The sequence below is a fragment of the Eulemur rufifrons genome, chromosome 8 (assembly GCF_041146395.1).
Source record: "Eulemur rufifrons isolate Redbay chromosome 8, OSU_ERuf_1, whole genome shotgun sequence".
Classification (NCBI taxonomy): domain Eukaryota; kingdom Metazoa; phylum Chordata; class Mammalia; order Primates; family Lemuridae; genus Eulemur; species Eulemur rufifrons.
Window position 1 is genome coordinate 102758323 of NC_090990.1, and position 72089 is coordinate 102830411.

The 72089-nt window shown below is 40.4% G+C and overlaps 1 protein-coding gene across 1 annotated transcript; it reads left to right on the forward strand.

Annotated features, from left to right (window-relative positions):
* Positions 1-31642: 31642 nt before the first annotated feature.
* Positions 31643-44074, forward strand: FLG (filaggrin). The gene is made up of 11 exons (XM_069479234.1): positions 31643-31780; positions 32330-33216; positions 33283-34254; positions 34321-35292; positions 35359-36357; positions 36415-37368; positions 37435-38406; positions 38473-40482; positions 40549-41520; positions 41587-42558; positions 42625-44074. The coding sequence occupies exons 1-11, from the start codon at positions 31643-31645 to the stop codon at positions 44072-44074; spliced, it is 11298 nt and encodes a 3765-aa protein (XP_069335335.1).
* The last annotated feature ends 28015 nt before the right edge of the window (positions 44075-72089 follow it).

The window sequence follows — 72089 nt, forward strand, 5'->3', positions numbered from 1 at the left end:
CACTGGGTGCCGGTCAGGTGGGAGAGGGGTGGTGGAGGTGGGTAGAGTTACAACTTATGGATGTGGAGTGCACTGTATGGTGGCAGAGCATGCTTGTAACCCTGGCTTGGGGGAGGCAAAGGCATTATATGTAACTAAAATGTTTGTACCCTCATAATATTCTGAAATTAAAAAAAAAAAAACTCCTAACAAAGTAAAAATTATATCCACCAAAAATGGTTAGAGGAGGGGAATATAAGCCTACTGATCTCTTCATTTTTCACAGTAGGGAGTCAATGAACATTGCCTAAAATTGAAATATCTACATTTTAAAAACTCATTTATTATAATGCTCTTTCTCTGATTCTTTGGGAATATTATAGACATTATGAGTATAGCAAATAAACTTATCTTTATTTTCATTTAGACTCTTTCATATCAAGTTAAATATGAATAAAACTTAGGATACTATTTAAGATTATTAAATTTTCATTTAAAATTGCATAAATGGTATGGTTCCATTGTGTTAAATGTATTCCACTATGTTAAATGAATCCATCTAACTCTCCACCTAGCTATACACATATAAAGAAGTCTGGAATAGTGTTTTTTTCCTTTTTTTTCTTTTTTCTTTTTCTTTCTTTCTTTTTCTTTTCTTTTTTTTTTTTTTTTTGAAGCAGAGTCTCACTCTTTTGTCCTGGCTAAAGTGCCATGGTGTCAGCCTAGCTCTCAGCAACCTCAAACTCCTGGGCTCAAGCAATCCTTCTGCTTCAGCCTCCCGAGTAGCTGGGACTACACGCATGCGCCACCATGCCCGGCTAATTTTTTCTATATATTTTTAGTTGTCCAGATAATTTCTTTCTATTTTTTAGTAGAGATGGGGTCTCGCTCTTGCTCAGGCTGGTCTCGAACTCCTGACCTCGAGCAATCCTCCCGCCTCAGCCTCCCAGAGTGCTAGGATTACAGGCATGAGCCACCACACCCAACCTGGAATAGTGTTTTCTAAAATTTAATGATTATTTCTATATGGTGGAATTGGTGGTGATTTGTTGCTGTCTCCTTTTATAATTATCTGTACTGCTCAAATATTTTATAACTAAGTATATATTCTTTTAAATTAAAAAGTCATTAAAAATATAAAACAACTCATATGTTTACACTCACACAAAGAATAAATAGGAAGACTTCGGAGCAGAAGAACATGATCTAGATGGACAAAGAAACAGAACAACTCTTGTTTCAGGACCTAGAAAAGCAAGGTCACTCAGGCGAAAAAAGAGAAGTCAGATTAAGAAGAATGTGGAGTCAAGCTCATACAACAGAGAGAGACTTAAGTCAAGGACAGGTTATATTGCCGGAAGGAGGCAAAGTGCTAATATAATCAGAGAATATAGGAAAAGAAGCTCTAACTTGGATAAAAACCCCAAAATGGACCTATTTTTTATGGCAGGTCTCCAAGTTTCAGTCCACATTTCTAGCTTATAGGGTCAGTTTTCTACTATGGATTTGGCTTTTGTCAGCCTTCTAGTTGGAGATTATGATTGCAAGAAAATCCATTTCACTTACTGAAAAAAAAATTAAAAGTTCTTTATAGAAACAAGCAACTGAGCATGATTACTATGTTCAGGATGAAAGTGAACCATAGCTTCCTCCATATTTTTTATCCATGTAATGAACAATTATTTCCACAGGGAGGTGATTCTCGGACTTTTGTATCTCAAGTCCCCTGTTTGCTCTTAAAAATTACTGAGAACCCCAGAGAGCTTTTGTTTATATGGATTATATCTATCAGTATTTTTCATATTAGAAATTAAACTGAGAAGTTAAAAAATTATTCATTTAAGAGTAATAACTATTGCATATTAGCATAGCACATTTTATCAAAAATAACTATTTCTTTAAAACAAAAAAATTAACGAGAAGAGTGGTATTGTTTTACATTTTTGCAAAACTCATTAATGCCTAGCTTAATAGAAGACAACTGGATTCTGGTAACTACTTCTGCATTCAATCTGTTGTGATATCACACATGTGGAAAACCCTATCATATATTTGCAAGAGAATGAGAATGAAAAAGGCAAATAACATCTTAAAATTACAACGAAAGTAGTTTTGACTTCACATGTACCCCAAGATCACATTTTGAGAAACGCATCCATGGAAAATATTAGTAAGCACTTTAAAAAGTGCAACTCTGCTCTTTGCTTTTAGGTCTTTAATAAGCTCTCTAGACCTTGGAGCCTCTAGGTGAGAAAAAAAGAAGAAATGTGAAGAGCATGAGGCTAAATTTGGGGAAAAACTAACATTGATTGAATGCCTATCATTTTTCAGGTTCTGGACAAAGCAACACTCTTCATTTCATTGAGTTTCAGTTGATTTTCTCAGAATTGAATTTAAAGAGATTTTTCAGCCCTAATCATTAAATATTTCAAAGTTGATCACAGTTCTCCAAGGAACTAAAAAACCATAGGCCTAGCTCACCTGCTTAGGGATTCAAAGTTGCTGTTTTAACACCAATAAATTCCATTTTAGCTCTTTTTCAAAAAAATTATCTCTTGTTTGTTAACTATGTGCCACATAGTGGTAAAGGGCTTTACATGGATTATTGCATTTAATAATCATATTAACTTTGGGAATTAGTCATATATTTTATAGTTGATGAAACTTGTCAATTGTTTTTGTTTTTGTGTTTGTTTTAGGAGTTTGATAAGTGGAAAGAGAAAAAGAAAGGACAGGACAAAAGGAGTTTTAAGGATTACTTCTAACATGATTTCACAGCTGACGAGATCACTGATGATCATGTAGGTTAATGGTTCTTCACCTTTTATTTTTGTTTTCTTGTTCCAGAACCATTTGAGCATCTCTCTCCCAAATGCCATCCCCCTCAAAAAACCAACCAAACAAACAAAAAACCACAGAGACTTGACTACAAACAAATTCTTTCCTATAATTTCAGGGACTTCACAGACCCTTTAAAGTCCACTAGTAGATATTGCCAGATTAGGAACACCATGATAATCCTGCTATATTTCATTTGAAGGAAGTGAATCACAATCTCACACAAGCAGTAAGTGTTCTGATTAAGATCTGTTTAATCAGAACAAAGCTGCATACCATATCCCAGCCCAGTGCTTTTCCTACCATCTCATGTTGCCTTTTGGAAATAGAGCCAAAGGAAAATAGATTAGTATAGGTGTAGCTGAGGTTAAAGGAAAACTCAGTATAAGAGGCCATCTTTTTACATAGTATCACTTTTTTCTTATTTTTTATTATAGAGATGTTATATAAACATGCAAGCCTGCTAGTAATATAATCCAGTATGCTACTGTAAATAAATAAAATTCATATCAAAATTATCTTCACCTCTATTAATCATATACATAAAAATTATTATACACATCATTATTAGTTCACATCACGCTTTCTTTCAACAAAAACATACTACAAAGTCATAAAAAGCACTTTAAAATTAATTTTAATTATGATATGATACAGAAATACATTCTGGCTTTTTTTTTTTTTTTTTTTTTGAGGCAGGGTCTTGCTCTTTTGTCTGAGCTAGAGTGCAGTGGCATGATCATAGCTTGTTGCAGCCTCAAACTTCTGGGTTCAAGAAATCCTCCTGCCTCAGCCTCCCAAGTACCTCAGACTACAGGCACACACCACCATGCCCAGTTAATTATTTTAAAGACGAGATCTGGCTATGTTGTTCAGGTTGGTGTCGAACTCCTGGCCTCCAGCAATACTCCTGCCTTGGCCTCCTAAAGTGCGAGGATTATAGACTCGAGCCACCATTCCTGGCTTCTCCCTTCTAAAAATGAAGAATATTTATAGATAAAGCTACACCCTCTTCTAACCTTCATCCCAAATCCAATCCTTTCCTTCCCAGGCCCAGAGATAATCACGGAGATGTTGAGCTTGATTCTTTCCAGACACCTTAAAGATATTTTTATAGACATATACAGGTACACAGAGAAAGTGTGCATTTTTATGTAAAAGATGCCATGCTATATTTATTGTTCTGCATTATACATTTTTCACTGAATAATGTTTGGAGATAATGACTTGTATAAGTCTAATTCATTATTTTTAATTGCTACATAGAATTCTATGATATAGATATACCAAATTGTATTTAGCAATTCATCTGTTGGTGGGCATTTAAGTTGTTTTCAGTTTTTTCAGTGTTATGAACAATGCTGCAAGAAATATCTTGCCCTTGTCTCCTTGTTCACACATGTTAAGTGTTTCTGGAGGGTGAATACCTAGAAATGAAATCATTGGAACATAGGGTGTGTACAATTTTAACTTTAATAGATATTGCCAAATTGTCCTCTAAAGTAACTGTATCAATTTACATTTCCATCAGAGGTATATAAAAATTCCCTTTTCCCAACATTGGGCCAAAATCATATCAATTTTAGAAGTTTTGCTAATTTCATGCATAAATAATAGTATTTATCATTGCAATTTGGATTTTCCCGTACACCAGCAAGTTTTAGTGTCTTTTCTTAATTTTGTTGTCCTGTTGGGTTTTCTATGAAATTCTTATCTTTACTCCTTTTACTATTTGGTTATCTTATCTAGGTTAGCTCCTTATGTAGTTTGAATACTGATCCTTTGCTTGTTACATGTATTGCTAATATTTTCTTCTAAATCACTAAGTGGAAGCCACTTTTAAAAGTGCCTTTTGTCAACAGAAATTTAAAATTTTTATGTAATTAAGTATATCTACCTTTTTCTTCATGAATTCAGCTTTTTAGGACATAGTCAAGAAAGTTTATTCTGTTGGAAAAAAAACATATCTTTCATTCTCCTATATATTCTTCAAAAATAATTTAAGAGTTTGTTTTGTTTTGTCTGGGTTTTGGTTTAGGTTTAGATCTTTTATCCATCTGAAATTTATTTTTTGTGTGAGGAATAATCTGATTTTCTATGGAGGCATCTATTTGCTTTTAATGTAATGATAGAAAATTGTCTTTATTATAGAATGACTTTCATGCCATTTTGAATAAATGAACTTTCCTCCTCTATCTGAAATGCTACTTCTGTCATATTCCAAAGTCCCATGTATAGACTGGTCTGTTTCTGGCTTTCTTCTCTAGTCCATTGTTTATTTGCCTTTCCACACCATGTTTATAAGTGAAGCTTTATAAGCGTTATAAGTGTCCAGATTACTGGAGGCCAATTTGTTTTCTATTTGAAAGATATATTGCCTTTTCTTCATATTTATGCTTTCATGTGAATTACAGAATCATTTTATTAGATTCTATGGAAAATCTTTTAAGGATTTTTAAAGGAATTGCATTAAATTATTGGATTAATTCAGAGACAACTGGCTGTTTTTTATATTATATTTCATTCCAAAGAATGCATGTACATCTTCTAGACATGAGTATAATAATGATCCAATAGTAGAGTTACAGTGTACACATATTTGCATAGTTCTTTCAAAAATTATAACTCAAAAATCAATAAGTTTCGAAAACACAAGGGACATATATGGTGGGAAAATTCAGCCCATTAAGATTAAGAAAGATTTATCAGTTCCGTGAGTACATATGAACTCATGTTTAATGCCCCAGACAAGAAGATTACTACATATATGACACTGTTTATCTTTTAGAGTGCTTTATCAACTTTATCTAATTAATAAGCATAGACAAATCCTGCTGTGTCCTTCAAGGCTCTCAATGGCACTTCTATGATTTGGAGCCTGATTAAATACAAAATGTATTTGTTTCTCCTCCGTAAGAATTTTTCAGGCCAGGCACATGGCTCATGCCTATAATCCTAGCACTTCGAGAGGCCACGGTGGGAGGATTGCTTGAGGCCAAGAGTTCAAGACCAGCCTTGGCGACATAGCAAGCCCTCATCTCCACAAAAAATAGAAAAATCAGCCAGATGTGGTGGTGCATGCCTGCAGTCCCAGCTACTCAGAAGGCTGAGGCAGAAGGATCAATTGAGCCCAGGAGTTTGAGGTTGCAGTGAGCTATGATGATGCTACTGCACTCTAGCCTGGGCAACAGAGTGAGACCCTGCCTTAGAAAAAAAAATTTTTTTTCAGTAATTATTTAAAAGTTAAAAAGTATACAATTTTAAGGAACATATCATCTGAACAATTTTAATTCTTCTGTGTTTCAGATTTGTTTCCTGAGACTACCCAGACTGCTGTTCCTCTCCCTAAATTTCACAACTAACTTCTTTTACCTTAACAATTGGTAGTCTAATATTCTTTTTTTTAATTTCAAAATATTAAGGGGGTACAAATGTTTTAGGTTACATGGATCACTTGTGTAATGCTTGAGTCCTGGCTATAGGTGCACCGATAACCCAAAAAGGGGTTCATACTTCCCATTAAGTAAGTTTTTTCCCCTCCCCTTCTCCCCCATCCCCCATGGATGATTTCCACTGAATTTTACTTCCCTCTGTGCACATGTGAGCTCATAGGTTAGTTTAATATTCTTATTTGACTTATGTAAAAGGATAGATATAGAAGTTATAGCTCACACACAGATCTTAATTTACAGTAAATAAAAAATGTAACTAGATTTCTTTTGAATTTTAGTTCAAAAATATTCAATGGATATTATACCTCTCAATTAATGGTCTGGCCCAAATATTAAATAAATAACATTCCTGAGAGGGAAAAAAACCCACTTATTTTTATTCTTTTTTTTTCTTTTTCTTCTTTCTTTCTTCTATTTTTTTATTTTTGTAGAATCTACTCATGTTTCCCTATACTTCCTTGTTTGTCTTTATTATTTTTTAAATTTATTTTTAATTAACAAATAATAATTGTATGTATTTATGGGATACAATGTGATGGTTTGATCTATGTATACATTTTGGAAGGATTCAATCAAACTAATTAACTTATTTTTTGTGTAGTGAGAATGTTAAAATATATTCTTTTAGAAATTTTAAAATATACAATACATTAATATCAACTATGGTCACCATGCAGTGCAATAGATCACTAAAACTTATTCCTCCTGTCTAACTGAAACTTTGTATCTCTTGATCAATGTCATCCCTTCCCCCAGCCCTCCCAGTATCCCAGCCAGCTCTTAGCCTCTGGTAACCACCTTTCTACCCTCTGTTTCTATGAGATCTACTTTTTTAGTTTCCATTTATTGGTGAAATCATACAGTATTTATCTTTCTGTGCCTGGCTTATTTCACTTACCAAAATGTCTTCCAGTTCCATCCATGTTGTCACAAATGACAGAATTGCCTTCTTTTTAAAGACTGTACAGAGTATGTATACCACATTTTCTTTATCCATTTATGAACACTTAGGTTTTTTCCATATCTTGACTATTGTGAATAATGCTGAAATGAATATGAGAGTGTAGATATTTATTTCTTTAACATATTGATTTTTTTTTTTTTTTTTGAGACAGATTCTCACTCTGTTGCCCAGGCCAGAGTGCCGTGGCATCAGCCTAGCTCACAGCAACCTCAAACTCCTGGGCTCAAGTGATCCTCCTGCCTCAGCCTCCTGAGTAGCTGGGACTACAGGCATGTGCCACCATGCCCGGCTAATTTTTTCTGTATATTTTTATTTGTCCAGCTAATTTATTTTTATTTTTTTAGTAGAGACAGGGTCTCGCTCTTGCTCAGGCTGCTCTTGAACTCCTGAGCTCAAACGATCCACTCGCCTCGGCCTCCCAGAGGGCTAGGATTACAGGCGTGAACCACCGCGCCCGGCCCAACATACTGATTTTAATTCCTTTGAATATATACCCGGAAGTGAGATTGCTGGATCGTATGATAATTCTAGTTTTAGTTTTTTGAAAACCTCCTTACTATTTTCTGGATTGGCTGTGCTAATTTACATTCCCACCAACACAGCTGGCCATCTTAACATGTTATATTTCTCAATTTATTCAAATTGTCTTTTATGTCCTTCTGTAAGTTTTCTTTCCCCATAAAGATATTTCACTTTTTCATTTGGTCTATTTGGAGACACATTATATTTGTACTGTTAATGTAAGTGGAATTTTTCTATTATATTTTTTAATTGATTTCTATTATATAGAAGCTATGAATTTGTTTATGCTGACTGTGTATTTGTCTCTCGCTGCATTATTTTCTTCAAATGTGTATCAATTAATTTTCTTGGGTTCATTTTGTCTGAAACTGAAAAGCGAATTATCTTTTTGTTCAACATTTATAACTCATTTCTTAATTTTTATTATGGCTAGATATACACAATATAACATTTACCATTTCAATCATTTTTAGATGTGCCATTCAGTGGAATTAGTACACACATTGTTGTGTTACAATCGCCATCATCTATCTCTAGTACTTTTACATATTCCCAAACTAAAACTCTGTACCTATTCAACAATAATTCTCCATTATTGCCATCCCCTAGAGGCCATCATTCTATTTTCTGTCTCTATGAATTATATGAGACATCTCAAGTGCCTCATATAATTGCAGTCATACAATATTTGTCCTTTTATGTCTGGCTTATTTCACATAGCATAATGTCTTCAAGATTCATCCATGCTGTAGTGTTTATTAAAATATCATTCCTTTTTAAGACTAAATAATAGTCCCTTGTAGATATATATGACAATTTGTTTATCCATTAACAAAATGGACATTTGGGTTATTTCCACCTTTTGGCTATTGTCAATAATACAAATATCTGTCCAAGTTCCTGCTTTCAATTATTTTGGATATCTATCCAGAAGCAGAATTGCTATCTCATTTCTTAATAGTTAGGACTATGCAAATATTAGCAGTTATAGCTGGCATCCTTGTCTTATGTTTGACTTAAATGGCATAGTTCTAATGTATTATAATGTTTGCTACAGGTTTCTGTTAGATAATCAATATCAGATTAAGGAAGTTTCCTTATACTCCTACTTTGCTAAGAACTTTTATTATGAATGAGTTTTGAATTTTCTCAAATGCCTTTTTTAATCTACTGAGATGATTATAGGGATTGCTTTTTTCTATTTATTTTATGAATTATATTGATAGATTTTCAAAAGTTGAACTGATCTTGCAGTCTTATGATAAACTTTACTTGGGAAATACATTTGGTTGGCAAACTCATAGAATTGATATGCTAATATTTTATAAGGATATTTGCACCTCTGTGTTCATAAGTGAAATTAACCTATAGTTTTATTTTCCTGGGCTTTCATTGTCTAATTTTCATATCAAGGTTACGATAACCTGATAAAGTTTGTTGGGAAATTTTCATTCCTTTCTGTGCACTATAATAGCTCATACAACATGTGGATTTCTTGAAGGTTTGGCAGATCAAGCTCATAAAACTTGTGGGTGTCCTGACTTTGGAGAGTTTGAAATAGTTTTTCATGGTTGAAATAGAAAAAATAAGAAATAGATTCCTTGCTAGTTTATATCTTAGAAAATTATCCATTTTATGTTATTTTCAACTTTATTGGTATTTAGTTGTTTATAGCATTCTATTTTTATTTATTTTTCCAGTTTTTTGAGGTGTAATTGACAATAATTGTCTATTTTTTTTTTTCATTTTTTTTCTGGAAGAGATGCAGCTACCTTTAGAATTTTATATACATATATATGTGTGTGTGTATATATATATATATATATAATTTGGTGGGTTTTTTTTTTTGTTTGTTTTTTTTTTTTTTTGAAACAAGGCCTTGCTCTGTTGCCTGGGCTAGAGTGCAATGTTGTCATCATAGCTTACTGCAACCTCAAACTCCTGGGCTCCACCAATTCTCCTGCCTCAGCCTCCTAAGTAGCAGGAACTACAGGCACCTGCCACCATGCCTGGTTAATTTTTCTATTTTTTGTACAGACAGGCTCTCACTATGTTGCCCAGGTTGGTCTCGAACTGGCCTCAAACAATCCTGTTGCCTCAACCTCTCAAAGTGCTAGAATTACAGGTGTGAGCCTCCGTGCTGGGCCTTATGCTATTTTTAAATCGTTATTTTACCTGTAGTTATTTTTTTTTTACTGCCTCTTAATTTATTTGTTTTTCTCTTTATTTATGTTACTATTCTTTTAAAGGACTGCTCATGGTTTTGTGGAAGAAATATAATTTTTCTCCATCAATTTCTGCATCTATATTATTTTCCTCATTGTACTACCTTTGGGTCCGTTTTGCCATTCTTTTTCTACTTGGAGGCTTAGTTTATATTTTTACATTTTTCTTTATAACTAATGAATGTATTTAATGCTATAAATTTTTCTATGAGTGCTTTTTCTGTATCTCATGTATTTTAAATATACTACATTCGTTGACATTCTATACCATATATTTTGTAATCTCCATTTTTATTTCCCCTGTGTCTCATCAATCACCTAAACGTGTTTTTTATGTGTGTAATTTTAACATTTTTAGATATGTGGATTATTTAGGTTTTATTTTGTTTTGTCTGTCTTTATTATTGATTTTCATTTTTTGTAATTAGTTTCTGAGGTATATTTGACATCCAGTTTTTGCATTTTATTGACACTTTCTTTGTAACCTAGTATATGGTCAATTTTTATTAGTCTTGCCTGTGCTATTGAAAAGAATGTGTATTCTCTGTTGAAAGCAGAATTTGATGTATCTCTATTAATTTATAAGTGCTTATTAACTGTATTATTCAAGTCTTCTATACTTTTTTCACTTGATGATTTTGACTTCTAACTAAAGTGTGAAAGTCACTCATGATAACTATAGATTTGTCCATTTTTTCTTTTATTTCTATTAGTTATTGATTTATATACTTCAAAAAGAAGTATTAGGTGCTAGGTGTTCTTCACAGATAGTTCTCTGTGAATTCTTCCTTTTACCAATATGTTACGCTTTTAATTACCAATAATGTGTCACCTTTAATTCTATTTTCTCTGATATTAATTGTATTAGTGTTTTCCTGTCATATCTTTTCCATCCCTCTGTTTTCATCCATTCCTTGCAGTTTTGTTTTAGGTATATCTCCAATAAACAATATATAGCTGAATATGGGTTTTTTATTTATTTATTCAATCTGAGTTTACATCTGTTAGTAGAAAAGGTTGGTCATTCATTTAAAAAAAACTTAAAAAAAATCTATAGCAAAGGCAAAGTATAAAATAGGATGTCACAAATAAGCCTTAATATTAACATAATTTCAAAAATGTAAATGGACTAAACTAATCAATGAAAAGACAAAGACTTTCAGATTTGGTAATAACCACAACAAAAATTATTCAACACATTGTCTACAAAAGGCATGCTTAAGACAAAAAGGCACAGAATGGCTGAAAATAAAACAAAAAATAAATAAATCAGTCTAATATGAATCAAAGTAAAGTTGGAGTAGAGCTCTTAATATCTGAAAAAAATATCTGGGACAATATTGTGTGAAACAAAGTGGATGTAACCATCATAAGTATAGGTATACCTAATGATTCAGGTTCAAAATATATCTGACAACTAACAGAACTACAGGGAGCAACATATTAATCAATCAGCATGCTCTTAAGATTTCAACACACCCTCTCAGAAACTGATTTCTCAAGCAGGCAAAAAGTAAGCAGAGATATTATTAATACACACCTGAAAAACAGAATATCAAGCTCAAGCTTTTACAAACTTACAGAACTCCTTATCCATCAAATTGAGAAAATGCATCGCTCTAGAATATGTATGCAGACAAAAAATAGACAGTTCAGGCCATGAAGGAATAAATTGTGGAAGATCAGCATCATATATCCCATATAATCTCTGATCATAATGCAGTAAATAATAACAAATGAATAGCTAGAAAACAAACTCATATTTTAAAACCAAATAGTCTTTGGGTTAAACAGAAATAATGATGAGAATTGAGAAACATTTAGAATTAAGTTAAAATGAAAATTTTAGGGAGAGGGATCAAATAGTTCTTAGAGAGAAATTTATGGCATTAAATATATTTCTCAGGAAACAAAAGGGATAAAAACAAACATGCTAAACATTCAAATGAAGGCCTGGGAAAAGAGCAAGAAAGAACAAAAGAATAAATACAAGGTTAGAAATCAATGAAATAAAGAACAAAAATAATGAAGATTAATAAAAACAAAAGCTATTTCTTTGAAATGATTAATAAGATGGAGATACCTGTCAAGACTAATCCAAAAATAAAAAAGATGAGATACAAATATATCAAATACATAACAAGAAAGGACACATGACCACCAAACATAAGCTAACATATTTAAAAACTTAGATTAAAGGGATACAGTCCCAGAAAAAAATAATAAATTGCCAAAATTGGTGCAAGAAGAGGTAGACAAATTCAACAGGCCCTTAAGTACTGAAAAAATTTAAATGATATTCAAAGACCTTCTCCCACCTTGGGAAAAAAAATAACATTCAGATCACTAGGGAGTTCTACCAGACTTTTCAGGAATAGTTTTTATGTTATAGAATTTCTTCCAGAAAAGTGCAAGAATATAGCTACCCAATTAATTTTAATAAATAGTATAATCTTGATTCCAAAATAACATAATATGGGCAATACAATATAATAAAATAATAGTCTCATTTTATTTATGATATATAGTTTTTAAAATTCTAAATAAAATATTAGCTAACTATACTCAACAATGGATTTAAAAATAATATATTATGGTTAAATAAGGTTGACAACAGGAATTCAAAAACTATTGAAAATTGTATAATCTATCTTTGTAATTTGCTGCCTTAATATACTAAAGGATAAAAATAACATGTTTATCTCAATTAATGTAGAAAATATATTTAATAAATCTCAACGCATATCAAAGATAAAAACTCAAACTAGAAAAAGGTGGTAAGTTTATTAACTTGGTAAGTATCATATACAAAAAAAATATGGTATACCTCATAGTTAATAAGGAAATTTAGAGTCATTCTTTAAAAAACAAATCAGGGGCCGGGCGCGGTGGCTCACGCCTGTAATCCTAGCACTCTGGGAGGCCGAGGCGGGTGGATTGCTCAAGGTCAGGAGTTCGAGACCAGCCTGAGCGAGACCCCGTCTCTACTAAAAATAGAAAGACATTATATGGACAACTAAAAATCTATATAGAAAAAATTAGCCGGGCATAGTGGCGCATGCCTGTAGTCCCAGCTACTCGGGAGGCTGAGGCAGTAGGATCGCTTAAGCCGAGGAGTCTGAGGTTGCTGTGAGCTAAGCTGACGCCACGGCACTCACTCTAGCCTGGGCAACAAAGTGAGACTCTGTCTCAACAAAAAAAAAAAAAAAAAAAAAAAAAAAAAAAACAAAAACAAATCAGGGACAATATCATTATTTGTGTTTAACAAAGTATGAAGTATCCTTCCACTGCTGTAAGGAAAGAAAAGAAAATAAGTATATTGATTGGGGAAAAAAAGAAAAAAATGACATTATTTGCAAATAATAAGACCATCTAGCTAGAAAAAAATAGCACAATCAACAAATGATTACAACTAATAAGATAATTCAGTAAGTTTATCAGATACAGTCAAGTTGAAAATATTAAAAGAATTTTTCACTGCAACAATAACCAATTACAAAGTGTATTAAAAAAACAAGATATCATTCAGAGTAGCAACAAAAAATATAAAGTAACTAGAAATTAATGACAATAAATATTACCTTCACAGATAATTTTTTTTTAATCTAACAGAAGACATAGAAGATCATCTGAATAAATGGAGAGACATTCCATATCTTGGTTGAGATGACAATATTATAAATATGTCATTCGTATTAACCTATAAATTCATTACAATCACAAATACCTCAAAATATTTTTGTTGAATTTTTTCAGAAAGGTGATAACCTTAATCTAAAGTTTTTATGGAAGAATAAAAGTCCATAAATACGTAAATCAATATTTTAAGAAAAAGGCAAAGAGTCGGCACTTGCCCTACTTGGTATTAAGACATGCCACACAGAGTAATAAAAGTGCAATACTATTGCAATGGCAAATAGATCAGTGAAACATAATAAAGAACTTAGAAATATAACCATGTTTAAATGGGAATTTAATGTACAGTAAAGTAGACACCACATATCAATGGAAAAAGGACAGATTAATAGATGGAGCTGCAAACCTAGCTCACTCCATAGATTAAAACAAAATTGGATCTTTACCTAAAACCACATACAAAAGTAGACTCCAAATGAAATAAAGATCCGAATCTGAACTTTAAAACAGCAAAGTAAAAAAAAGGAAATATAGGAAAATACTTTAGTAATCGCAGGGCAGGAAAGAAATCGTAGATAGAACTTCACATGTACACATAAGACAAAAATAGTGATGACTTTTATTATATCATAATTAAAAATTTCTGTTTGGCAAAAGGCACTCTGAACAAAGTTAACAGAGAGACAACAGATTGAGCGAAATTGTTTTCAGTGTCTAAAACCAACAATATACTAATATCTAGAACATACAAAGAACTTTTAGTAACAAAAACAAAATTGACAGAAACATGAGCAAATTATTTGAACAGGCAATTTACAGAACAGGCGATCAAAATGGCTTAAAAATATACATAGAGATGCTCAAACTCATTAATTAGGAAAATAAAAATTGAAATAACAGTGAAATAAACTGGAAAAATAATTAGAAAACTGGATACCACTGTGGGGAGGGGGCTCTGTGGCTAGCGAGTGCACCAGAGCAGGCCTGGGGAATTGAAAGAAGAGGTGGCAGCGGGGCGGGCGCAGATGAGACACACTGTCGGGGGGATGCAGCGCCCAGGGAGAACATGGCCAGCGCTTATATATGGCTCAGAACAATAGTGGCAACATGACAAGCGAAAGCATGATCACATGGATTCACATAGGAGATAACACCTTGGTTACGTAAAAGTGTTCTGACTCATGCCTCACCGGAAAGCCAGCAGAAGACATGCCAGCAATCATTTTAGTTTGGTCTAAGAAACCTATTGCCTATACAAATGGATTTCCCTTACAATCACTTGGTGTTGGCAGGGATGTAGGTTTAGGAAACCTTATGCACTTCTGGTAGGAAAGTAAAGCTATTCTGGAGTGTGATCTGACAGTATTTAGTCAAATAAGATATACATGTCCTTATCACCCAGCAATTCTACTTCCGTGTTTATGGCCCCCTAAAAATGTCTCTCAGAGATCCATAATGGACATACAAAAGTGGATGTTCATCACATTGGTTTTAGTGCTGAGGAACAAATTGGAAATAATCTGAGTGTCCATCACCAGAGGAATGCACAATTACACTCAGTAGATGCAAAACAATGGCACAGTTAGAAGCAATGGACCAGATATATATAAAGCAATATGGATACTAGGTGAAAAAAGGTAAGAAAAAGAATGAGATCTATCACATAATAGCATTTATATAAAAGTAACAATGCATATTTTATAAGAACATGTACAAATTATAAACTCATTAGAATTATTGCTAGAGGAGGAGCAGAAGAATGGGAATAAAGAGTAGGGATAAAAGTTAATCAGTCAGTCAGTCATTCCAATGAAGAATCTGCAGACCAATTATTGTAACATGCCATGAAGCAAGTAATACAATTAACTAAAATTTCTACACCCCAAATTAAAAAAAAATAGACCTTGGTATCCTGAATGCTGACGGTCTCAAGTCAGCAAGAAGTCTGGGGCCAGAGTCCATGAGTGGTTAATTTTGCAAGCTTACACAACTGTCTGCAAGAAGGGGAGGTTATCTTTGGTATACATATAGCAGAAAAAAGAGCTGAGACCTGAAAACAAATGGATTCTGGATCTTTGACTTCAAAAGACAAAAGGAAATAAAGACAAGGGAAATTTGAATCATTTTCTATAGGAGGAAACACTCATATTGCCAGGTAGTTTCCAATGCTGAGCAGGGCTGGGGCCTCAGACACATATTCCTCTTTCCATAGGGGCAGGCCACTAATGTACTTAGACAGGACCCTGCCCTTGCCCACAAAGGAATTTATTCTTAAAAAAATTATAATGTTCCTCCTATCTAACTGTTCTACTTCACAGTAGCATGGCTGTAGTTAACAATAATATATTGTATATTTCAAAATAGCTAGAAGAGAGGATTTTGAATGTTCTTACCACAAAGAAATGATAAGTGTTTGTCTGAGGTGATGGATATGCTAATTACCCAGATTTGATCATTATGTAATGTATACATGTACTGAAACATCACACTGTACCCTATAATTATATGCAATTATTATGTGTCAATTAAAAACAAAATCAAACTTTAAAAAAGTATAATGTGACTGATACCGACTGGTTCACCCTTTGATTTGGAAGGAAAAGGGAGATATGAAAGAATTGAGTGGAGGGCTTGTTATTCCTCCTTCTCCCCTTTCTCTATTACTACCTTTCCTTAATATACCTCCAGTTATCTTGCCATTTTTTTATATTTATTGTAAATGAAGAGCATGGTAAAAAATAAATAGCAATTATATCAGTTAGTTCCACTTCCACTCGAAGTAGCAAAACAACTCAAATTTTATCAAATGAAAAGGGGAACATATTGGTTCATGTAACTGAAAAGTCTTGGAGTGGATCTAGCAGGTGGTACTCAATCTGAGCTTCAGAGGATGTCATCAAGGTTGGGTGAGTCTCTCAGTCTCTCAGTCTCTCATCTCTGCTTTACTCTCCATTGACTCCATATTCAGACAGGCTTTTGACACGTAGCTGTGAGACGGCTGCAGTAGTTCTGCCTACATCTTTCCATGTTCAAATCTTAAGGTGCAGGGGCTAAGGTTTTGGGGCAAGCAGGGGAGGAATGCTCTCTCTTTACTGGTGGTTTCCAAAATAGTCCTGAGATTCACTCTGCCTTAGACATTCCAGGTCACATGCCCACTCACCTCTTCCCACCAATATCCAAGCAACATTCTTCACCCTCAAAGTCAAAGGTAAACGTGACTCCTTATCCCACCCAGACCACATGGAGTAAGGAATGGGCAGTGGGTGGATTCCCAAATGAAAATCAAGGACTCTAGATGGAAGAAAGTGGAATGTGTACAATGGAGGCAAACAACAAATGCACCTAGATTAATTTTTTACCAATTTTTGAAGTGTTAATATTTGTATTTAGAATTCATTATTCCCCTAAAGCTACTCTTTTCCTAAGACAGATGAAAACCTTCTCTCTGATCTTTTAGAGTAAGTAAAGGAATCCAAAAGATCACACCGTACCCAAAAAGACCTTCAAAAACCTCCATAATCTCAGAGTGAGGGAGTCAACTCTTAAAGAAAAAAATCCTTGAAAGAGAAAAAGACGTATATTTCTTGCTCTTCCCTCTTGATAGAAACACACATGTAAAAAATCAATCAAAATAAGAGTGCCTCATATTGGATTTACCAATTCTGGAAGACTTCATAGTTATGTATACTAATAAATACCATTTACTAAATACCTGCTATAATGCCAAGCCAAGTACCAGAACATTGACATACAATTCATTTAATACCCTCAAGAACCGTGGAAAGTAGGTATTATCATCCTCACTTAAAAATGAGGAAACAGACTAAGGGAGGTTAAGAAATTTGCCCAAAGTCATACAGCTGGTAACTGGAGGAGCCAGTTGTCAAAGGCAAATCTGTGAGGTTGGTGAGACTGTGCTCTCAACACTATAGTGATCTTGGCACTAATAGGGGATCGATATGGTGACTGCAGTATTATTTGAGTTCAACCATTTCCTATACTCATCTACAAAGTTCTTTTAACTAGGAATTGCATGAGGACAATAAAACAATGAGTTGAGGATTACTAGATACATACTGTGAAAAGAAATGCAAATAGAATTTTGTTAATTACTTTAGGCATAAATATATATGAAATGCTTCCAGAGTACACTTTGCAAGAGTAACTAACTGGTGGCCTGATTAGAAAAAATGATAGAATGAGGTAAAGAGGTAGATTCTGGGAAATATAGGTTAAAATAATTAAACGAAAATTGAGAACAAAAAACTACCTCACCCTCTCAAGAACCACCACAGAACAGCATAGAAGTTATCCTGAAAAAAGCCAAAGACACAAGACTTAGACCCTAGAGTAACACACTGGTTTGGTAATCCACTCTGTGGGATGCCACCAAAATTTGTCTGATCCAGCTCTGAGGAACTTTGTCCCAAGTTGTCTGGATGTCCTAAAATAAGATAAATCCCTTGAAACAAATACTTTAAGAAACTGAGGATATCATATTTTATGGGTTGCTGATAAAACAAGTAGAAATGTTGCTGGAGTGAGTCCACTTCTACCGCTACTGATGTGAGAATCTATAAGGTTAACAAAAAGAGCAGCATTAGTCTCATAAAGGGACCCTTTAAGGAATTTGGAGCCTTAGGTCTCAGTAATTGTTCTGGACATATGGTAGTTTAGAGTCCTGAATGATTTTTTTAACTTTTGCTATAAGCAGAAATTGTAAATAATATGCCAGTTGAACTCCAGAGTGGTTCTGATGTTCACCCTCTGAACTGATCTAGTTCCCAAACTTCTAGCCGACACAACCATTCTGGCCCCACAACTAACCCACATACACTATTCTGGGCTTTTCCCTGATAGACCTGGGTGAGACAGGTGTGGTGTAATCAAAGTCTGATGCTAGGCTACACCAATAATCATGAATATTATCAATCAAACATCTGTCTGATATACAGGGTGTAGGTGGTAAATTATGATGGATGAATAATCAGGACACTTGCAAGAAGGGGATAAAGTTCAAGTTGTTAAAAAATAAGTGCTGACTACTTAGGAGAGTCTTCAAGTATTGGAAGTTTAGTGAGGGGCCCCATCATCCAAAATAAGTACTGACCTTCAGCATGAGGAATTTAAGAATAGAAGTTACGTAAAGCTCAGGAATTAGTATCAGGTCACCTATGCTGCTAATCTGGCTTTGATCCTTCTCAGTTATGCTAACAAGGTCTGCCTGGTTCCTTGCTCTTGAGTGATTCATGATAGGAACCTTCATTGTTCTTCAGTCTTTCCTACTTCCAAAATTAAAATCCAGTCCTCAAAGATGAGCCCTAAGGTTCTGCTACTCAATAAACGTGATATTGTTGACACCAACTCCCTATAACATGCCCTTCTAAATCTGTTTCTGACTTCTCCATCATTGAGTTCTGTCCACCTGACAGACCCATTATGGGGCTGCCCCTTCCTAACTTGCCCAAGACCAGCTACTTGCCAGGACTCTAACCTATTGTCTCTTGTTCTTCACCCTCCCTCATCCCCCACGTCCAATGCATCACCAAGAGCTGCTTCTAAAATGCCTCTTTCCTTCAATCCCACTGCCAATGCCTTAGTTTGAGACTTTACTATCTCTTCCTTCTTTTATTTAAATTGCCTGTATCCAACTCAATTCACCACCCATACTTCTAGTCGTTACTTTTACTGAATAAAAATCTGATCCTGTCAATTTTCTACTTAGAAAGTTGTTTATCCAATATAAATAAGTTTGTTATCCAATATAAATAAGACAATATCCACATCACTTAGCATGGCTTTCAAGACCTTTCCATAGGGCCTTTCAGGCCCAGTTCCCCCTGTACTTTCCCATACAATCTAATAAATGCATTTTTTAAAAACTCAGCTCAAATATCACCTCCTCTTGACCTCTCTAAAAGAGAATGAATTGCTTCCTCATATGTCTTATAATAATTTACAAATACTTTCATTATAACACATATCACATTGTTTACATGTATGCTTTCTTCATTATATTATGAACTCTTGGCGGACAGGGAGCATGCCTTCTTCATTTACAGCTCTGTGACAAGCACGGTGACTGGCTAATAGGCAGCTAGCAACAAATATTTGTCAAATGAATAAATGACCCCTGAATACCAGGACCTATCTCTCATTCTGAGTTTTAATTTTCCCTCTGGAATATATTCTTATCTAACTATCTACCTATCTATCTATCGTATCCTTATATATAGGGAATAGGTGAGAAAAGAGAGTAGGAACTTACTCCAAGTTCCAGCCCCTCCTGATCTTCCACATTCTCCTATGATTACTGTTCTATGCTCGACCCTGTCTGAACAGAAAACATTGGTAAAGCCTTCAGTCAGAAATAGCCATAATGTCTCTGTCCTGGCTTGCTTCTGGATTCTTTTTTTCAGTTTCTTGATGCTACATCACTCTGTTAGCAATCCTCACTATTTGTTTCTATGGGACATGGAATGGTGAATGGTCCATCCTTCACTGGTAATACTAGTCATTGCTGATAAAGCCACCCTAAAGACCTCACAATCTCTCTGTTTATAACCACTTAAGAGCCAAGTAATAAAGGATTTTTCCCCTTAACTACATAGCACGATCAGTTTTTATATTATTTTTTCCCTTCTTAATTGTTAGAGAACATTTTCAATATAACACAGCCACTGCATAGATGTTCCTCCCTTCAAACCCTAGAACATCTCTGGCCTTTTCTGTAGTCGTACTTGAAGTGTTTAATAAAGCACTATAAATTCTGGAAAAATAACCTTATTGATATAAGCACTTTCTGGAGAATATTTCTCTACTATTCAAAAGACTCATATTTCATCATTGTTTTCTCTGTGTCTGCCTATCTCTCTCACACACACTCTCTCAGTGTATGTATGTATGTTCGGTGACTCCTGCATCTGTAGCAGCTAGAATAACATGTGTGTCATGTACACACACAGACACACACACACACCCCGTTCTATTCTGAGTTCCCAACCTTGTCAGCCATCTTGATTTCCTCTTGTCTATACTTCAGTGAAACAGTTAGTGAGTAACTGTGAATGAAAATGTTGGACATGTAAGAAAACTGAGAGACAATCCATATTGGCAAAAAATGGCTTGCTTATCTGTAGAAAATGCTTATTCTTTCTCACCCTCATCACCCCTACCTCCTTCTCTCTGGCTCTCTGTCCCTCTCTCATTCTCTATCACACACATACACACACAGAGAGAGAGAGACAGAGAGAGAGAGAGAGGAGGCTACAGAAAGCAGAGTCTGAGGACACCAAAGAAAAACCTGTACATTTTACTTGGGACCAACATTACTTTTCTTCACCATTGTCCTGGCAAATGGAGATGTTCTTGCCAGATACTGCTCCACCACTGTATGGCTAAACACTAACATCAGTTTCAACTATGCCATGGAATCCAAGAGAATATTCAATCTGGAAGAATTCCAACCTCAAACAGCACCTCCCAGGAGATGACTACAGCTCCTGTAGGAAATCATTTAACCACAAATTCCAACTCCCCTTCACTCCTACAGCCTCAGTCACACATCTTAAAGGGCTGATCCCTTGAATCGTGACAACCTGACCCACATCAACAGCCCAGAGGCCATATGGCAACACAATGCCTTTTCAGCCCACTGGATAGGAAAAGGGAGGGACAACCAAGTGAATGATTGTAATTGAAATCCTATAATTTGTGATTTGTCAATAACTCCTGCCTTTTGGGGAGCTCTCTTCACCCCTTAACAAATCCTGGCAGCCACAAAATGTAACCACTGATACTCAAAACACCTCTGAAACCATTTCATTTTGTGGCAACAATGAAATGAAGAATAAGGTCTCTCTGAGGATACAGAAGTAGTCCCACATCACAGAGTTCACTATTTCACAGTCAGTAATTTTAAAGGCTTATTGGGAAAAGTCCTTTGAGATTCTGAGGGTAAAAAGCCAGTACGCAAGTGGGATCAGCTGTACTGGCAGAAAGTGGGACATGAAAGCCCCAAGAACTATCCTCCTGTTTATAACATAAAATGGAATTGATAGTTCTGTTACCCTTTCAGGTATTAAACTGCACTGATCAAATAACCATCTAAGCTAAGCTGAATCTAGTCAGGCAAAGAAATTTATTTGAATCATAGAATAATAGCTGTCAGTTGAAAGGGGAATTCATCAGATATTCACCTAATGTTCCTCTACTTAAGTTCCCTCCAAATTATCCCTGTCTCATGCTTATCTTCTAGTAATTGATGCTACCTCATGTAACATAAAGAGGACTTGGAATGAAAAATTCTGAGTTGGAGGCCTGGGCCTCCAGCCATGAAACATTGGACCTTCTGATCTTCAACTACAATGTGAGGTGGTTAGACAAGTTGATTGCCAAGGTTCTATCCAGTTTAGAATTCTATAGGCAGTGAACTCACTATCTCCAAAAATAATTATTTTCATGTTTGAACAATTCTGACTATTAAAAAGTCTGGTCTTTTACAAAGCCAAAATATACTTTCTTATAGTTTCTACACATTTATCTGAGTTCTACCTGCCTTGGGATTATATAGCCCAAGTACAATCCCTCTTCTATATAACAGCTACATATATAGCTAAAGACAGATATTGCATCTCCTATCCATCCATCCATCCATCCATCTCACTGTGTTCTGTTTGCCACTCATCTAGCCAACCATCCTATCTACTTTACTCAGACCACATACCAAGTTGTCCATATCCTTATTGAAAAGCAGTCATTAGAACTGAACAAAGAGATACTGAAACAATCTGATAAATGCTGAGAACATCACCACATCTCTGGTTCCAGCTAATGTGCTTCTTTTAATGCAGCCTAAAATAACATTACCTTTTTGGGAATGACATCATTATGCCACTACCACAATATTACTTCTTTACTCATGTCTTCCACCCTGTCCTTATAAAGTTTAATTTGAAACCAAATTCAGAATTTTACTTTTGTTTCGGTAAGATTCATTTTATTAGATTTAAGTCATTGGTGTGACATGCTTTTCTTAGACCCTCAGTGTATCCTAAAAATATTTGCCATATGTCTACATTTTTTCATCTAAGTTATTGATAAAATATAATGATTATAACATGGTCAATAAAATAGTCCTGGAGCAGATCACTAGAGACTGTCCTTTATATTGATATATTCTGCAAGATTTGAGGTATTCTGGCCATTAAAAGGTCAGATCCCAGATTGCTTCATCCGTGACACTCTCTGGACTCTACCTTCCTCACTCACTCATACTCCCCATTCTAGTCTTTTGGCTGGCTCCTGCAGTGATTTCCACAGTTAATTTCACCCAAGACTTGGGGCAATTTGAGAGAAACCACTGTTTAAAACATTAGAAATATAAATAAAACTAACAAAAAAAGAAGAAGAAAAGTTCATTCGGAGAGCAATATGGTATAGTGAAGATAATGTGGAAGTTGGAGTCTGAATGACCTCGGATTGAATCCTAGCTCATACTTGCTGGGTGACCTTGGGCATCTTACCAGTATCAGTTCCCTCATCTCTAAAATTGAGATAATAATAATGTCCTCACAGAGTTGTCCTGAGGATTAAAAGTAATACATGCAAAACTTTAGCACATAATTGGTACATGATATAGTATACTATTATTATTACAGCATATCAGAGACAAAAACACAGTAACTACTGGCACAAAGAAGACAAATACAAGAAGAAAAGAGGAGAAAATGAAGACTTATGTTCTATTGGTGTTAATTGATATTGCACAAAGAAAAAAAATCAATTGTCTAATAAGGTTAGGAATGAGGGCATGAAACAAAGTTTTTAAAACTCAGGCATATTTCTATGCCCTTAACTTTAAACAAGATTGTTTGTTTAAATAATGGCAACCCCCATGCATAACTTATTTGACCATGTCTCAGGTACGATTATGGGGCTCAAGGACACAAAGGATGATTCAGACTCAGTCAATGCCAGAGGGAGAAGAAACACAAACTTTGGAGCAATAGGAGGGCAGACACATAAATAAATAATTAAAATAAAGGATCACCAGTGCTATGGGGAGATAAATACAGAGTGTGGGGTGGGGGGGAACATTAATATATCTGTAGATGTCAGGTAAGGCTTTATGAAGGAGGTGATAATTCAGAAGGATGAAGAGAAGTTAAGGTTGAGGGACCCTCCAGGTAGTGAGGATAGCATGCAGAGATTTTGAACAATGATGGACAATTACAGGAACATCCAAGGAGTATTGATGACTCTAGAATGACTTGTCCATAAAATACAGATAGCAAGAAAGACAGCTAGAAAAATACAGATTCATGCCTATCATGAAGGGGCTTGAGTGTCAAGTAAAGGAATTTGGAATTCTGCCGACAAGAAGGAACTAGCACGGAAATGACATGATAAGATTGTAAGGTGACAGAATGGGAGAAAATATTTGCATGTTACACATCCAATAAAGGGCTGATAACTAGAATCTATATAGAACTCAGGAAAATCAGCAAGAAAAAAATCAAACAACCCTATCAAAAAGTGGGCAAAGGACATGAACAGAAACTTTTCAAAAGAAGATAAACGAATGGCCAACAAACATATGAAAAAATGCTCAACATCTCTAATCATCAGGGAAATGCAAATCAAAACCACAACGAGATATCACTTATCTCCAGTGAGAATGGCCTTTACCAAAAAGTCCTAAAACAATAAATGTTGATGTGGATGCAGAGAGATAGGAACACTCATACACTGCTGCTGGGACTGCAAACTAGTACAACCTTTGTGGAAAGCAATATGGAGATACCTCAGAGAGATACAAGTAAACTACCATTTGATCCAGTAATCCCATTACTGGACATCTACCCAAAAGAGCAAAAGACATTCTATAAAAAAGACATCTGCACTAGAATGTTCATAGCAGCACAATTCACAATTGCAAAGATGTGGAAACAACCCAAGTGCCATCAATATATGAGTGGATTAGTAAAATGTAGTATATATATACCATGGAGTTCTACTCAGCCACAAAAAACAATGGTGATATAGAACCTCTTGTATTATTCTGGATAGAGCTGGAGCCAATTCTACTAAGTGAAGTATCACAAGAATAGAAAAACAAGCACCACATGTACTCAGCATCAAATTAGTTTTAACAGATCAACACTTAAGTGCATATATAGTACTAACATTCATCAGGTGTCAGGCAGATGGGAGGGGGAGGACGGGTGGGTATATTCACACATAATGGGTGCAGTGCGCACCATTTGGGGGATGGACATGCTTGAAGCTCTGACTCGGGTGGGGCAAAGGCAATATATGTAACCTAAACATTTGTATCCCCATAATACACTGAAATAAAAAAAAATTTTAAAAAGATTGTAAGATGACTTAGGCAACCTAATAGTAGAAAGAGGGGCTAGTTATGATACTTTTTATAAATATCCAATTTAAAGACAGTGAGGTCCAGAACTAAAATTATAACACTAGAGATATACAGTAATCCTGCAGAAAGACTTTCTGACATTGAGATGATGTGACATAAGCATGAGGGTTTAGGGAGAGGGAGAAATGAAATGACTTTGTCTAGTTTGAGGCACTCAATGGGTGCCTCATCCTTGACACTCTCTGGACTCTACCTTCCTCACTCACTCATACTCCCCATTCTAGTCTTTCTGCTGCTCCTGCAGTGATTTCCACAGTTAATTCCAACATGTGGACTTTTGGATAATGGTTTTGGTAGGGATCACAACATGAGTTCAGTTTTGAATAGTATGTATTGTTATAAATAAATAATAGACATCCATATGAAGATCCAGTGTGTCTATCAAGAGAGAGCCCAGGGATAGCAGTCTCCTATATATTTAATGGAAACAAATAAGAAAACCTATAGTTTAAGAAGGAAGAGTATATGGGACATGTCTCTGATGCCCCAATGAAATAAACCTGAAAATAAAGTAAAATTAGACTAATGATTCTTGCCCAATAAACTCATGCTCCTAGTGATCACTACTTCTAACTCAAGAGCTCACATTCTTGCTCTCTTTTGAAAAATGCAAATTAAATTTTCCTATTTTCTCTCCACTCATCATAATCTCTGGAAGATCAAATTCATCTCATGGCAGTTCTCTCAGTATCCAGAGATGGAATCCACAGATAAAAAGGGACATAAAATAGGTGCTTGTATTATTTTCCTACCATAAATCAATTTCTTATAAATGTATATTCTACCCTTCTAGGGACAAGGATCAGGAAGTGTATTCATCAATAGATATTTATCAACCTACCAAGCCAAAGTGGGTGTTACAGAATAAGTAGATGTGGGCCCTGCACACAAGAGCCAAAAGGGACCCTTCCACAAAATCTATAATACACAGGGCTTGTGTAAACCTAAATTTGGAACTTGCTAAAACAAGTACAGATGAGTACGTGAGGAAGTTGGGAAGTAAACACATATTGCTGGAGAAATAGAGGTGGAGATACGGGTGGATCTGGGTTTGGTTAGGAATGAATCAGACCATCCCACAGAGGGTGACTCCTCCCTGGGCTGTATAAAAAGGACATTATCCCAGACTTCAGTACCCAGCAAGCTCCTTCAGGCTACGTTCTGTTTGATCTTCTGGTGAACAAAGGTAAGAGGGAATACATCTAACTTTGCTTACCTACTTAGTGTTAAGCAAGGTGGAAATCTGGATACATGTGTACTATAACGCAAAAAGTTCTGGATGTTTAGGGTTTTTTCATTTATTTTTCGTGCTGCTGTTCTGAAAATTTATTTTTATACACAAAGAAAATGAGGGCATAAATTTGCTTTCCATGAAACTACTCAATACTCTCTTTGAATTGTTAGATTGTCCATTTGCTCATTCATTCAACAAATACATGTTAACTACCTTCTATTTGCCAAGCACTGCTCTTGGCTCTGATTATGCATCAGTGAACTACATAAACTTCCTACTCCTAGGAGCTTACATTTAGTAGGAGGAGACATTGAATAAACAATAATAAATGAATAAGATAATTTCAAATAGTGATAAGAACAATGAAGAAAATATGAGAGTGATATAGTAGAGTGATGGGAGGAGGAGAGTACTTTAGATTAGAGGACTAGGGGAAGACTTCTCTAGGGAATTATCTTTTCAGCTGAGATCTTAATGACAAAAGAAATTAGGCAAGGCAAAGGACAGGATTTTAAAGGAGTAAACTTGTCCCAAAGAACAAAAAGAAGCTAGTGTGCCTAGAGCATACATATTTAAAAATACGAATAGCGGTACATGGTAATGTCAGAGAGCTAGCCAGGGGGAGGCTATGAACATTTCTGCATATAATTTTTGGTTACATATATGTATGTATTTCTGTTGGGAATATTCATAGGAGTAAATTGTTGGGTCTTAGATACTGTCAAACAATTTTACAAAGTGCTTCTGCCAGCTTCTCCATATTCTGACCAATATTTGGTATTGTCAAGTATTTTTTTTTCCTTTTTATCTTTTTAGTCATTTTGGTGGGTGTATTGTTGTCTCACACTGTTATTTCAATTTGCATTTTTCTGATGCTTAACTAGGTTGAGAACTACTGATGTGTTTATTGGACATTTGGATATTCTTTTCTATAAAGTTTCTGTGGTGGAGACCCATTTTTCTACTGGGTTATCTGTATTTTTTGTATTGATTTATAGAAGTTATTTTTATATTCAGGACAGAGCCCTTCATTGGTTAAATGTGTTATATACATCCTCCCACTGCGTGGCTTGCCCTTCTCTTCTTAAGGGTATCTTTAAATGAATAGACATTCCTACTTTTAATGTAGCCCAATTTATCAATCTTTTTCTTTATGATTAATTAGTACTTTTGAGTTCTATTTAAGTATTTCCCTACCCTTAGGTCCTAAAGATATTCTCCAATGTTATCTTCTTTTATCTTTTGCATGTAAAATCCATCTGGAAACTAATGTTTTTTTCATATAGAAATCCAATTAATCCAGCATCATTTATTCAAAAAACTATCCTTTCCCCTCTACTGACCTGCATTATCATCTTTGTTATAAACCAAATGTCCAGTAAGTCTGATTCTAGACTATTACTTTTCATTGTTCCCTTTGTTTATTCTTGCACCAGTGACATTTTGTCTTCCTTTATAAAACACCTTAATATCTGGTGTGACCTCTAACTCTGTCTTCTTCAAGATTGTCTTATCTAATCTTGGCCCTCTACATTTTCATATAAATTTTATAAATCACCTTATCCATCTTTATTTTTAAACACTTCTCATCCTGAATGAAATTTTACTGTATCTATAAATGAATTTTAGGAGATCTGACATCTTAACAATATTGAAACTTTCAATCCATGAACAAGACATATTCTTCCATTTATTTAAATCTTCTTTATCTCAAAGTTTATAATTTCAGAGCCTTTCCTCTTTTTAAATATAAATATTTAAGCAATAAATTTCCATTAGGCATGGAATTAACGTATCCCACAAGTTTTGTTATTTTACATTTTTCTCATTTTAATTTAGTTCAAAATATTTTCTAATTCCTATTGCAATTTATTCTATTATCCATTGGTTATTTAGAAGTTATTGCTTAATTTCTAAACATTTGAAGATTTTTCTAGTTATCTTCCTACTATTGAATTCTAGCTTCATTTTACTGTTAAAAATACTCTTTGTGATTTCAGTTCTTTAAAATTTGTTGAGACTTGCTTTATGAACCAGCATATGGTCAGTTTTAAATGTCCATGTCTATTTCAAAAGGGCAGGTATTCTGAAGTTGTTAGGTGCAGTATTCAATATATGTTAGTTAATGTTTTTATTAGTAATTTTGTAGAAATAATCTATATCCTTACAGATTTTTTTTACTTGTTCTACCAGTTGCTGAGAGAGGTGTGTTAAAATTCCCAGCTATGATTTTAGATTTGTCTATTTCTCCTTATAATTCTATCAATTTTGGTTTATGTACTTTGAGGCTATGTTATTAGGTACATATCAATTTAGATTTTTTTTATATCTTCCTAGTGAATTGAACTTTTATTCTTATTAAATATCCTTCTAAAATATTTTTGCCTTAAAGTCTACCTGACAGAAATTATTATAATAGCAGCTTTCTTTAAGTGTTTGAATGGCATCTCTTTTTTCCATCCTTTTGCTTTCAACCATTGTTATCACATTTACTATGTCTCTTATAAGCAGCATATAGTTGTTTTTTTCAAGCCAGTCTGACAGTATTGTCTTTTAGTTAGAGTATTTATTCATTTATATTCAGTGTTATTATCTGAATTATTTGGTTTAAATCTACCATATTATGACTTGGATTCTATTATCCCACCTGTTCTATATTTCTTTTTCTATTCTTGATATTTTGGATTAATTAAATGTTTGTCAATTTTCTTTATATTAGCTTAATAATTAGACATTCTTTCATTATTCTTTTAATGTTTACTCTAAAAATTACATGTATCCTTGATTTATTAGAGTATATTATATTATAAAAACTAGCCCCCCTACTTAAACAGTTCAAGTATCCTATAATACTTGGAACTCCATTTATCTCCTTCAGCCTTATCTAGTATTGTTATGTATTTTTCTATTTATCTTAAATCCTGAATATTATTATTATTTTGCATAATCAATATCTATTTAGATTTTCCCACATATTTACTCTTTCAATTGTTCCTATTCTTTCCTGCTTCTCCATGATTCCAAATAGGATCATCTTTATATTTCCTTTACAGCAGGTCTCTGGTGATCAGCTCTGTTTATGTCTGCTTGAAAATATCTTTACTTAGGTAAATTTCTTTTTGATGGATATTTTCACTGGGTATAGAATTCTAGGATAGAACTTATTTTCCTTCAGAAAGACGAAGGTAACATTTCATTGTCTTTTGGTTCTCATTGTTTCTTTTGAAAAGGCAGCTATCAGTCATATTGTTGCTCCTTTGAAGGTAATACATGTATTTCTCTGGCTTCCTTTACAAGAGTTCCTCATTGCCTCAAATGTTCAGTAATTTTATTAACAGGTGCCTAGGTGTGGTTTTCTTTTATATATCCTTCTTGGAGTTTATAATACTTTTTTGAATTTGTGCCTTGATATCTTTCATCAGTTTTAGAAAAATCTGTATTTAATTCCTGAAATACTATATTTCCCTTCCAATCTGAATGTAGGCCCTAATAAATTGTCACAGTCTTGATAGCTCACACCTACACACCCCAGTTTCCTAGTTGCTCTCAAAGGAGGGTTATTCTGAAACAACGTAATAAGCCATTGCACAAAGCAATCTTTTAAAAACTGAATCATATTAGATCACTCTCTTACAAAAAAAACATCTGACATCCCATCATACCTAAAATAAAATGTATAAATGTTACCCTATTTAGAATATCATCTGACCCCTGTATATATCTCTGACTTTAACTTGTATTACTCCTGCCTTTTTCACAATGTTCTAACTGAGCTGGTCTTTTTCTATACCTCTAACATTCCAAAGCTGATTCTTATCTTAGAATATTTGCACTGTTCCCTTTGCCCAAAAGTCTTCAACTAATCAACAAGGTTAGTTCCTTATTTTTCCATTTTAAGCTCAAATTTCCCCTCTATCACAAAACTTCCTCTAATAAACCTAAAGTACCCTCAAATTGTCTATATAATATCACTCTTATTTTAACTCTGTACATATCATTTAACAATATCTACTTGTTTGTTCCATTTATTTGTTAGCTTATTGTCTCCATAAGAGTAGACAGGTACCTCATCTATCTTGTTCACTACTATATCTCCAAAGCATGAAATAGTGCCTAACCCTGTAGTAGATGTACAATATTTATTAAATAAAGAAAGAGTGAATGAATGAATGTAGAGATCAGGGAAAAGGTCATGCCTGGAGGCACCAATTTGGAAATCACCAGATAGGTGGTATATAAAGTCAAGGGATCCAATTAGATAGCCTCAGAAAACTATGATGATCAATACTGAAATTTTTTTGTGTGTCAAATCATCTATTATCTCTAAATTGCTGAATACAGTGGTCACGTCTCCATAATAATTATCATCTTTCTTAATCTCTTGATATGTGAAATAGAATTAACCATTTCTTTCTTAATGGAATCTTTTTGCCTCTTCTGTGGATCTTATGACACCACATTCTTCTGATATTCCTCTTACCTATTGGTTACCATTTCTCAGTATTCTTTGTTAACCTCTCATGTTTTGCTCAATCTCAAAAGGTTGGAAATTCCTATGGCTGTGTCCTTGATCTTCTTTTTTTAAAAAAAATCTACATACTTTGGAGTTAAAAAATTGAGAGAAGTAGGTTTAAAAGAAAGTGGGTGGTAAATATTTTGAGAGAGAAAGCAGAGAAAACTCTTCCAAGACTTCTGTGAAAGGAAGCAGTTCATTAGCTTAGTAGGATGTTGGGAGACATGTTAATGGAGGGGGGAATATTGATTCAAGGGTAATAGTAGATAGTAGACACTCTAGTATATTTTTGTGATGATAAAAATAAATTACTAGAGAAGGCAATAGTGTGGAAGTATCTTGCCATATGGCAAATTGGCTTTGAGGGAATTGTCTCACAGCAAACTGACCTTTTATAAAATTAGTTTTTGAAGAAATGATTCTCAGCAAATTTATATGAGTAAATGTTCCTGCTTCTGACCAGTGGTCTTTTCCAAATTCCTGCAATGAGCAATGGCAAGATCAGCAAGAGGAGTGATCTTAACTAGAGCACACTGAGGTCTGTGAGACAACATAAATGCTGCCATAAAAGGGCTCAAGGGCAAGAAATGGATAATTTTAGTAAGTCGTCAAAATTTGTGATGATTTTTCACTATGTAGGTGATAGAAGTATTTTATGGCCACTTTACAATTTTAAAGATTAAAAATTTTAAAAATTCCCATTTTACTTAGGGAATGATGTAGATTTAAAACATGGAAAATGGTTACAATAATTAATATGACCTAGAAAAAGAAAGGAAGTATAAGGAAAGTAAATTTTAATGTCTTCTTTCTAGGTTCCCATATATTGCCAAAACATGTCCACTGTGTTGGAAAACATCAGCTCCATCATTGATATTTTCCACCAATACTCAAAAAAAGATAAGGACACTGAAACATTGAGCAAAAAAGAGCTGAAGGAACTTCTGGAAACACAATTTCGGCCAATCCTAAAGGTAAGAGATTTTTGACAAGACCAAAAGGTATTTATGTTTTTAACCAATAATCTAAGTGAGGATTGTTGTGAACTCTATTCAAATTATTTCTTTTAGAATAGGAACAGACTAAGTCTATACACATGACATACACACACAAAGCCTCTATAAAAATAAAAATAACATAAATATTTAATTACAAGACATGAATGCCAATTAGTTCTTTATTACGTTTTTCCTCTCATCAAAATTACTAAGTGGATACATTAAAAGACAACTAAATTGTGGATTATATAAAATTCTGACTTTTGAAATAAGAAATATAAGCACGTACCTTATCACGTCTTTTTGTAATACCCTACTAGTCTTTAAATTTTCTTGTTTCTGTTTAACACATATACTTATCAACTGAGTCCAGATGAGCTAAAAAAGATCAAAGAAAAAAACTAAGACATTTGGTTCCACTTTCTGGTACCCAAAGTTAACATTTGCTAAATTGACTTTGAATTAAATAGCTGAGAGTGTGACTCAGTCTAATGTAGGCTCCATTACTGATTTCCCTCTGTACAGAATCCAGATGACCCAGATATTGCTGATGTCTTCATGCATATCCTGGATATAGACCACAACAAGAAAATAGACTTCACAGAGTTCTTTCTGATGGTATTCAAGTTGGCTCAAGCATACTACCAGTCTGCCAACAGGCAGAAAATCCACACATCTGGGCCAAAGCACATAAAGCACAGTCATGATTATGAAGAAGAAGGAGATGAAATAGAAGAAGGTGAGGAGAAAGATGAAAGAAAAAGAACATCCAGGACGTCAAGAAGAAGTGATGAAGAAAGCAACAAAGTAAGATCTAAGAGCCCAAGAGGTAGAGGGAAAACTTCACTTGAGCCGTATACTGAAGATAAAGAAAGAAAACATGATTCATCCAACCATAGACACAGAGAAGGTGGTAAGAAAAAGCATCATGAGTTAAATAGAAATGAGAAAAAGAGGTCAAATTCTACTGAAAAAAGAGAGACACGGCACAAGATACACATTATACCTTCAAGGAGAGGAGAGGAAGAAGTAGGTGAATTTAATTATGCAAATACAGGACGAGTGATTACAGAATGGAAAGAATTGGGGTACGGTGATTCATATTACACAAGAGAACAAGATGCATCCATTACAAATGACAATGATAAGAAAGAAAATGAAAGAAGAAACCACACAAGGTCTAATCATCAAGAGATATCCAATCAAAGAGACAGTTCAAGAAACCCGCAGTCTGAGCAGGGTCAAGGATCGCGGTCCAGAAGAAGCAGACACCGGGAATCCAGTGTCAGCCAGGACAGTGAGAGTGAAGGACATTCAGAAGACTCGGAGAGACAGTCTGGGTCTGGTGCCAGAAACCACTCTGCATCCGCCCGTGGCCAGTCAAGGGATGGCTCTAGACACTCTGGGTCTCAGCAACGGGACAGAGCCAGTCCCGGACAGTCTGAGTCTGCCCCCGCTCACTCAGACTCCGGTGCCAGTGGAAGACAACGGTCCAGTCACGGACAGTCTGTAGACAGATCCAGACAATCGGGCTCTCGTCACGGAGAGCGTTCCTCTCGCGGAGAGGCTGAGTCTTCCCGTGGGCAGTCAAGATCAAGTGCAAGAGGAGGACAAGAATCCCGCCACGAGCAGTCGGCAGACAGCGCCAGACACTCAGGGGCCGGACGCAGACAATCATCCCCCGCATCCCGGGCAAGCAGACACCAGGGCTCCAGCCCTAGTGAGGCCAGTGAGACTGAAGGACAATCAGAAGACTCAGACAGCCAGTCAGTGTCAGCCCACGGAAGGTCTGGGCCCAGTCGGCGGAACCCACAAGAGTCCGCACGTGGCCGGGCAGAGGAAAGGTCTAGACACTCAGGGTCTCTCCTGTACCAGGAACCCCCTCAGGAGGACTCTGAGTCCTCCCACGGACAGCACAGATCCGACACTAGAGGAAGACAAGCATCCCGCCGCGAGCAGCCTCCAGACAGCTCTAGACACTCAGCGTCTCACGAGGATCAGGCAAGCGCTCGTGGGCATTCAGGATCCGGCAGAGGAGGAAGGCAGGGGTCCCGTCATGAGCAATCGGGAGACAGTTCTGAACGCTCAGGGTCCCGGCACCGCCAGGCAGCCTCCCAGGGAGGCTCTGGTTCTTCCCACGGTCAGGCAGGATCCAGAAATGCGAGCAGACAAAGATCTGGCCAGGAACACGCAGGAGACAGTGCTAGGCGGTCAGGGTCTCGCCACCAAGACGCATCCCCTCACGCCGGCAGCTCTAGACACTCACAGTCCGGGCACGGTGGAACATCTGGGTCCAGGGCAAACAGACACCGGGGATCCAGCGTCAGTCAGGACAGTGAGAGTGAAGGACACTCGGAAGACTCGGAGAGACAGTCTGGGTCTGGTGCCAGAAACCACTCTGCATCCGCCCGTGGCCAGTCAAGGGATGGCTCTAGACACTCTGGGTCTCAGCAACGGGACAGAGCCAGTCCCGGACAGTCTGAGTCTGCCCCCGCTCACTCAGACTCCGGTGCCAGTGGAAGACAACGGTCCAGTCACGGACAGTCTGTAGACAGATCCAGACAATCGGGCTCTCGTCACGGAGAGCGTTCCTCTCGCGGAGAGGCTGAGTCTTCCCGTGGGCAGTCAAGATCAAGTGCAAGAGGAGGACAAGAATCCCGCCACGAGCAGTCGGCAGACAGCGCCAGACACTCAGGGGCCGGACGCGGACAATCATCCCCCGCATCCCGGGCAAGCAGACACCAGGGCTCCAGCCCTAGTGAGGCCAGTGAGACTGAAGGACAATCAGAAGACTCAGACAGCCAGTCAGTGTCAGCCCACGGAAGGTCTGGGCCCAGTCGGCGGAACCCACAAGAGTCCGCACGTGGCCGGGCAGAGGAAAGGTCTAGACACTCAGGGTCTCTCCTGTACCAGGAACCCCCTCAGGAGGACTCTGAGTCCTCCCACGGACAGCACGGATCCGACACTAGAGGAAGACAAGCATCCCGCCGCGAGCAGGCTCCAGACAGCTCTAGACACTCAGCGTCTCACGAGGATCAGGCAAGCGCTCGTGGGCATTCAGGATCCGGCAGAGGAGGAAGGCAGGGGTCCCGTCATGAGCAATCGGGAGACAGTTCTGAACGCTCAGGGTCCCGGCACCGCCAGGCAGCCTCCCAGGGAGGCTCTGGTTCTTCCCACGGTCAGGCAGGATCCAGAAATGCGAGCAGACAAAGATCTGGCCAGGAACACGCAGGAGACAGTGCTAGGCGGTCAGGGTCTCGCCACCAAGACGCATCCCCTCACGCCGGCAGCTCTAGACACTCACAGTCCGGGCACAGTGGAACATCTGGGTCCAGGGCAAACAGACACCGGGGATCCAGCGTCAGTCAGGACAGTGAGAGTGAAGGACACTCGGAAGACTCGGAGAGACAGTCTGGGTCTGGTGCCAGAAACCACTCTGCATCCGCCCGTGGCCAGTCAAGGGATGGCTCTAGACACTCTGGGTCTCAGCAACGGGACAGAGCCAGTCCCGGACAGTCTGAGTCTGCCCCCGCTCACTCAGACTCCGGTGCCAGTGGAAGACAACGGTCCAGTCACGGACAGTCTGTAGACAGATCCAGACAATCGGGCTCTCGTCACGGAGAGCGTTCCTCTCGCGGAGAGGCTGAGTCTTCCCGTGGGCAGTCAAGATCAAGTGCAAGAGGAGGACAAGAATCCCGCCACGAGCAGTCGGCAGACAGCGCCAGACACTCAGGGGCCGGACGCGGACAATCATCCCCCGCATCCCGGGCAAGCAGACACCAGGGCTCCAGCCCTAGTGAGGCCAGTGAGACTGAAGGACAATCAGAAGACTCAGACAGCCAGTCAGTGTCAGCCCACGGAAGGTCTGGGCCCAGTCGGCGGAACCCACAAGAGTCCGCACGTGGCCGGGCAGAGGAAAGGTCTAGACACTCAGGGTCTCTCCTGTACCAGGAACCCCCTCAGGAGGACTCTGAGTCCTCCCACGGACAGCACGGATCCGACACTAGAGGAAGACAAGCATCCCGCCGCGAGCAGGCTCCAGACAGCTCTAGACACTCAGCGTCTCACGAGGATCAGGCAAGCGCTCGTGGGCATTCAGGATCCGGCAGAGGAGGAAGGCAGGGGTCCCGTCATGAGCAATCGGGAGACAGTTCTGAACGCTCAGGGTCCCGGCACCGCCAGGCAGCCTCCCAGGGAGGCTCTGGTTCTTCCCACGGTCAGGCAGGATCCAGAAATGCGAGCAGACAAAGATCTGGCCAGGAACACGCAGGAGACAGTGCTAGGCGGTCAGGGTCTCGCCACCAAGACGCATCCCCTCACGCCGGCAGCTCTAGACACTCACAGTCCGGGCAGGGTGGAACATCTGGGTCCAGGGCAAACAGACACCGGGAATCCAGCGTCAGCCAGGACAGTGAGAGTGAAGGACACTCGGAAGACTCGGAGAGACAGTCTGGGTCTGGTGCCAGAAACCACTCTGCATCCGCCCGTGGCCAGTCAAGGGATGGCTCTAGACACTCTGGGTCTCAGCAACGGGACAGAGCCAGTCCCGGACAGTCTGAGTCTGCCCCCGCTCACTCAGACTCCGGTGCCAGTGGAAGACAACGGTCCAGTCACGGACAGTCTGTAGACAGATCCAGACAATCGGGCTCTCGTCACGGAGAGCGTTCCTCTCGCGGAGAGGCTGAGTCTTCCCGTGGGCAGTCAAGATCAAGTGCAAGAGGAGGACAAGAATCCCGCCACGAGCAGTCGGCAGACAGCGCCAGACACTCAGGGGCCGGACGCAGACAATCATCCCCCGCATCCCGGGCAAGCAGACACCAGGGCTCCAGCCCTAGTGAGGCCAGTGAGACTGAAGGACAATCAGAAGACTCAGACAGCCAGTCAGTGTCAGCCCACGGAAGGTCTGGGCCCAGTCGGCGGAACCCACAAGAGTCCGCACGTGGCCGGGCAGAGGAAAGGTCTAGACACTCAGGGTCTCTCCTGTACCAGGAACCCCCTCAGGAGGACTCTGAGTCCTCCCACGGACAGCACGGATCCGACACTAGAGGAAGACAAGCATCCCGCCGCGAGCAGGCTCCAGACAGCTCTAGACACTCAGCGTCTCACGAGGATCAGGCAAGCGCTCGTGGGCATTCAGGATCCGGCAGAGGAGGAAGGCAGGGGTCCCGTCATGAGCAATCGGGAGACAGTTCTGAACGCTCAGGGTCCCGGCACCGCCAGGCAGCCTCCCAGGGAGGCTCTGGTTCTTCCCACGGTCAGGCAGGATCCAGAAATGCGAGCAGACAAAGATCTGGCCAGGAACACGCAGGAGACAGTGCTAGGCGGTCAGGGTCTCGCCACCAAGACGCATCCCCTCACGCCGGCAGCTCTAGACACTCACAGTCCGGGCAGGGTGGAACATCTGGGTCCAGGGCAAACAGACACCGGGGATCCAGCGTCAGTCAGGACAGTGAGAGTGAAGGACACTCGGAAGACTCGGAGAGACAGTCTGGGTCTGGTGCCAGAAACCACTCTGCATCCGCCCGTGGCCAGTCAAGGGATGGCTCTAGACACTCTGGGTCTCAGCAACGGAACAGAGCCAGTCCCGGACAGTCTGAGTCTGCCCCCGCTCACTCAGACTCCGGTGCCAGTGGAAGACAACGGTCCAGTCACGGACAGTCTGTAGACAGATCCAGACAATCGGGCTCTCGTCACGGAGAGCGTTCCTCTCGCGGAGAGGCTGAGTCTTCCCGTGGGCAGTCAAGATCAAGTGCAAGAGGAGGACAAGAATCCCGCCACGAGCAGTCGGCAGACAGCGCCAGACACTCAGGGGCCGGACGCAGACAATCATCCCCCGCATCCCGGGCAAGCAGACACCAGGGCTCCAGCCCTAGTGAGGCCAGTGAGACTGAAGGACAATCAGAAGACTCAGACAGCCAGTCAGTGTCAGCCCACGGAAGGTCTGGGCCCAGTCGGCGGAACCCACAAGAGTCCGCACGTGGCCGGGCAGAGGAAAGGTCTAGACACTCAGGGTCTCTCCTGTACCAGGAACCCCCTCAGGAGGACTCTGAGTCCTCCCACGGACAGCACGGATCCAACACTAGAGGAAGACAAGCATCCCGCCGCGAGCAGGCTCCAGACAGCTCTAGACACTCAGCGGCTCACGAGGATCAGGCAAGCGCTCGTGGGCATTCAGGATCCGGCAGAGGAGGAAGGCAGGGGTCCCGTCATGAGCAATCGGGAGACAGTTCTGAACGCTCAGGGTCCCAGCACCGCCAGGCAGCCTCCCAGGGAGGCTCTGGTTCTTCCCACGGTCAGGCAGGATCCAGAAATGCGAGCAGACAAAGATCTGGCCAGGAACACGCAGGAGACAGTGCTAGGCGGTCAGGGTCTCGCCACCAAGACGCATCCCCTCACGCCGGCAGCTCTAGACACTCACAGTCCGGGCAGGGTGGAACATCTGGGTCCAGGGCAAACAGACACCGGGGATCCAGCGTCAGTCAGGACAGTGAGAGTGAAGGACACTCGGAAGACTCGGAGAGACAGTCTGGGTCTGGTGCCAGAAACCACTCTGCATCCGCCCGTGGCCAGTCAAGGGATGGCTCTAGACACTCTGGGTCTCAGCAACGGGACAGAGCCAGTCCCAGACAGTCTGAGTCTGCCCCCGCTCACTCAGACTCCGGTGCCAGTGGAAGACAACGGTCCAGTCACGGACAGTCTGTAGACAGATCCAGACAATCGGGCTCTCGTCACGGAGAGCGTTCCTCTCGCGGAGAGGCTGAGTCTTCCCGTGGGCAGTCAAGATCAAGTGCAAGAGGAGGACAAGAATCCCGCCACGAGCAGTCGGCAGACAGCGCCAGACACTCAGGGGCCGGACGCGGACAATCATCCCCCGCATCCCGGGCAAGCAGACACCAGGGCTCCAGCCCTAGTGAGGCCAGTGAGACTGAAGGACAATCAGAAGACTCAGACAGCCAGTCAGTGTCAGCCCACGGAAGGTCTGGGCCCAGTCGGCGGAACCCACAAGAGTCCGCACGTGGCCGGGCAGAGGAAAGGTCTAGACACTCAGGGTCTCTCCTGTACCAGGAACCCCCTCAGGAGGACTCTGAGTCCTCCCACGGACAGCACGGATCCGACACTAGAGGAAGACAAGCATCCCGCCGCGAGCAGGCTCCAGACAGCTCTAGACACTCAGCGTCTCACGAGGATCAGGCAAGCGCTCGTGGGCATTCAGGATCCGGCAGAGGAGGAAGGCAGGGGTCCCGTCATGAGCAATCGGGAGACAGTTCTGAACGCTCAGGGTCCCGGCACCGCCAGGCAGCCTCCCAGGGAGGCTCTGGTTCTTCCCACGGTCAGGCAGGATCCAGAAATGCGAGCAGACAAAGATCTGGCCAGGAACACGCAGGAGACAGTGCTAGGCGGTCAGGGTCTCGCCACCAAGACGCATCCCCTCACGCCGGCAGCTCTAGACACTCACAGTCCGGGCAGGGTGGAACATCTGGGTCCAGGGCAAACAGACACCGGGAATCCAGCGTCAGCCAGGACAGTGAGAGTGAAGGACACTCGGAAGACTCGGAGAGACAGTCTGGGTCTGGTGCCAGAAACCACTCTGCATCCGCCCGTGGCCAGTCAAGGGATGGCTCTAGACACTCTGGGTCTCAGCAACGGGACAGAGCCAGTCCCGGACAGTCTGAGTCTGCCCCCGCTCACTCAGACTCCGGTGCCAGTGGAAGACAACGGTCCAGTCACGGACAGTCTGTAGACAGATCCAGACAATCGGGCTCTCGTCACGGAGAGCGTTCCTCTCGCGGAGAGGCTGAGTCTTCCCGTGGGCAGTCAAGATCAAGTGCAAGAGGAGGACAAGAATCCCGCCACGAGCAGTCGGCAGACAGCGCCAGACACTCAGGGGCCGGACGCAGACAATCATCCCCCGCATCCCGGGCAAGCAGACACCAGGGCTCCAGCCCTAGTGAGGCCAGTGAGACTGAAGGACAATCAGAAGACTCAGACAGCCAGTCAGTGTCAGCCCACGGAAGGTCTGGGCCCAGTCGGCGGAACCCACAAGAGTCCGCACGTGGCCGGGCAGAGGAAAGGTCTAGACACTCAGGGTCTCTCCTGTACCAGGAACCCCCTCAGGAGGACTCTGAGTCCTCCCACGGACAGCACGGATCCAACACTAGAGGAAGACAAGCATCCCGCCGCGAGCAGGCTCCAGACAGCTCTAGACACTCAGCGTCTCACGAGGATCAGGCAAGCGCTCGTGGGCATTCAGGATCCGGCAGAGGAGGAAGGCAGGGGTCCCGTCATGAGCAATCGGGAGACAGTTCTGAACGCTCAGGGTCCCGGCACCGCCAGGCAGCCTCCCAGGGAGGCTCTGGTTCTTCCCACGGTCAGGCAGGATCCAGAAATGCGAGCAGACAAAGATCTGGCCAGGAACACACAGGAGACAGTGCTAGGCGGTCAGGGTCTCGCCACCAAGACGCATCCCCTCACGCCGGCAGCTCTAGACACTCACAGTCCGGGCAGGGTGGAACATCTGGGTCCAGGGCAAACAGACACCGGGGATCCAGCGTCAGTCAGGACAGTGAGAGTGAAGGACACTCGGAAGACTCGGAGAGACAGTCTGGGTCTGGTGCCAGAAACCACTCTGCATCCGCCCGTGGCCAGTCAAGGGATGGCTCTAGACACTCTGGGTCTCAGCAACGGAACAGAGCCAGTCCCGGACAGTCTGAGTCTGCCCCCGCTCACTCAGACTCCGGTGCCAGTGGAAGACAACGGTCCAGTCACGGACAGTCTGTAGACAGATCCAGACAATCGGGCTCTCGTCACGGAGAGCGTTCCTCTCGCGGAGAGGCTGAGTCTTCCCGTGGGCAGTCAAGATCAAGTGCAAGAGGAGGACAAGAATCCCGCCACGAGCAGTCGGCAGACAGCGCCAGACACTCAGGGGCCGGACGCAGACAATCATCCCCCGCATCCCGGGCAAGCAGACACCAGGGCTCCAGCCCTAGTGAGGCCAGTGAGACTGAAGGACAATCAGAAGACTCAGACAGCCAGTCAGTGTCAGCCCACGGAAGGTCTGGGCCCAGTCGGCGGAACCCACAAGAGTCCGCACGTGGCCGGGCAGAGGAAAGGTCTAGACACTCAGGGTCTCTCCTGTACCAGGAACCCCCTCAGGAGGACTCTGAGTCCTCCCACGGACAGCACGGATCCGACACTAGAGGAAGACAAGCATCCTGCCGCGAGCAGGCTCCAGACAGCTCTAGACACTCAGCGTCTCACGAGGATCAGGCAAGCGCTCGTGGGCATTCAGGATCCGGCAGAGGAGGAAGGCAGGGGTCCCGTCATGAGCAATCGGGAGACAGTTCTGAACGCTCAGGGTCCCGGCACCGCCAGGCAGCCTCCCAGGGAGGCTCTGGTTCTTCCCACGGTCAGGCAGGATCCAGAAATGCGAGCAGACAAAGATCTGGCCAGGAACACGCAGGAGACAGTGCTAGGCGGTCAGGGTCTCGCCACCAAGACGCATCCCCTCACGCCGGCAGCTCTAGACACTCACAGTCCGGGCACGGTGGAACATCTGGGTCCAGGGCAAACAGACACCGGGGATCCAGCGTCAGTCAGGACAGTGAGAGTGAAGGACACTCGGAAGACTCGGAGAGACAGTCTGGGTCTGGTGCCAGAAACCACTCTGCATCCGCCCGTGGCCAGTCAAGGGATGGCTCTAGACACTCTGGGTCTCAGCAACGGGACAGAGCCAGTCCCGGACAGTCTGAGTCTGCCCCCGCTCACTCAGACTCCGGTGCCAGTGGAAGACAACGGTCCAGTCACGGACAGTCTGTAGACAGATCCAGACAATCGGGCTCTCGTCACGGAGAGCGTTCCTCTCGCGGAGAGGCTGAGTCTTCCCGTGGGCAGTCAAGATCAAGTGCAAGAGGAGGACAAGAATCCCGCCACGAGCAGTCGGCAGACAGCGCCAGACACTCAGGGGCCGGACGCGGACAATCATCCCCCGCATCCCGGGCAAGCAGACACCAGGGCTCCAGCCCTAGTGAGGCCAGTGAGACTGAAGGACAATCAGAAGACTCAGACAGCCAGTCAGTGTCAGCCCACGGAAGGTCTGGGCCCAGTCGGCGGAACCCACAAGAGTCCGCACGTGGCCGGGCAGAGGAAAGGTCTAGACACTCAGGGTCTCTCCTGTACCAGGAACCCCCTCAGGAGGACTCTGAGTCCTCCCACGGACAGCACGGATCCGACACTAGAGGAAGACAAGCATCCCGCCGCGAGCAGGCTCCAGACAGCTCTAGACACTCAGCGTCTCACGAGGATCAGGCAAGCGCTCGTGGGCATTCAGGATCCGGCAGAGGAGGAAGGCAGGGGTCCCGTCATGAGCAATCGGGAGACAGTTCTGAACGCTCAGGGTCCCGGCACCGCCAGGCAGCCTCCCAGGGAGGCTCTGGTTCTTCCCACGGTCAGGCAGGATCCAGAAATGCGAGCAGACAAAGATCTGGCCAGGAACACGCAGGAGACAGTGCTAGGCGGTCAGGGTCTCGCCACCAAGACGCATCCCCTCACGCCGGCAGCTCTAGACACTCACAGTCCGGGCACGGTGGAACATCTGGGTCCAGGGCAAACAGACACCGGGGATCCAGCGTCAGTCAGGACAGTGAGAGTGAAGGACACTCGGAAGACTCGGAGAGACAGTCTGGGTCTGGTGCCAGAAACCACTCTGCATCCGCCCGTGGCCAGTCAAGGGATGGCTCTAGACACTCTGGGTCTCAGCAACGGAACAGAGCCAGTCCCGGACAGTCTGAGTCTGCCCCCGCTCACTCAGACTCCGGTGCCAGTGGAAGACAACGGTCCAGTCACGGACAGTCTGTAGACAGATCCAGACAATCGGGCTCTCGTCACGGAGAGCGTTCCTCTCGCGGAGAGGCTGAGTCTTCCCGTGGGCAGTCAAGATCAAGTGCAAGAGGAGGACAAGAATCCCGCCACGAGCAGTCGGCAGACAGCGCCAGACACTCAGGGGCCGGACGCAGACAATCATCCCCCGCATCCCGGGCAAGCAGACACCAGGGCTCCAGCCCTAGTGAGGCCAGTGAGACTGAAGGACAATCAGAAGACTCAGACAGCCAGTCAGTGTCAGCCCACGGAAGGTCTGGGCCCAGTCGGCGGAACCCACAAGAGTCCGCACGTGGCCGGGCAGAGGAAAGGTCTAGACACTCAGGGTCTCTCCTGTACCAGGAACCCCCTCAGGAGGACTCTGAGTCCTCCCACGGACAGCACGGATCCAACACTAGAGGAAGACAAGCATCCCGCCGCGAGCAGGCTCCAGACAGCTCTAGACACTCAGCGTCTCACGAGGATCAGGCAAGCGCTCGTGGGCATTCAGGATCCGGCAGAGGAGGAAGGCAGGGGTCCCGTCATGAGCAATCGGGAGACAGTTCTGAACGCTCAGGGTCCCGGCACCGCCAGGCAGCCTCCCAGGGAGGCTCTGGTTCTTCCCACGGTCAGGCAGGATCCAGAAATGCGAGCAGACAAAGATCTGGCCAGGAACACGCAGGAGACAGTGCTAGGCGGTCAGGGTCTCGCCACCAAGACGCATCCCCTCACGCCGGCAGCTCTAGACACTCACAGTCCGGGCAGGGTGGAACATCTGGGTCCAGGGCAAACAGACACCGGGGATCCAGCGTCAGTCAGGACAGTGAGAGTGAAGGACACTCGGAAGACTCGGAGAGACAGTCTGGGTCTGGTGCCAGAAACCACTCTGCATCCGCCCGTGGCCAGTCAAGGGATGGCTCTAGACACTCTGGGTCTCAGCAACGGGACAGAGCCAGTCCCAGACAGTCTGAGTCTTCCCCTGAGTACTCTGACCATCCTTCCGGTACAGGACATGGTCACTCTAATTCTGTTTCTGAAGCATCAGGTTATAGTTCAAAAATACAATCACAATACAGTCATCATAATTCTAGGCCTCATGATTTTCACTATGAAAGTATTGAAATGCCAAGGAATGCATCTCGTTTAGGTTGGAGACATGGCAGCTATGGGAGTGCGGATTATGAATATGGGCTTTCAGGTTTTGGAAAGTCTCAGGATCAACGTTTTCGTTACAGTTCCAATCCTGTGGGTTTCAAAGATCCGTCAGAATTCACAAAAGCATCTGGATATGGAGAAAATTATAAAAGATTAAATATAGTAGGCAGCAATAGACAGCCAAGAGTATATGGCTTTTCAAATGATACATCAAAACACCTGGGATTTGGTCAGTCACAAACATACTATTACTATGAGTGAGAATCCAATGGGAAAGCAATTAATTCCAAAGTAGAGGGAAGAAGGAAGAACACTACTTTCAACCTAGAGATTTGGCGTAATACTGTCTGGGAGGTTATCTTTTCCTGTCATTCTGTTTAAAATATACTACACTCCTTCATTACATTGGTGGTAGTTTCTTTTTATCATTTAAAGAATTTTGAATTTCATGTTTAGCAAATATTAAATTGAAGGGTCAATTCCATGGAGAGCTAAGTTTGGGAAACTTTTGAGTATTTCAGGAGATTGGGAATCATGTAAGGATTTTTGTTTTTGAGAGTTTATGTTTTAGACCCATTTCAGATTTATAAATTAATCTTTCAAATATACCAAAGGAGCCAAAAATATAAAATCACTCTTATGGCAGCTAAAGATGATTTATTAATATTAGAGCTTAGCACATCTGTCTGTAGTATCCTTCTATTCAAACTCTGTATTAACCTGTATTCAATAAAATCAACTTGGACATAGGGAATTCAAAAAAGTAAACTGTATAAGCGTCAAAAATAAACAATTAATCATTCAATATTGTTTGTGTCTTCTATTTTTATTTCTCATCACCCCATAGACTTACTTCCCCATGGCCAGAATTATGTCTTTTTCCTATATCTCTGGAAAGCCGTATTATATAGCAGATATATACCATGCAAAAGAAATAAGTAATTAATAATAAAAGATAAAGTTTAATCAAAGCTTGTATTTTTCTCCAACCTAAGCATTGTCCCACAGTCACCTTCAGGAAGGATAAAGCCTTTTCTCAATCATGAGTATCACCATCATTATTATGAAAACATCCACCCAAGTGGCTATTATCCATGTTGAACCAAGATCAGGAAAGAGGAATTATTCTATGTGTCCTTCTGCCAAAGACACTAGAAGATCCTTCCCATTGGAGACTAATGGGAACATGGAAGTTGTGCTGAAATATCCTAACAGAGGAAAAGCAATTAAAAAAAAAAAAGAAACCCTCCTCCCCTTGAAGGAAAATATATGTACCTTTATGATTTATGCAAGTAGATGAAGAGGGATAAAAAGAATAGTGAAAATGTGGGCAAGTTTCTACCACTAGAAGGAATATCCTTGTATGAAAATCATATCCAAATTTTCCTTCCCATAATATCAGACTAGAAGTGATACATAGGCCAGTGTTCATTTGTTGCAGATGAGTCTATTACACAATTAAGCCACACCAAAGTAGCAATTACATTTCAAGTCTCCTAACTCTGAGTTTAGTGGTTTTATAAAAGCACTTACAAAAGTTCAAGTTGCTTTTCTTAAACTTTTGTTTGAATAAATCAAGATAAAGTGAAATCGATCCTCAAAATTTAGATGATCTCTAATGCAGGGAGGGACTGAATGAATAGCAACAAACAAACTCATTTTTCTAACTAGCTTCAAACAATATCATGTCTATATTTGCTCTCCTCAAGTCACTAGAAGGCTGCACTTCCCTCCTACCAGCGTACTGCTTCCCTGTTTAAAGTTCTATCCCAAATGCCCCTACAAAGCTGTAAACTCCATAAAGTGTCAAAACTGCAGGCCTCATTGAGCTGCCACAGACATACATGGTGAAAATGCCTCTGTCCATTTTTGTGGCACACTTTGCCATCTTGCCCCCAGTCTCATAACCAGCATAATCAGCTCCCTCCTATAGCCCCAGTCTAAAGCAGTCAAACCTAACTAATAGGACGAGGAATGAAAAAATTATCATGAGGAAACAGTATAGACCTGGCCTAACTAAGGTAGAGATATTGATGGAAGAACACTGACAAACATTACAACTGAGATAGCCAGATGTGTGTACACTACAACAGCTAAACTCTCAAAGTCTTCTGAAGAACCCATAAACAACTAAAATTGTTTTCATATCTCTTCCCACTCAAAGATAGAATTACCAGACACTCCTTTTTGTTAGCTTACAGAAAATCAGTTTACCCAAAAAGGTACAAACAAGATTCACTTGGAACATCAATTTTTCTCTGTCCTCTCTCCTTTCCTTATAAAATTTGTTTTTGAACTTGCTCCTTAACTCAGTCAACCACCTCTCTCACATGTAAATCAACAATTTTCATACAAAATAGCTAATCATTTCTTTTTGACTGATATAATCCTAAGAAACACACTCTATCTTCCTATCTCTCCCTTACCCACACAAAAACCTTCTCCAGTATGTACCAATCCTTAGCAACCCTATCAGGTGGGGAAAGCAATACACAGCAGTGAAAGAGAAAGAAGAGAGAGACTGGCACAAGCTTACCATTCACATTCATACTTTGATGACCTATTTGCAGTCTCAGGTGAAAGAGCATCTTTAAGTGCAGTCCACAGCGGTTTGTATTGCTAGCCTGCAAACTGCTACTGGTGCACAATAAGATAAGCAAAGAAACTGATTGTAAGAATTTAGAAATGTTTTGTAACAATTTGGCATTGGTGCTATATCCAAGGGTATGACAGATTTTTGAAAATTTTACAAAAGTATCAGTCCCTCACAGATTAGAAGTACAAACCTTTATCTTTCACCACAGATAGTATGAGAAACACTATTCTATGGTTCTCACTACAAATGTTTGAAGTCAGATTTTATCCAGTGGACAAGCTACTGAAGACTTATAAGCAGGGCAATGCCTTAATCAAACATCTACATTAAATGGTCTGGGATGGTCAAGAAGACAAGAGGTAGGGACGCTTGACTATAAGAAACCAGTGTTCCATGGGAAAGACAAAATGAGATCTGTACCAGGTCAGTCAGTAGCAGTAGGATATTTGAACAAGGATACTAAGAGAATTTGGTCAATCATTGGATGTAGGGGGTAAAAAAGAGGAAGGAATCCAGGATTGTTTCTAGTATTCTATCTTGGGTAACTGGATGAAGTATGAGGCCATTCAATGAGGTAAGGAATAAGATTTAAAAAGGAAAAATTATAAGATTAGTTTTGAACATCATGAGTTTGAAAGTCCCAAGAAAGACTCAGATGGAGCAGTCCTGTGAGCATATGGATAAAATATCTACATTTCAAAATAGAGATCAGGGCTTGAGTCATTAATAAAGGTAGCTTACTGAAGTGGTTAAAAGTAGAGGCTCTGGAGCTAAATGCTATCTAGGTAGAATCTCAGCTTGTCAACAATTTATTTTGTACCTTGGGAAACTTACTTACGATCTCTATGCTTCAGTTTCCTCATCTAAAATTAAGGAAAGATTGAATTGATACATGAAAAGTGTTTAGAATGGTACATAATATGTGTGCTCAATTTATTGAAGTCACGTAATAAGCACTCAAAAAATGTTTGCCATTATGTATGAATCATTAGGCATGATTGAAATGAGAAGGTGGAGAGTGAGAGTCAAGGATAGAATATTGAGAAAACCCACCCTTAAAAGTTCTGCCCATGGCTGGTCAAAAGGTAGCGAGTTATCTTACTTGATTGTTCACAGTTGTTACAGATTGAACTCCTTGTTCTACTACTTTCCCTCTTTCTCACTACTGCACTTGACTAGTCTAAAAAAAAAAAAAAGTTCTGCCCATAGTCACATAACAAATACATGGTGGAAACGAGATTTGAAACCTGCTTCTGTCTTGCAAGTCCATGCTCTTTTCACTGAAAGAGAGAAGGTGTTGTCAAAGTTCAAGTATCCCAGAGTGGTCAAGTAAAGTGAGGAATAAAATATGTTCATTGACTTGGTAATTTGACCTTTGTGATTGTGGAAAGAGCCACTTCTGTAGAGAGGTGGTAATGTAAACATATTGCTGGAAAACTTAATAATGAATGGTTTTTAAAGAACTAGACAGACTCCTCCTGTGAAGAAGCCCAAAACTCTTTTCTAACCAAACAGATTTTTCTCATCCCTAAGTGCTCTGGGGATGCTGAGAGTGAGGGTTCAGAAGACAGTTTGAAGGAGACAATTTCTGAGAATTAAGCAGGGACCAGATCATCTTGGAAGTCACAGTAAGAAGGCTGGATTTTTTTTCCCTAGCTTTATTGAGGTATGACAGACAAATAGAAACTGTATAAGTTTAGAGTATACAATGTGATGTTTTGATACATATATACATTGTTAGATGGCTAGCAAAATCAAGCTAATTAACATACCCATCACCTCACATAGTTACCTTGTATATGTGTGTATCTCTTAAGAACACTTGAGATCTATTCTCTTAGAAAATTTTAATTACATAACCCATAATTATTAACTATAGTCTCCAAGCTGTACATCTGATCTCTTATTCATCTTATAACTGAAAGTTTTTGCCCTTTGATCAATATGTTTTCTTTTCCTCTGCCCTGTAGCCCCTGTTGATGACAATCCTACTCTCTGCTGTCATGAGTTTGATGTTTTTTTAGATTCCACATATAAGTCAGATCATGCAATATTTGTCTTTCTGTATCTGGCTTATTTCAATTAGCATTATGTCCTCTAGGTTTATCTATGTTTTTGCAAATGGCAGGATTTCCTTCTTTTTAAGGTTGAACAATATTTCACTGTGTATATATGTATTGCATGTCTATATATCATATTTTTTAAATTTATTTTTAACATATGTATTAAAGGCATAAAACATGATGTTTTGATATACAGAGTGAAAACACAAGATCTAAGCAGCTCAAGTACAGAACTCAGGAAGATATTACTGCAGGCTTGAATACCCTCAGCTTTAAGTGAGTAGTTCAAAATTCATCCAGGGCTAGGAATATTCTACCTTAATGGTAGCAACTTGCTATAACTTGACCTTGTTAGAAATACTTGATGACATTATTTTTTCCACCATAAAAAATAAAATTAAAATTTTATGAAAAATAGAATGAAAATTTATTATTTTCTCACTATTATTTCATTACTTTCTTCACAATACAGCAAGGCAAAAAAAAATATTATCTGCCTTTACAGATTATAAAACTGATGAGCACAGATATTAAGAATAACTTACCTAAATGTATTAACTAAATGATAAAGTTGAAATTTAATTCAGATAGTCTGCTTTCAAAGCCTATATCCCTTCTAGTACAACACACTAACTTGCACAGTTTGACACACAGTGGATCCAGATTAAATAACAATTTCCTTCCCTAAAAATTAGCTCAAGATTTCAATAAAGAGAAGGCAAAGTCTTCTTCATACTCTCTCAGAAAGATCTCTTCCCTTACTTGGCAGTAAGGCTTTAATACAAAATCAGTTGAACTTAAAATTATCAAAGTGAAAGTTTGTTATAATCTGAGCTGAGACTATCCTTTTGATTACCAGCACATTTTGTTCCAGAAAAATAAACCAGTTCCTAAGTAGTAGTAAAATATATAAAAACATTAATCATTGCCTAATAGTGCAATTTCAGGATCTAAACAAGAGGCATATTGTCTGGAATAAGGTGACAACTTACTACTAATATGTGAATATTTGGGAGACTATGGGTCCTAAGAAAGAATAAGTAATTACAGTCATATCTGGCATGTGGTACTTACCTCTTCCATGGAGAGGAATCAGAATAATTAGATAATTGCACTTTAAATAGATCATCTAAGAGAGAACATTGGACTTCAATAGAGAAGTGACAAGGAGCACCAAAAGCAATGAAGGAGAGGGAAGCAAGGCAGCCTGTTGGGTGGGGATTGGCTGGGAGTCTGGAGAGTCTCTCTAATGTGGGAAATGGGTAAGTGACAGCCCCCAGTGGTCCACATTACTGCCATGGACTCCTACAATCCTAGCCACAGGAAAGTCCCTCAACCCTCATGGGTCTCAAGACTAACATACGGGGAGCTTCCTGGAGACCACACAAAGGCATTGCTTCAGAGAGAGAGAGAGAGAGAGATCATGCTGAGTCCAATAAACATGTGAGTCCTCAGCAGCTGCAGCATGCTTCCATTTTAAGAGCCCAGCCCCCACCAGGCTGAGTCCTGCCCTCAACAGCCTCTGCATCTCCATAACCCAGGAGCCCCAGTGACATTTCCCTCAAGGTAGGAACCACAGGCTGTGATCCCACATGCCCTCAGAAGAGGGGCAGCCTTGCATTTTCATGGGCCCTGAAGAAAAATTCCACTACCCACAACCCCATTGTATCTATAGGTTGCTGTGGGACCAAGGTGCAAGTGAAGTGTGCTCTCCCCAGCAGCCGGCCTATGACTGCTCCCATTGAAAGCAACCCTACCCCCTCCCCCTGTAGCTGGGCTGCAGCACAGCTGCTGCCTCCACCTGAGCACTCCACTAGGGGCCTGAGGATAATCCCCACCTCTGCCTCCATATTGCTTTCCACAGAGGTTGTACTAGTTTGCAGTCCCACCAGCAGTGTATGAGTATTCCTATCTCTCTGCATCCACACCAACATTTATTGTTTTGGGACTTTTTGATAAAGGCCGTTCTCACTGGAGATAAGTGTATCTCATTGTGGTTTTGCTTTGCATTTCAGTGACGATTAGAGATGTTGAGCATGTTTTCATATGTTTGTTGGCCATTTGTCTATCTTCTTTTGAAAATTTTCTGTTCATGTCCTTTGCCCACTTTTTGATAAGGTTGTTTGATTTTTTCTTGCTGATTTTCCTGAGTTCTAAATAGATTCTAGTTATCAGTCCTTTATCGGATGTGTAGCATGCAAAAATTTTTTCCCATTCTGTAGGTTGTCTATTTACTCTCGTGACAGTTTCTTTGGCTGTGAAGAAGCTTTTTAATTTAATCAGGTCCCATTTATTTTTCTTGTTGCTGTGATTGCCTTTAGGGTCTTCTTCATAAATTCTTTGCCTAGGCCAATGTCTATAAGAGTCTTTCCCACATTTTCTTCTAGAATTCTAACAGTTTCACTCCTAAGGTTTAAGTCTGTTATCCACCGTGATTTGATTTTTGTGAGAGGTGAAAGGTGTGAGTCCTGTTTCAGTCTTCTACATGCGGCTATCCAGTTTTCCCAGCACCACTTATTGAACAAGGTTTCTTTTCCCCAGAGTATGTTTTTGTCTGCTTTGTCAAAGATTAGATGGATATATGAGGATGGTTTTATAACTGGATTCTTGATTCTGTCCACTGGTCTGTGTCCCTGTTCTTGTGCCAACACCAAGCTGTTTTAATAACCACAGCCTTGTAGTATAGTTTGAAGTCTGGTAAATTAATACCTACCATTTTGTTCTTGTTGCTTAAAATTGCTTTTGCTAAAAGGGGCCTTCTCTGGTTCCATACAAATTGTAAAATTATTTTTTCTATATCTGTGAAAAATGATGTTGGTAATTTAATAGGTATTGCATTGAATCTGTAGATCACTTTGGGTAGTATAGACATTTTAACAATGTTGATTCTTCCGATCCACGAGCATGGTATGGTTTTCCACCTGTTTATGTGCTCTGCGATTTCCTTCTTCAGTGTTTCATAGTTCTCCCTGTAGAGGTCTTTTACCTCCTTAGTTAAATATATTCCTAGGTACTTTATTTTCTTTGTTGCTATCACAAAGAGTATTGAGTCTTTGATTTGGTTCTCAGCTTGACTGTTATTGGCATATATGAATGCCTCTGATTTGTGTGTATTGATTTTGTATCCTGAGACTCTACTGAATTCATTTATCAGTTCCAGGAGTCTCTTGGTTGAAACCTTGGGGTTTTCTAGATGTAATATCATATCATCTGCAAAGAGTGAGAGTTTGATCTCTTCTGTCCCCATTTGGACACCCTTGATTCTGCTCTCTTGCCTGATTGCTCTCGCAAGGACTTCCAGCACTATGTTGAATAGCAGTTTTGACAGTGGGCAACCTTGTCTGGTTCCAGTTCTAAGTGGGAAGGCTTTCAATTTTTCCCCATTCAGTATGATGTTGGCTGTGGGTTTGTCATATATGGCTTGTATCATTTTTAGGTAGGCCCCTTCTATGCCTATTTTGTTAAGCATTCTTATCATAAAAGGGTGTTGAATTTTGTCAAATGCTTTTTCTGCGTCTACTGAGAGGATCATATGGTCTTTGTTTTTGCTTCTATTTATGTGGTGTATTACATTTATAGATTTGTGTATGTTGAACCATCCCTGCATCTCTGGGATGAAGCCCACTTGGTCGTGATGGATTATTTTCTTGATAAGCATCTGGGTTCAATTTGCTAGGAAATTATTGAGAATTTTTGAGTAGAAATGAGAATTTCTGTTAGGGTTGATTTCTACTTTTATTCCACTATGATCTGAGAAGATGCATAGTATAATTTCTATTTTTTTAAATTTTTTAAGACATGCTTTGTGTTCTAGGATGTGGTCAATCTTAGAGAATGTCCCATGAGCTGATGAGAAGAACGTATATTCAGTGGAGTTTGGATAGAATGTCCTGCAGATGTCAGTCAGGCCCATTTGTTCTAGTGTTCTGTTTAAGTCCATTATTTCTTTGTTTATTTTCTGTTTGGAGGATCTGTCCTGTGCTGTCAGCAGGGTGTTGAAGTCTCCAGCTATTATGGTGTTGCTGTTTATCATTTGATTTAGTTCAAGTAGGGTTTGCTTTATGAATCTGTGCTCACCTAAGTTGCATACATATTAAGTATAGTTATGTCTTCTTGTTGAACTGTACCCTTCATCATTATATAGTGACCATCTTTGTCTCTCATTACTTTTGTTGATTTAAAAACTAAGTTATCTGAAATTAAAACCACCATGCCAGCCTTCTTTTGGCTTCCATTTACTTGAAATATCAATTTCCATCCCTTTATTTTCAGTCTAGATGCATCTTTGCAAGTTAGATAAGTTTCCTGGAGACAGCAGATACTTGGCTTGTATTTTTTTATCCATTGGGCCAGCCTATGTCTCTTGAGAGGGGAGTTCAAGCCATTCACATTTATTGAGAGAACTGATAGGTGGGGCAGATTTGTGTTCATCCCATTGGGTAGAAGTTTGTTGCTATGTTTTCTCTCTTGGACCATTGTGGTATCTGGCCTTTGATATTTAGCTTTTGAATAGTTTTACATTCATGAGTATTTCTTGTGCTGGTCCATGTGCAACTCTGTTTTGAGTACTTCTTGGAGGGCTGGTCTTGTCTTGGTGAATTCCCTCAGTCTTTGTTTTTTTGAGAATGTCTTAATTTCTCCTTCATATACAAAACTTAGCTTTGCTGGGTACAAGATTCTAGGCTGGGCATTATTCTGTTTCAGAAGAGTGAGGATGGGGCCCCAGTTTCTTCTTGCTTGTAAGGTTTCAGTTGAGAAATCTGACATTATTTGGATGGGCTTTCCTTTGTATGTTACTTGTTTTTTTCACCTTACAGCTCAAAGAAGCACCTCTTTACTGGATATTTTGGTCAGTCTGATGACTGTGTGACGTGGTGTCTTCCTATTTGCAATGAATCTCCCAGGAGTCCTTTGGGCTTCTTGTACCTGTATATCTAGATTTTTACCAAGGCCTGGGAAATTTTCCTCAATTATATCTTCAAATAGCTTATCCAACTCTTGAGTATTTTCTTCTTCACCCTCAGGAATGCCCATAACTCTCACGTTAGGCCTCTTCACATAATCCCACATTTCTTGCAGACTGTTCTTCTCTCTTATTTCTTTGCTCTATCTCTGTGACTGACTTATTTAATTGGAAGGTGTTATCTTCGATCTCTGAGATAATTTCTTCTGTTTGATCTACCCTGCTCTTGAGGCTTTCCACTGTGTTTTGTAGTTCCCTGAATAAATTCTTCATTTCCAGGAGTTTGGTTTGATTTTTCTTTAATATTTCAATTTCTTTAGCAAATTTTTCTTCCAAGTCCTGGATTATTTTTGTGGTTTCTTTGTGTTGGTTATCCATTTTTTGTTGCATACCATTCAGTTTTCTGATGATCCATGTTTGAAATTCTTCTTCTATCATTTTGGTGTTCTGAGTTTGGTTAATGTCCATTGCTAGAGAGCTGGTGTTTCTCTTTGGGGGTGTCCTTTCCATTTGATTCTTCATACTTCTGGAGTTCTTTTGCTGATTCCTTCCCATCTGGATCAGCTGCTGCTTCTTGCCTTTAGATTTTTGTTTGAATGATGATGCACCCTCTTAGGCTCTGAGCCACTAGGTGGTGTTTGTGGGTGAGATTTGACCACACCCTATATGATGAGTCAGTAGATGTAGTAAAAGGGTGTGCAGGATGACCTCCCTGTCAGGAGGTGGCACTTGCTGGGAGGGGCAGGCTGCAGTGCTGTTTTTGGGTCCTGTAACTGGCTGTCATTCCTCTGGAGAGACACTCTAGTGCCTCACGTGATGGGTGGGGCTCTGGGACTTCCTTATTCTGCACCTCAGTGGGGTCAGGTCAGGGAGTGAGTCTGGGCAGAGCTGGGTTGGGTGAGCCTGGCCTCAAGCTCCACAAATGCTGTTAGCAGGGGTCAAAGATCTGTTATTTGCCTCTAGGCAAAGCTGCTAGGGAGGGGCTGGAATGGCCCCTCTCAACAGGAAAGTCTGCGTGTGGGGGGTGGGGCTGTCTGAGACCTACAGTCTAGAGCAGGCCTTGCTCCTTTCCACCCTCCCCTATTCCACAGTTTCTCCAGGGCCTCTGTCAGCAGGCAGGACCTCAAGCCAGTGGATCTACCCTGGCTGTCATGCACGCCAGGAGGTTCCTTGCCCAGGATGACAGACTGGGCGGGGGGCACAGCCTTCTTGTGAGAGAATGGTTGCCCCTCAGGCACGCTGATCTGCCCCTGAAGGCACACACACTCAGTAGGGTCGTTCACAAATAACCCTTCTGTGCCCCAGGGCAATGCGATTGAGGCCTGAGTGTACGGGATCTGGTCTGCAGGCCTGTCCCCTGGGCCCTGGAGATCAATCCCTGACCCTTCCAGGGAGACAAGTGCTGGTCTCAAGTCACCCATGGGGTGCCCAGGCTGGATCAGTGTCTCTCTGTCTCAGATTGGCCCCGCTCTCCTGGAGTCACCAGGTGAGCAGGACCTGGGAGGGTGGGTGGGTAGGGAGCTCACAATCTGAGTACCCCTCAGTCTGCTGTAGGTCCCCAAAAGGAGAGGTCCCATTCCCTGTAGATGCCTCCGGGTGGTGGCTAAATTGTCTCTCTCGGCAGTGGCCTGTAGGCAAAGGGGGAGGGGAGAATGAAACAATATGGTGCCTGCTGATCAGCTCGGGTCTGCAGACTGGGAGGTGCCCCGAGGGAGATGGGAGCCTGGTGCCCTGTCCGCAAGAGGTTCACGGCTCACTGGTGGTGGCTTCTCTGGGCTGGTGTGGGCAGGTCTCTCCGCTCAGGAGCCCACCTGCAGTCCAAAACGCAAGGGAGGGGAAATGTAGCTGCTCCACCTACCCTTGTTGCTGGTCTTCAAGCCTCTCAGGGGCCTTTCTCCTTCCAGTTCTCCTGCGCAGCTTCTTCGTCTGGAGTGTCCTGTAGTTTCAGGCACTCTCCCTTCCAACCCTTGTCTGATCTATGTTTGTCTGCCTATTTTTTTCACTTTCTTCTAAAATCTGTCTTTCTTGCAGAGACACTCTGGCTGACAGTTTTTCTCATCCACCATCTTGATTCTCCTCTGGACCTGCTAATTCTGATGAGAGCATATACCACTCTGGGGCCCATGATCAGGCATGCTCAGCCCACTGCTGCCACCACTTGAGGCCCAAAGAGTGGCTCACCTGGTGTCACAATCCCCAGCAAAACTTAACAACAGCCTCCACTAACAACCACACCTTAAGCCACTGAGGAAATCACAGACACCATTGACACTGTTTATAGCCAAAGAAATCATACAGAGACTGCACTACTGCACTCACCCAGAATCAAAGCCAATGTGCTCTACCTAACCAATACCATAGATATATCTTCAGGAAAAAGTCTCCCCCATGAAAGGAAATTTTAAAAATTAGAAGAAGCAACTATCACACTAAATGTGCAGATATCAACAAAAAGACACAGGGAATATAAAAAAATCAAGAAAATATGACACCTCAAAAGGAATACAATATTCTCCAGCAATAGACCCCAATGAAAAAGAAATTCACAAAATCCCAGAAAAAGAATTCAAAATGTTGACACTAAAGATGCTCAGTGGTAAGATACAAGAGAAAACTGTAAAACTGTAAAAAGGAATCAGAAAAATAGTTCAGGATATGAATGATAAATTTATCAAAGCAATAGATATCATTTTTTAAAAAAAAAACAGAAATTCTGGAAATGAAGAATTCATTGAATAACATACAAATATATTCAAGAGCATCTCATAACTTGAAAAAAGGTATTTTCTAATACTCCAATAACCCAGTCAGACAAAAATAAAGAAAAAAAGAACAAAAAAGAAGGGGCAAACAAACAGGACACCCTAAAGTGATCAAATATTCAAATTTTAGGTGTCCCAGAAGGTGAAGAGAAAATGATAGTGTTAGAAAACTTATTTAATGAAATAATAGCTGAAAATTTCCCAAGTCTAGAAAGAGATTTAGACATCCAGGCACAGGAGGCTTAAAGATCCCTAAATAGATAAAATTTAAAAAGCTCTTTTCCACAGCACATTATAGTCAAACTATCAAAAGTCAAAGGCATAGAGAAAATTCTAAAGACAGCAAGAGAAAAGTGTCTTCTCACTTATAAAGGAACCCCAATCAGACTAACAGTGGATTTCTCAGCAGAAAACTTACAGGCCAGGAGAGAATGGAATAAAATAGCCAACATGCTGAAAGAAAAATAAAAACTGTCTACCAAGGGTACTATAACCAGCAAAGTTACCTTTCATAAATGAAGGAGAAATAGTGTTTCCCAGAGAAGCAAAAGCTGAATGAATTCATTACCACTAAACTGGCCCCACAAAAAATGCTCAAGGGAGTCCTACACATAGAAGTGAAAGACTGATGACTACCACCATGAAAACACATGAAAATATAAGAGCCAATGGTAGAGCAAACACATAAACAAAGAAGAGAAAAAAACTCAAATGTTACTAATACAGAATACTACTAAACCACAATGATAAACAATAAGAGAGAAATAAAGGAACAAAGGGAAGAAATATGGCCAAAGAGAAAGCACCAGCAATTGTCCATCCACACAAGCACCTAATTCAACAATTATCCACGCACACAAGCACTTTCAGAAGAGCCAAAAATTGTCTCACCATGGTGGTACCACCAGGAGTCTGCAAGAGTCACAGAATTACTGGGCTTGGGGCACCCTCTGTGCTGATATGACTGCAGTGACCAGAGACTTAAATCACAGCACTCAATTCCCTTTGAGTACCTGGAAAGCCTTCTCAATAAGGATGGGTTCAAATAAGCCCAGACTGTGAAGATTAAAATAAACAGATAGATAGATAATATGAAAAGATATGCATGGAAACAAAAAAAGTTAAAAAGGGGGGGGAGGGTGGAGTTGAAGTATAGAATTTCTTTTAGATTTCTCTTTTCTTATTTATTTGTTTGTTTGTAAGCAGAATTGTTATATGTTTAAAATAATTGGTTACAAAATAGTTTTTGCAGCCTTCATGGTAACTTCAAATAAAAAAACCTACAACAGATACACAAAAATGAAAAAGCAAAAAATTAAAACACAATACCAGAGAAAATCACTTTTAACAAAGGAATACAGGAAAGAAGGAAGAAAGAGAGGACCACCAAACAACCAAAAATCAAATAACAACATGGCAGTGGTAAGTCCTTGCCTATCAATAATAACATTGAATGTGAATGGCCTAAACTTTTCAGTCAAAAGACATACAGTAGCTGAGGGGGTTAAAAAAACAAGAGCCTATTATATGTTGTCTGCAAGAAACACATTTCACTTATAAAGACACACATAGACTGAAAATAAAGGGATGGAAAAAGATATTCCATGCAAATGGAAACTGAAAAAAAGCAGGATTAGCTATACTTCTATCAGACAAAATAGATTTCAAGACAAAAACCATAAAAAGAGAAAAGAAGGTTGTTATATAATGTTAAAGAGGTCAATTCAGCAAGAAGATACATCAATTCCAAATATATATGCACACAACACTGGAGCACCCAGATATGTAAAACAAATATTATTAGAGCAAAAGAGAGAGAGAGATGCCAATACAATAATCACTGGAGGCCTCAAAATTCTACTTTCAGCATTGGACAGATCACCCAGACAGAAAATCAACGATGAAACATTGGACTTAATCTGCACTATAGACCAAATGGACCTAATAGATATATATAGAACATCTCATCCAACAGCTTTAGAATTCACTTTCTTCTCAGCTCAGGGATCATTCTCAAGGATACACCATATATTAGGCCACAAAACAAGCCTCAAAAATTTCAAAAAAAATTGAAAACATATCAAGTATTTTCTCTGACCACAGTGGAATAAAACTAGAAATCAATAACAAGAGGAACACTGGAAAATATACAAACACATGGAAATTAAACATTATGCTCCTGAATGACCAGTGGATCAATGAAGAGATTAAGAAGGAAGAAATAAAGGAACAAAAAATATACAAAACAACCAGAAATCAATTAATAAAGTGACAGGAATAAGCCCTCACATATCAATAATAACCTTGGATGTAAATGGATTAACTTTCCACTTAAAATATATAAACTGGATAAATGGATTTTAAAAAATGACCCAACTATTTTCTACCTAAAAGAAAATTATCACATCTGTAAAAACATATGGACTGAAAAAGTAAAGAGATGGAAAAAGATAGTCCATGCAAGCAGGATTAGCTGCATTTATATCAGATAAAAGAGATTTTAAGTCAAAAACAGTGAAAAGAGACAGAGAAGGTCATTATATAATGATAAAGGGATCAATTCAGCAAGAGGATGTAACAATTCTAAACATGTATGATCCCAACACTGGAGTACCCAGATATATAAAACAAATATTAGATCTAAAAGAAGAGACAGACTCCAATACGATAATGCTAAAGACTTCAATATCCCACTCTCAGCATTAGACAGATCATCTAGACAGAAAATTGACAAAGAAATATTGGATTTAAACTGCACATTTAAACTGAATATTTCATCCAAAAGCTACAAAATACACATTCTTCTCATTAGCACAAGGAACATTCTCCAGCATAGATTATATGCTAGGAAACAAAAAAAATTCTCACCAAATTTTTAAAAATCGAAATCATCTCAAGTATCTTCTCAGATAAGAATGGAATAAAATTAGAAATTAATAACAAGAGGAACTTGGGAAACTATACAAATACATGGAAACTGAACACTTCAACATTGTGGGAAAGCTTAAGAAGAAAAGACATCTGGAAATTAGACTTGGGAACCCTGACATCTAAGGAGATAAAGAGGAGAGAATAACCAGAAAGTGTAGCAGGAAAGAGAGGAAGATTAGTGTTCAAGCTGCCAGGCAGGCTTCAACTCCTAAGATCAAGCTGGGACTAGGAAGGGCCACAGATCACAAACATACCTATAGGAGCTTCTCTGTTGAAAATCTCCTATAGATAGGCCTCTAAAACCCTAACCAAGTCCCTAACTAAGCCTTCAAAATGAAGTCAATTAAATATTTACAATGTGACTTTAGATGGCAGATCATATTTAATTTGAGGGAGAGAGAGCACATAACAAACACACCTGAAGTTAGCTGGGGACAAAAAGAGAAAGGGATAAATGCAACGTTTTGATTTTCAACCAATTAGTAGCATGGCCTTCCCCTACCCCTATCCCATTCTCTTATCTACTTTCTTATGATCATGTTCCTGGTTCTTTTGCTATGTTGTTCTAGTAAGGTTCTCATTTATTGGGTCTAAAAATACAGAGGAAATAAAAAAACAGAAGACAATATTTGAAGGAACTCTACTCAAGAGTCACAATTTCCTTGAAGTTGTGCTTTATCTAAAAGACATGAAAATCTACCACCGTTTTCCAAAGCCTTATAAAGGGGATTAGACAGAACCCAGATCACACTGTATCCTATAGAACCCTCATCATTCTTTATGAGGTCTCCAGGGAAATAACTCTTAAGAGGAAAAGTTCTTGAAAGAGGAAAAGACATTTACATTCATAGATCCTCCCTTTCTAGAAATGTTACTGAAAGTTTAGCACTTGTCCCCACAACCAAATCAAGGACAAGGACAAGTGGTGAGGAGAAGGACAGAAAAGTTTATTAATTTACCAGGAAATGAGAAGGGTGGCAGACTCTCATCTTAAAGTACCAATATCCTGACTATAAGCAGAAATACAGAACTTTTAAAGGGGAATTTCAGCTTCAGGCTATTGCTGTTTAACTATAGTTGCTGGTCCTGATCAACATCATCTCTGGCGAAGACAATCTCATGAACTCTGCCCAGACAATTCGATTAAGCCATCTCCTGTGGTACAAAAAAACAAAGAACACTTCCCTGCCCCTCTGATTACTGGCCTTGGGTAGAGATGCAGTTTTTAGTTCCCCAAAGGGTGAAAGGGTTTTAAATAAACAACTTGTAAAACATTTTTGCTCTTTCCCAGGACTTTGCCTTTGTTATATATTCCCAACTATCAATTTTACCCTTCCATATCTATGGGAGAAAGGGTGACATTATCATTGAGCTAATTCCTGGTGAATTGGGGTAATGTTTTAGATGGAAGGTTTATACTAATTTATGGCATTTCAAAGCTTTGGTAGCAGATTTACAAAAATAAAGAATGCAGCAAATTACCAGGCAAAAAATGGCATAGGCAACAACTACAACCATGAGGATTGACAAAGTGAAGGATTGACAAGGAAGATAAGAGAGATTTTACTCCACTTGGTATCTAAGACACCAATAGAACTGTGGGTCCTTACTGTCTCCTTGCACACAATGTCCAATACAGAGCTTGGTTAGAAAGAAACATGAGACCTCTGAGTACAGAGCTATTACTTGTGCCTTGAAGTGATCCAAGAGACTGGCTTCTGCAAATTCAGAAATCATATATAGGAATACTTGCACTGAATGAGGTTTAGGATGACAAACTCAGCAGTGAGACATATCAGCAGAAGAGGCAATAACCCAGGAAAGCTTTACTGAGGAGTTATCTTTCCAACCTATAGACAGAACAAATAACCAAAGAAAGGTTAGAAAAAATATCAACAATTTCATTTTTCCTTCTTCTTAAACAGATGGTTTAGATTACCTAAAGCCCGGTTCATCCATGGGGGCTTGGATCCCCTTCTTCTATGGGATACCTCTTTACTTTGGTATGATGGACCCAAGATTTTTACTCCCAACAATTTTAACAAGGTGCAAGTTGTTAGAGGTGCTTCATAATGTCCCTTCCACTTCTCTGCTTCCAGTGGGAGTGGGGACCTGAAAGAGGCAAATTCACACATAGTGGTTAGTATTTGATATAGTGCTTTACTCTCTTTCTTACCTATGATTATATTATCATACTGACCTTGGGGTATTAGCAAGGATCTCCCATAAACTATTAATATTTCCTAGGGGCTTAACGTAAGCTTGCTTCTAGGGGCTACCCTTATCTGGAGGAAAGCAAGTGGCAATACCTTATCCCACTTTAGATGGGCTTCCTGCATCTATTCCAGAATGCATGCAGTTTCCATTCTAGATGTAGGTCATTGCTTACCTGCTTGGCTACCTCCAATACAAAGGAGGGTCCATTGCCACTCTGTATGGAGGAAGCGAGCCTATAAACATCCTGATGACCTGTGGGATTATTGAGTCCACCATGTCCAGCTCCTTGGAGAATTGGTTCACCCCTTCCCAGTGAGGGAAGCTCATGGGCAATCACAGGACATTGTGCAGCAAATCCAGGTGCAGATGGTGGGAAGCAAAGATTCCCCTGATGGACACTGCCATGAAGTAGACAAATAGGATGATACCTTGCAAAATGTCCGGGGCTCCATAGATGTTCAGATGTACTTTAGTGTGCTCCTGGGTCTCACTGACAATGGGGTTGTTGGTCCAGAGCCTGCTGACATCCCTGCTGTAGAAGAACAAGCTACTGAGCTGTCTCTGCAGCTTCCTTCCCACAGCATCCATCACTAGCATGCCATTCTCCATTTGCTTGGCTGCTTTTCCTGGACTGCTGACACCCACCATCCTATCATCCTCCAAGGCCTGTTCCTACTCTGCACTGTCATACATGTGAAGGAACTCAGTGAAGGCCCTGTAGGAACCAGGCCAGCAGCTCCTGGTAGGAACCTATCTTGGAGTGAGTTACTTCAGAAGGATTCTGGTAACTTCAGACACTCTCTCCTTTCTGGTAGGATAAGCCTCTATCCAGCCTGAAAATGTATCTACTAATACAAGTTTAGGCATCTGAGTGAAATCAATTTGCCAATCGTTAAAAGGGTGGGTCCCCACATATTGGTTTTCCCATGCAGCAGGTTGTTTTTCTATCTTTGTATTGTTTCAAGCCCATAAATAGTTTGCTGCAAACAGGATCCTCTTAAATGAGGTCCCACCAAATCTATTAAGGCACCATGCCCATAATGTGTGCCTTCATGTAGCTGCCTCATAGAAGACCACATCAAGGCTTCAGGTAGGAGAATGAGTCCATAAAGCTGCTCCCATTGGTGAAAAGATCCCAACCTGGCCCTGACATTGGCTGATCTAACAGATCCATTTTTCCTCCGGATTCTCTAAATGGTCATGTTGCAAAGGCTCATTCTCTTTGGCTGGTAACAGAGTGACAGGATCGAGAGCAGACACAATCTTCAATAAAAACTCACAAGTATCTGATATTGCATCTCACAACATTGTCCAGTGGATTTGACAAGTGTGCCACTGGCCATGGGATATCTCCCAGCATCTGTATTAAGACTCCAAGGCTCATTGCTTGTTTTTCATGAACATATAATTTAAACTCTTTCTACAAGTCAGGCAATCCCAAAACAGGAACAGTCATAAGACTCTGCTTTAGTTATTCAAAGTCCTTGTGACAGTCTGTGGTCCAAATCAGGGGCTCCACATCTGTCTCTTTAAGGGTCCCATCCAAGAGCTTTGCTGTTAGTTCAAAGTTTGGAATCCAGATGCAACGGAACCCTGTCATTACTAGAAACCCACACATTTGCTGCGGATTTCCTTGCTAGTTTGGAATCCCAAATAAGTAACCTGCTATTTGCATATTTGCACATCTGTCCAATTGCAGGTTCTGCAAGTCCCCTGCTAAGCTCTCATGAAACAGAGCAGGAGAGCCTTTTTAAACCCCTGAGGCAATGCTGTCCAGCAGCACTGCAGGCCACCCTAGTCCCAGGATCTTGCCACTGACATGCAACTGAGTACCATTCATAGTCACTTGTACAATATTATTAATGGCATGTAGATCCTGTATGAATCTATACTCATTGGTATGGGGGATTTAAATTCTTTCTGCATGTCCCAGGGTCCCATCAGTCTATATGGACTTACTCACTTTTTCATAACTTTCTTCTTGCAAATGCTGCAATGATGTGCAGGTCTGCTGAGGCCCAGATTTCAAAGCAAAATGCCCTGCAATGGCAGTCTCCTGTATGCTTCACCAGGCCCTGGTATTCAACCAGCAGGAGCTTGGCGGTACCCCCAGAGGTGAGCTTCTGCCACTTCTGCAACAGCTTCCAGTGTTCCTGCTGCTCTCCCAGGTCCACTGGATTCTATGGTGAAGGCAGCAGTAGGAGCGGCTCCAGGATCTGCCTCCTGGACCCACCGTGAAGAGTTCTTCAGCTGCCACTTGCCTACAGCTGCCTCACGACTGCCTGACTCCCCCCACCACCATCCCCTGCCTGGCTCACAGAAAGCCACGATGGCAGCTAGGGGGAGGGGCAGACTGCTTCTGCCCATGTGGCTTGGCACCAATTGAGTCCCCACTGTCAGCTGCACCCATGGCCCCTGTGGGGACATTTGGATTGGAGCCACTAGTGAGGCAGGGGGCCCCAGGGCTCTTCCTTCATTGTCTGAGTCCTGGACTTGAAAAAAAAAAAAAAAACTATTTGCTCTCCTGGGGGTTTCTTGTTACCTGGAGTCCTTTGCAATTTGGGCCAGTATTTTTTCCAGTGTCCTTCCTTTTTACAAAAAGTACACTGTACATCAACCCGGGGTGACTTTTTTGCCCTTTCCTTTTGATTGTATCAAAGGACCTTGGTTGGTGCAGCTAAGAGAACACACATAGGTTTCAGATTCTGTTCTTCCCTAGCATTATATACTTTAAAGGCAATATCTGCAAGCTGCAAGGGATTCATGCCAATTGTCTCTTCCACATGCTGCAGCTTCCTCCACATATCTGAAGCACTCTGTCCTATAAAAATAATATTAATCAAGTGGCCTCTGGATCCACATCTGTACATTTCTGATATTTCTGATAGATATATTCCAAAAATTCAGAGGGATCTTCAGTAGCTTTGTTTTTGGAGGTTTGTTTTTGTTTTTGTTTTTGTAGTTCTTGGGTCTCGTTTAAACTCTTCTGTCTAGGTACTCCCCTCCAGAGGCCTGCCAGAATACACTTTTGATAATGATTTATTCTCACACCATCTGCATCCACATTAGGATCCCAATTTGTGTAAGTCCAATAATACCCTGCTGGCTGTCCTTGTGCATCCAAGCCCCCATCCAATGTTGCCATAGTGGAAATTGCCCTGCCCTGGCTATGGGTGCCCTCTGGCCAAATTGAATTCCCTCCTGAGTCTTAGGAGAGACCATTCCTACTGTAAGTCATAAACTAGTGTGCATGGCCCCTCTCATGCTTACAAAATAGTGGCAGTGGTGGTGGAAAGCAGTAGTGGCAGTTGCCCTGGCTGTGGCTCCACATAGTGCCACTTCCTGGACAAGCTGTAGGCCTCCAGCAGGGGGAAAGCTGCTCCTATTAGGACAGTCCATCACCACCACATCAGGGGCCCTAGCAGCACAACCTCGAGCATGGCCAAGCCTGTGGCATCTCCCCAGCAGGTGGGGAACTGACAGCAGGGAAGCCGGTTCATGAGATCAAACTTTGTTAACCCTTGCCCAATTTTATCACACAGACTTTCAGCCTCTTTATTATGCAATTGCATGAAAGACTGTGCACATGGGATCTTGTCCAATTTACCTGACCTTTGACAAAATAATTTCAGTTGTAAAATAGTATAATAATTTAAGGTTCCATTCAACAGCCACTTCTCCTCACACTCCAGCACATATTAATACATTGGATTACAATAACACTATTCTCTTTTAGACATAGACTTGTAGCTATAAGTGAGCCATTCAGCCAAGATTCTCCCCAAGCGGCTTTCAGATGGAATAGAAACAGAGCCTCCCATGTTGACAAACAACAACAAATACATCATGACAAGTAGACAATACAGAGAATTCCCAATAAAAATCATCTTATGCCAAGGCCTTAAACAAAACTCACAAACAATAAATGCAGATGATATAGGGAATTTCCGATGCAAACAATCTTAATACCAAGGCCTTCAAACAAATGGAAACTGTCCAAATGAGAACCAAATTCTCAAATGAGAACCAACATCTCCTAATACAAAAGGGAATGAATTACCTAGGTTCCCTGAGAACTGAATAAACAAGCCCCACATCCAAAAGAGGATGAATCTCCCAGGTTCCCTAGTTCCACTCAACTGCGGCTTCTACCCTGAAATGCCACCTACAAACAAATGCCCTGCCATAGGGCAGGAGGGTCTGAAAACCTTCCCCAAATGGGTGGAATCAAGGGTCTCAGTGTGCACACTGGGGAACTTACCCAAAAAAATGGCCAAGGCATTGCAACACTTCCCAAATCCATTTCCTTTTCCTCAACAAGGTTATAGCTGGTCAGAGCTGCCTCTAATTTGGAGAAAAGAGACAGGAGTTCCCAGGAGCTAAATAGGCTCTGGCAACGGCTGGGGTAGTCACTCACTCTTACTCAAAAAGGCAATGCTCCTACCCATGGCCTGACCCAGGCTGCTCCCTACCTCTTCCAGCAGTTGTGGGGTACTGTTCCACCGGGGCACCAACAAGCCCACCAAGGGACACCAAATTTTGTTACTGAAAGTTCTGTACTTGTCCCACAGCCAAACAAAGAACGAGGACAAGTGGTTTGAGGAGAAAGAAAGACAAATTTATTAATTTTCTGGCAAATGAGGAGGATGGCAGACTCTCATCTTAAAGTACCAATGTTCTGACTATAAGCAGAAATACAGAGCTTTTAAAGGGTGGGGGTTAGCTTGAGGCTATTTCTCTTTAACTATAGCTGATGGTCCTGATCAACCCCATCTCCAACAAAGACAATCTCATGACCTTTGCCTGGACAATTTGATTAAGCCATCTCCCTTGGTACAAAAAGACAAAGAACACTGCCTGTCCCTCTGATTACTGGCCTTGGGCAAGGATGCAGGTTTTAGTTCCCAAAAAGGGCTGGGGGCTTTTAAAGAGTCAGTTCATAAAATATTTTTGCTCTTTTCAGGCTTTTGTGTCTGTTACAAAAACACATACAAGTATAAAAATTTGCCCAATTAAGATAGCCAATATTAGGGTAATAACTAAACTCTGATAATTATATAGTAATAACAGCTATGAGTTCTAATATAATTAAAATTTTAGGCAATGTGCCAGATAATTGACATAATTAGCATACTTAATACTTCAACAGCGCTTTTAAAAAGGCATTATTATCCTTACTTTAAGGATGAGGAAACAGATTCAGAGAGGCTAAGTAACTTGCCTGAGGTTATACAGCAGTGAATGGAAGAGCCAAGAGGCTAACTCAAGTAGGCCAGACTCCAAATCTTTTGCAGCTGACATTATTCCCGCTGGCTTGTGGCCTGGTCTACTCAAGAAGGCTACCAATATAATGATGATCATGTTATTTAAGTTCTATCCCATCGTATACATTTACCTCAAAAGTTTTTTTATAGTAATTACATAAGGAAAATAAAAATATTAATTGACATACACCCATACTACAAATGAGTTATGTATAATTCAGTGGTAGGTATTTTGAGTGACGGGAGTACACTTATAACTGGCTCTATAAGCAAGAAAATGTTTTCTCAATAATGTTTTTAGTTCCCTCATATTTCAAATGAGTTTTCAGTGTTCAAATTATGGCTGGGGCTGGCAGCCCCAAGTGGCCTTGACAGTAAGATTTATTTCAGCCCTGGTAGCTTAGCAACTACAGTCTCAAATTAAGCAGAAAATAGAGAACTCTCAGTAAAATTTGCTGACCGGAACTTTGTAACTTTCTGTTGCGCTGATTCATTCTATTTTGAGTTTCTTTCCCAGGAACAGCGGAACCTCCTTGCAGCCACAAGATAATTACAAAGCCTTACACCACCTGTTTGTCTGGAGAAGACAAGATAAGTGATACTCCACCACAGACCATGCCCAAAGACCCACTGAGCCTGCGCACAAGGCTAAAAGAACCACCAAAATTAACCCCTAGTTCATCATAATACTAAAATCCCCTCCCTGGGAGGGACTTATCTGCCAGTTTTGGATCATAGGACATATGTACTAGCATGATTTCTCACTGCGCTTGTGTGCCCTGCACTCCACCCCAAACACACAATGATGCTCACATCCCTCATGCATTATTTGTTTTGCCTCCAGAAAAACCCCCTGACCCTGTTGGTCAGGGAAGCAGATTTGCTGCAATTCATAACCTGCCCCTCTCAGTTGCCTTAATCTGCCATAAATCCTTTCCTCCTTAACAATCCTCGTCTTCTCAGTAATTGGCTTTCTGTGTGGCAGGCAACATTGAACCCCCCTTGTGGATTCGTTAACACACTTTGCATGAATACTAATGGATTCCAACAAAAAAAAAAGGGTAAAAAGTTGGAGAAGAGTTGGATTCCAGGACATATGAATCAAAAGTTTTGTTTTGGGGTTTTCTTTTGAAGTTTATATGTGAGTATTTATTTTTCAAAAATGTAGTTAATATTGGTGCCTTTCATTATGTGCATCTTTTTTTAAAATTTATGTAAATTTATGGGGTACAAGTATAATTTTGTTATACACATAGGTTGCAGAGTGGTCAAGTCAGGGCTTTTAGGATATCCACCATCCAAATAATGTATATTATACCCATTAAATAATTTCTCATCATCTAACCCCCCCACCCTCTCACCCTTCCAAATCTCCATTGTCTATCATTGTACTGTCTATGTCCATGTGTACACATTATTTAGCTCTCATTATGAATGAGAACATGCAATATTTCTCTGTGTCTGACTTGTTTCACTTAACATAATGACCTCCAGTTCTATCTATATTGCTGCAAAAGATAGGATTTCATTCCTTTTTATGGCTGAATAGTATTTCAGTGTGTGTGTGTGTGTGTGTGTGTTTATGTATGTATATACATTTTCTTTATCCAATTATCCATTGATGGACACAGGTTGATTTCATATCTCTCCTATTGTGAATAGTGCTGTGATAAACATTTGAGTGCACGTATCTTTTTAATATTTATTTCTTTTCCTTTGGATAGATACCCAGTTGTGGGATTGCTGGATCAAATGATAGTTCTAGTTTTAGTTCCTTGAGAAATGTCCACACTGTTTTCCACAGAAATTGTACTAATTTACATTCCCACCAGCAGTTTATATAAGAGTTCCCTTTTCTGCACATCCTTTCCAGCACCTGCTATTTTTTGACTTTTTAGTAATAGCCATTCTGCCTGGGGTAAGATAATATCTCATTATGGTTATAATTTGCAGTTCTCTGATAATTAGTGGTGTTGGGCATTTTTTTCATATACCTGTTGGCCATTTGTATGTTTTCTTCTGGAAAAATGTCTATTCATCTCCTTTGGCCACTTTTTAATGGGATTATTTGGGAGTCTTTTGTATTGATGAGTTATGAATATTTATGTCTTGAGTTATTTATGTGTCTATTTTAATTATGCTTTTTAAATTTATTATGGAGGTAAAATAAACACATGTAATTTATCATCTTTACCATTTTAAGTGTACAGTACAATGGTAATAAATACATTTATATTCCTTTTTTTTTTTTTTTTTTTTTTTTTTGCCTCATCTCCCCTCTGCCCTCCCCTTTCTGGTATTTGGGATGTTTTTGTTGAGTTTGTTGAGTTTCTTTTTCTTTTCTTTTTTTTTTTTTTTTTTTTGAGACATAGTCTCACTCTGTTGCCCGGACTAGAGTGCCCTGGCATCAGCCTAGTTCACAGCAACCTCAAACTCCTGGGCTCAAGTGATCCTTCTGCCTCAGCCTCCCAAGTGGTTGGGACTACAGGCATGTGCCACCATGCCCAGCTAATTTTTTCTATATGTATTTTTAGTTGTCCATATAATTTCTTTCTATTTTTAGTAGAGACAGAGTCTTGCTCTTGCTCAGGCTGGTCTCGAACTCCTGAGCTCAAACAATCCTCCTGCCTTGGCCTCCCAGAGTGCTAGGATTACAGGCATGAGCCACCACGTCCGGCCGAGTTTCTTGTATATTCTGGATATTAGTCCACTGTTGGGTGCATGGAAGATTAAAAGTTTTGAACAAAGAGAGAGAATAAAGACTACTCCTTAACTAACCCCTTAATCAGTACCCCAGAAGAGAAGGAATTTCACGCTGATGAAGTCAAGACTCAAAAGATCTGTGTTCACATAATTTCACTGATATGCTTACCACTACTGGGGATGTCATTAAAATGTCTGATCCAGCCTTGAGGGATTTTGCCCCAAGTTGTTTGGGAAATCCTGAAATAGGAATGAATCCCTGGGAAATTATAGGAAGCTATGAAAGCAGGTCACACTAATAAAATAATTTGAATTCTGCTGGAGAGACTGAGACATGCTTCACCACCACAAGATCAGCACTGACTGAGAAATCTATGGCTTCAACATAAAAGCACATCAGTGCTGACATAAGGCCATACCTGAAGGACTTCTGGAACCATATTTCAGTGATTATACTATTTATATAAAGGTTCACAGCTCAGGATACTTTTTTATACTATTACTATTATCTCCTGCCTCTTGAATATCCTCTTCCAAGCTATACATAGGCAGGAAATTACAGATAATATGCTGGTGATTCTGTGTAACTGTCACCAACTCTATAATCCTCTGTTCTCCACAAACAAGCCACTGGCCATTCAACATATTTCAGGCCCTCAGACTAATGATCTTTAGATTTTCCAGGTGATTTACATTACTAAGTGGGATTTTTCTGTAACTCTGGTTGCAAGCTCAGTCTTTCTACTTTGTCAGTTGATCCTTGTCTACTTCCAACCCTTCCATAAACGCGTGAAGCAGCCAGTTCTCCTCCTAAGGTACAGGCAATGATGCATCCAGCTGTGTCTGGCTCAGGCATGCCTCTTCATGAGTGACAGGAGTTTGGGGACCATATGCATCTTGCATTCCTAACTCTGCAAGTTTCTTCTCCATATCTGCTCTGCCAATCTGCGGTATTTGTTCTTGCTTTTTGTTTGACATCCAAACTGAGAATGCTTCAAATCATCTATAGCCCTCTTAAAAGCAACACCTAGATTGAACACAATATTCCAGGAAAGGTTTTACTAGTGTAAAGTGGAGAAAAAAAAATACCACTTCCTTTGTCTAGATATTATACTTTTATAAATACAGTCAAAAACTACATGGACTTTCTTGTATACCACAGAATAGGATTGGGTTTTCTTAAGCTATTATTACACTCTCACAAATACATACACACACATATACAAACACAGTCTCTTTTACACATATTACTACCAAACTTTGTGTTTTCCATCTTATGCTTATACTGCTGCTATTTTATTCCCAAGTTCAAGTTTTAACATTTATCACTATTAAAATTATTTCTTCCAGATTTTCCCACCATTTTATTCCAGCCTATAAAATGTTCTTCATGTATCCTGAATCTTACGTAAAATATATTCACATTATCATTCCAGTCACTGATTAAAATGTTGATCTATACACAATCAATGAAATTGCCCTTCAGCATAAAATCTGAACTATTAGCAACTATTAGCAACCCATGCAAACTATTAGCAACCCATGAATCAGTAAGATTTGGAATCCTATCCATTGGCTCTCAGCTCCCTGTGGGCCACTAGCCAATCATAAATTTCCAGCAAGGTGGCTGGATTCATTAAGTGGCAAAGCCTTTGAAGAAGGGAAGAAATAAATAAGGAGTGGTAAAATGTCAAAGACGCTAATGCAGACAAGGAAGCAAAACCATGAATTTTTGTCTATCTTTTCTTAAAGCTTCAGAGAGTATTTAATACAGAGCAGCATTTCCCTTACTGAGTTCCTTGACTAATGATAGATGCTCTTCAAAATAAGAATTCCATGGTTAAAAGCATTTGGGAAACCCTGGTTAGCCACAGGGTCTTGAGTACTACAGAGCTTCTCAGAATCAGAACCTTTAATAGGCTAATGTACATTGTGGCTCCAAAAGGAGGAGAGTCTATGCCTTCCCTAGAGGTCTCAAACCACTGTAGATTGTTTCTCATAAAATATCTCTTAACCATATCTACTGGCATGGAGATGGAGGTCTGGCGATGGGGATGGGTAGCTGACAGACACATGAACAATTATGATACAATGTGACAAGAGCAATAGGAAAGCCCAACTTAGATGAAAGCTATTTCACTAAAAGGAATGGCTTAAACCCCAGTCACAGAAAGTATCATAAAGGAGATGACATTTTCAGCCAGATCTTACAAGACATACAGGAGAGCTTTTCTATTGGAGAAGAAAAGTAGCAGAGGAAATAGCATGAGCAAAAGCATCAGATCGGGAATAATGGTGATCTGATAAAGGATAGTTGTTATGTTCAAAGGAACAATCCCATAAGAGACAAGTGATAGGAGAGGAGACTAAAAAAGTGAAGCTTCGTGCCTCATTTTGAGGAAGACTATGCCAAGTTAAGAAATTTGAAATTTTAATAAATATCTCTCTGTTAAACTTACGTACATTATTTTTAACTAGTGATTTGCAGAGGCTTTTTATTTTACTAATTGATTTTGTTTGTTTGTTTGTTTGTTTGTTTGTTTTATTTCAGCTTATCATCATGGGGGTACAAAAGTTCAGGCCACATACACTGCCCATGTCCGCCCATCCCCCCGAGTCAGAACTTCAAGCTTGTCCATACCCCAGACAGTGCACATTGCACTCATCATGTAGTTATACCCCCATCCCCTCCCCCCACCCCCATCCCCCCGAGTCAGAACATTCAAGTGTGTCCATTCCCCAGATGGTGCGCAACGCACTCATCATGTAGTTATACA

What these genes read in the sequence shown, in the direction of transcription:
- FLG (XM_069479234.1), top strand. Translation starts at nt 31,643, where the DNA reads ATGTCCACTGTGTTGGAAAACATCAGCTCCATCATTGATATTTTCCAC. An exon ending in TCTAGACACTCTGGGTCTCA is followed by an intron (nt 34,255 to 34,320) that starts GCAACGGGACAG and finishes CTCCGGTGCCAG; the next exon opens with TGGAAGACAACGGTCCAGTC. An exon ending in TCTAGACACTCTGGGTCTCA is followed by an intron (nt 38,407 to 38,472) that starts GCAACGGGACAG and finishes CTCCGGTGCCAG; the next exon opens with TGGAAGACAACGGTCCAGTC.